This window comes from Lathyrus oleraceus, chromosome 1 (assembly GCF_024323335.1).
Source record: "Lathyrus oleraceus cultivar Zhongwan6 chromosome 1, CAAS_Psat_ZW6_1.0, whole genome shotgun sequence".
In the NCBI taxonomy this organism is placed as follows: Eukaryota; Viridiplantae; Streptophyta; class Magnoliopsida; order Fabales; family Fabaceae; genus Lathyrus; species Lathyrus oleraceus.
The window spans coordinates 397,545,503-397,617,591 of NC_066579.1; the positions used below are offsets into that span (position 1 = coordinate 397,545,503).

The 72,089-nt window shown below is 39.6% G+C and overlaps 1 protein-coding gene and 1 non-coding gene across 2 annotated transcripts; one reads left to right on the forward strand and one right to left on the reverse strand.

Annotated features, from left to right (window-relative positions):
• Positions 1 to 24,869: 24,869 nt before the first annotated feature.
• Positions 24,870 to 25,535, forward strand: LOC127110562 (uncharacterized). The gene has a single exon (XM_051046133.1). It carries the CDS (start codon positions 24,870 to 24,872, stop codon positions 25,533 to 25,535), a length of 666 nt encoding a protein of 221 aa, XP_050902090.1.
• Positions 25,536 to 48,639: 23,104 nt separating this feature from the next.
• On the reverse strand, positions 48,640 to 48,746 carry LOC127116028 (small nucleolar RNA R71). Its single transcript, XR_007801018.1, has one exon. It is a non-coding gene; the product is annotated as a small nucleolar RNA R71 (small nucleolar RNA).
• Positions 48,747 to 72,089: the final 23,343 nt, after the last annotated feature.

Genomic DNA, 72,089 nt, shown 5'->3' on the forward strand with positions numbered 1-72,089 from the left:
CAACCTTCATATTAGATATGCAACTTCGAGCATATTCCACTTTTGGGCTTCGTACATATTCTTCGGGCTAGAACATGTTGTGACGACTCCTCAATTAGACTTGCTGGGGAAATAAAGCTTGTAGGCGACTTCACTGGGGAATCTTCAAATTGAGCCTCAGGCTGACTCTTGGGAAAACGATTCTCAGGTTGAATCTTCAAAAATGACCCTCATGCTGGATCACGGGAAAACGATTCTCAGGCTGAATCTTCAAAAAGTGACCCTCATGTTGGATCACGGGAAAACGATTCTCAGGCTGAATCTTCAAAAAGTGACCCTCATGCTGGATCACGGGAAAACGATTCTCAGGCTGAATCTTCAAAATGACCCTTAGGCTGGATCACTCACGCTTGATCCTCTGGCTGGATCTCATGACCTTGGTTGTAAAGTAATTCTTCAGTCTGCTTGGAAGAACCTGTTTATCAGCTTATGTGTATGCTTGATATGATATGCATGCGAATGCAAATGCTATGCATGGTGTAAAAAGAAATCTGCTTAGGGAAGCAAACTTCGGTAGGGAACAGATCGCTGTATCAATCCTTGAATGCTCTGTGGGGAATGATCCGTCTGCCGGGACCAATGAGCCACCAAAAATAAATTGGCTGCTTGAAAAGTTGACCTTGCGGGGGGAGTATCAACTATGGAAACTTTTCTCGGCGAGGCTCTGTGAGGAGAGTCTGTGGGGAAAACACTTCTTGGGGAAATGTCGTAGGAAACGGCCTTTGCTGGGGATATGAACTTGCTAATCACCCTTAAGCTGGGCATTAACAAATCTGTTAAAAATAATCTGCTGGGGAATGAGATGAACACTGGGAACGCCACCCTCTCATCTGTTGGTTATGCAACCACTCCGCTGTTGCTAGGAAGATACAGTCTGACACTGTCAACTCTACTGGGGATAGACAGTCTGGATACTGTCAACTCTGTTGGGGAACATGCTCTGCTGAGGAACATGCTCTGCTGAGGATAGACTTTGTCAACTGCTTGGGGATGAGGATTCATGACTTGGCATCCGGTTCCTGTGACCTGCAACCAAAAATACACGTATGCCTCGGGGGAATTACTCGGTTTGAATTCACCGTTCGGGATTAAGCACATTCAAAGCAATTTTAAATGTTTTCCTGTGCAAATCATCTGCAAAAGCCACCATTATGTTCATATGCAATATGTTTTATCAAAAATTCGGACATTTTTGCAAACAACTGATAAATGAAAAATAAAGAGGCTCTTTAACTGAATTATTCGACTCTTAATGGGGAGAAAATTTGTGCCAGGAATAGGCGAGGGTATCAGGAAGCTGATCCCTGAAAAGAGGTGATCGCTATAAAAAGAGAACTATTCTAATGACAATGTGGAAACGGGGTCCCACTGAGTTTCGACTCTACTATGGCTCGTATGTCCTCAAGACGCTCTGCTCATCTTGCTTTCTGAAGTGGATGATTAGTTGATCTTTAACCTTTGAAGATTGCCGGATTGAATGAAACGGTGATATAACACTGATGAACTCAGATCACAGTCATTCGCTTATTCCCTAACTTTTGCCTGGATCGCCCCCTTTTTCGGGTTTTCAATCCAACGGGATACCCATTTTTGCCTGAGCCGCCCTTTTGGGTTTTCGACTCACCGGGTGTACTCTTTTTTTATATCCCTAATTTTTGCCCGAACCTCTTTATTCTTTTTTTTTTTGGTTCGTCGGGATGCCCTTTTTTTCCTGGACTATTCTTTTTATCGTCCAGCGGGTCTATTTTATGCGAGGTATTTTTTTTTAACTGTGTCTGAGTTAATAGGGGACGGGAATCCTTCGCCATCCATGGTTGTTAGCATCAAAGCTCCGCCATAGAAAATCCTTTTAACCACGTACGGACCCTCATAGTTCGGTGTCCATTTTCCCGTGTGATCTGTGTTGGGAGGAAGAAATCTTTTGAGTACCAATTCACCGACTTGATACCCCAGAGGGCGCACTTTTCTGACCAAATGCTTTCTTCATTCGTCTCTGACTGAGATACGTCAATTCTGGGTACGTAGTTCCAGCATAGCACCATTTCCCGTTGGTTTGATTGATGACCAAAGCTGAGTCCCCGTATACATCCAGGGATTTAATCTGTATTTTGACGGCTTCCTCAAGTCTTAGGATACAAGCTTCGTATTCGGCTTCATTGTTGGTGCAGGGAAAAGTTATTCTGGCACCAAATGGCATATGAACCCTCTTCCGGTGTGATCAACACTATACCAACTCCGCGACCATTGACGTGGACCGCCCCATCAAACATCATAACCCATTTGGATTCAGGGTCAGGCCCCTCCTCCGGGAGTGGTTCCTCTCAATCTTTCGATTTGAGAAACATGATGTCCTCATCAGGAAAGTCAAACCTCATAGGTTGGTAATCATCAATCGGTTGCTCTGCAAGATAGTCTGACAAGACACTTCCCTTGATGGCTTTTTGTGAAGTGTATTGGATGTCATACTCTGTCAGTATCATTTGTCACCTAGTAACTTTTCCGGTAAGTGATGGCTTTTCAAAAATATACTTGTCTGGATCCATTTTTGATATCAATAGAGTCGTGTGAGTCAACATATACTGTCTTAGTCGGCGAGCAGCCCATGCCAAAGCGCGGCAAGTTTTCTCGAGCAATGAGTATCTTTGTTCACAGTCGGTAAACTTTTGCTAAGGTAGTATATTGCATGCTCTTTTCGACCTGACTCGTCATGCTGACCGAGCACACAACCCATTGACCTTTCTAACACAGTCAAGTACATGATCAACGGTCTTTCCTCTCGGCCTGTAGACTGGCCCCGATCTTGATCTCTTTCTTGTCGTTTTCAGTACCGATGTTGACGGTCTCAATCACCTCCTGATAAGGTGTAATAGCTCGGTCCTCCTGTTTCAACAATCTGGCTAACCCTTCAGGCAATTCACAATCTTCCTCAACCCCTTCTTCGGCTTGATAGATAGGATTGTCGAAGTCATACTTGGCCATAGCAGTGTCGTTAGCAGTGAGATCCGGGTGGTCGGCTCTGCATGATGGAGGATCATGCTTTACCTTAGAATGAGAGATTTTTTTTTGAAAGAAAGGAAAAACGAAAAAAGAAACATTGCCATTTTTTTGGTAAAAAGTAAAAAAAACTGAAAGAAAGAAAACACAAAATTGTTTGCAAAAGCCGTCCTTTATTGATGATAAAAATAATTGCGAAACGTAACTAAATGGATGGCCCTACAGATGAGTCATTACACCTTGGGAAAAGTGTAAGACTTTATTATGCATGTAATAAAGGAAAACAATAAAAATCACTCTTTCAGTAGAGTAACCCAGACGGTTTTTTCAGACGACCAATTGTCGAGCTTTTCTCCCGGGACACACGGGCGAATCCAGCTATCTAAGTCATAGTCGCTGTCAGCTTTGTCTTCATCTGCAACATTGACGACGTGGGGAGAAACCAAACCCCCGCTGGAGAAAGTACCGGCTTCATTCTTCTGAGATCCCGGAGTATACCCCAATCCAAACTTGTCTTCTTTGATGACTGGCTCCACAAATTTGCCCCAGCCTTGGGTATTACCAGTTTCAACCACTTCGACAGCATTAATCCCCTGCCCGCCGTGAGCCGGCATCGGGTTCTGGATAACATTAGGCACCTGAGCAAAATTGATAGCCTGGGCATCTCTCAAATCTTGTACCTTTAACTGGAGAGCCTTGCAATTATCTGTAGTATGGCCAGGTGCGTTGGAGTGAAAAGCACATCTGGCGTTGACATCATAACCTCTAGGCAAATTATTGGGATCGACTGGTGGGGCCAGAGTTCTCAGCGTAACCAGATTCATGTCAATCAGCTTGGGAAGTAATACTGAATAAGGCATTGGGATTGGCTCGATGACCCGGTCCGTCTGCCTTGGACGTTGTTGATAGTGTCTCTGCTGACCCGGATTACCTCCTTGATTGTTGTACCTGGGTTGTTGTTGCGGATGATATTGCGGTTGAGGAACAAGTGTTGGAATAGTGACTGCGGCCACTTGATCTTGGTAATAATTAGGGCGTCCTCTACCCCTGCCTCTGCCGGCATACACAACGCTTGTCTCGCCTTCTTTTCTTCGCTGACCGTTACCAGCAAGCGGTCTCTTGGGACCTGATGAGTTGGAAGCACTATTGTCTTGAATTCGGCCCATCTTCAACAAACTCTCGATTCTTTCTCCAGCAATTTCTTTCTCTGCAAAGCTGATTGACGGGCAAGCAGCCAATCTCTCAATATAATTGCCTTGAAGAGTGTTCATGAACATGTCCGCCATCTCCCTTTCAGACATAGGGGGTTGGACGGACGCAGCAATCTGTCTCCAACGCTGAGCATACTCTCTAAAGGTTTCCTTGGCAGTCTGAGACATACCTTGCAACAAGGTCTGATTTGGAGCCATGTCCAAGTTGTATTGATATTGCTTGATAAAAGCCTCTGCCAAGTCTTTCCAGCTCTTGATGGTAGTACGAGACAAATGAGAATACCATTCACGAGAAGCTCCAGTTAGACTGTCTTCAAAATAGTACATCCCCAGCTTTTCATCTTCCGTGTGAGCTCCCAACCTTCCCAGATAAGATTGGAGATGAGTGCGTGGGCAAGAAGCCCCGTTGTATTTCTCAAAAGTAGGGGGTTTGAACTTGTGAGGAATCCTTACTCCCTGAACCAGACCAAGATTTGTGACATCAAAGCCTAAGGAATTTTGAGACTCCAAAGATTTGAGCTTCTCAGCAAGCTCATCCATACGGCGAGTGGTCTCGAGGGCCTCGTCGTGCAAAGAAAATTGATCATACTGATAATCTTCAGTAACGGGGTGCCCGTTAATCCGAATTCCTTGATTCACATTGTACCTTCCGCCAATACCATTCCCAACATTCCCTGTGTTGCCAACATTACCCGGGTTTCCATCAGCATTTGCGTTACCCGCGTTACCAGTGTTCACAGGGTTATCAGCGTTCCCAGGGTTACCAGGGTTCCCCTCAGCACTTGGTATTTCCACCTCTGGATCGGGCCTCGGTTGCTCAACCAATTCCTTCAGCTTCGCCTGGCCTTCTGCCATACCAGTCATCAATGTCATGAACTGATCCATCCTTTCACGCATATCAGCCAGCTCTTTCTGTACTTGGTCCATCGCTAGCTGTGGACGATTTTCCTTTGTCGGGTACCTGTGGACTCGCTTGGGACCAATAACTGCCTGATACAGGGAACAAACATTAGACACTGCAGTGACACCTGCAAAACAGACAAGGGTTAATATGCATGGTATGCGATGCACTGCTTGTTCAGTTTTAAGGCACCCCTGTTTTGAAAGGGAATACCCTGCAAATGAATAAGCATGAGATGTTGGATGCAAATATGCAGATGATGTTATGCAATGCAAAGGCATGTCAATCAGAATTGATGGACCCGCTTGAACATCTGTCAGGTTGCACTGTCTGGAGAGAAATTAAGAGCACACCAAACAAAGGTCATGGGATGGATCATGTTATCCTTAATATCAACCACCCATTTTGGTGGATTATGGTTTACACCTTATCAACACCCGAGTTTCATTGATATTAAGGATACCTGATCGGATTAACCATGAATCAAGGGTTTGTTGCAAGTCACGAGCATGGAGTTTAGGTTAAGAACCACCCAAAAGGAGTGTACTAAGGCTTAAACCTGCCAAACATGTTCTACAAAAGGTTCCCATAGTCATAATCCCATCTTTCGGATATTATCAGAGGAACGACTACTCGTATTCCAACAATATTCTCAAGAGAGACTCTTATGAGTGTAGTATCGCGTAACAATCGTCTCAAATCTTACATTTGAACGACTTTCGCACTACGTCCTACGAATAGGCCAAGATGGGTTTGGTAAACTAAGGTCCTTGGCTTCTTAGGTCTATATTGGAACAAGTAATGTCTAACCACAACTTACTTATGTGACATTATTGATCTCAACATGACCTCCACCAAGTGAATGGGCTTGCAAGTCAACTCGCTAAGGAATACTCCACACAAGTTGACAGGACTATGCCATTCTCCTATCTTAAGTGCACTCGAGTTCGGGTATAGAACTCATCTCACAAAGATCACCAAGCAGCCATAGCCAGCCAACAGATACATCAATGATATGTACACAATGCAATAAGGTAAAGCAGGTAAATAAATAACTGCACAAAAGCATGAACACCCAATAAACAAGAAATCACACAAGCTAGGAGGGACTCGCTTAGGGAAGATGGACCAGCAAGAGGTCAACTTCTATATGTCCCCAGCAGAGTCGCCAGCTGTCACAACCTAAAAAATACAGTGCGAAAAAAACAACCGGCGAAAGGAAAAGACAGAAGAGTCGCCACCGTGCGTTATTCATCCCAAAGGAGGGAAAGGAAACGCTCGAAGTAAACCTGAAAAAGGAAAGGACAAGACGGGGTCTCGCAACCAAATCTTGGGTTCGGGAGTCGGTTATGCGAAGGGAAGGTATTAGCACCCCTACGCATCCGTAGTACTCTACGGGATCCACTTTTGTAGTTCTTGTCTAAAGGGTGTGGGTTTATCTTGTGCTGTTTACCAAAAAAAAAGGGTTAAATGAAAATGACTCGCGCGGATGTCGCATCCACTACATACGTATCTCATCTGAATATGAGAATCAGAGTCTTCGTAGCTCGGCTGACCTATGGGTTGGGGGATGTGTGCTCGCTAAGACATCGCGTCTTATGCCTACGTATCTCATCTGGCCTGAGAATCAGAGCAAAACGTAGTTCGGCTAACTACGGGGTTATGGATTCGGTTTTGGAAGAACGACGTCACTACGCAATCTACCGGATGCTCGACCTTTGGAGACTTACTCGCCTGTAGTAGAAGGAGTTAACGTGTTGCTTTGGGTTTTAGGGTTTGGGATGCTCGAGGGCAAAAAGGCAGTCCTTGACGAAGGAACCGCGCTACCTGCAGGGATATGAATACAAAACACAAAACATGTATCTCAAAGTAAAATGCTACCAAGGGGCTCAAACGTTGCCTCCTATCGAGGTCTTCCAGCTAGGAAAGTAGTAAAATGCGGGAAAAATGTAAAAGTACCACGCGGATAAAGATCCGAAGTAACAGCAATTAGAGGAATGGGAAACCCTGAGATCCTTTCAAGCTAATGCCATCAAAGAAAAGTGAGTCAGTACAGGTAATCGGAATGAACCTCCAGGGGTTATCCCACAAATAAAGTGGGAAACCACGCAAGTTATCCCTGCAAAAGTCATGTGCCTTCACAAAAACTCAACAAAAGGGTTAGTGAAACAAGATAGGGTAACCAAGAGTTGCCCCCAAATCAAAATGTAACCACATGAATCATGCCCTTTCAATTCACAAAAAAAAAACCAAGGGTAGGAGGCCTAAACCTCTTGTTAAACATATGCATCAAAAGGGTATCAAATTCACCCATAATACCTCATACATTCAGAAAATTCAAATTGAAAGCATAGAGATGATGGATATAGGGCAAACCTGATTGGAGAGCTTGATTGAAATTGGATTGCACCGGGGTTTGCAGAACAATCTTAGGGTTTATATGAGGTAGAACTGGTTCTTTGCCAATGAGTTCCCTTCAGTGTCCGGAGGTTGCTCTGAACTCTGTTGACTCTTCTCTCACTTTCTTTTTCCTCCAGGGTTTTGTTCCAAGGAAACCTCAGAGTATTTTGCTTCTCTTCCTTCTTCTCCTCTTCTGTGTGTGGCTTTTGTTTCAATGAAACTCTAGTATTTATAGGCTAATATTGGTAGCTTAGTGGGCTTTTGAGAAATGTCCAAGTCCAAAAAATTTTATTATATTTTATTTATTTATTTAATTAATTAATTAATTAATTAAATTTTTTTATTATTATTATTATTATTATTTTTTTTTTTTTTCGTTTTTTTTTTAATTTTTTTTTAATTTTTTAATTTTTTTTTTTTCGTTTTTTATTTTAATTTTTTTTTTTGGATCTAATTCTGATTGACATGATGAAATGCAATATGAAATGCTAAATGAATGCATGAATGAGGAGGACAAATTTTGGGGTGTTACAATATGCCAATTCAACGTTGCAATTCAATTGCAAACAGGTTTGCACTACCACTACCGCTTTATGCTCCCAATTTACATGTGACATAATGATTGAATTTATAAATATATCTTAGGTTTTGCATGTGGATCTAAGTATGCATGGATGTCTTGAATGTTTAACCATGTAATTTCTGTAATGGATGCCATAAGGTTCGAGGCTTGCTGAAATCGTACTGTTATTAAAATCAAAATCCGCAGCCGTTCGCTAGCACATCGCTAAGCGAACATGTAGCGAGTGTTCGCCAAGCCGTCGCTAGGCGAGGCAGTAGCGAACATGACAATCGCTGATTTTTTTTCTGTTCTGTTATGTGTTTATCTAACATGTCCTATCATAACTGTGTATTATTTGCCTGACATTATTACTGCTGCGATTCCTTTGTTCGGTGCAACTATTGATTGCACCCCATTTGGTATTCTGACCTGTTTGCTGAATTTTGTAAGGACTCACATATTCCCGAAGAAGGTAGCGTGCTAGGTATTCCACTTTATTTGTGGGATACTCTTATGGAGATTTATCCTAATTACCTAACTGATTACAAATGTTGCCTTTAAATATATGATCTTGGCCCTCTCTTTGTTGCCTTACGGTATTACGGTCATGTCCCGCGAATGTGGGGATACACTTAGCAAAGACCCTTCGGTTAAATCATCATAGTCCCTCGAATGTTGCCTTCGAATACATGATTTTGTCCCTCGATGACCCTTCGTGGTAGTCTACGGTTAAATGATGATCGTCCCTTCGAATGCTAAGGTATCCTTACAAATGTTGCCTTCAATGACCAATCGACGACCCTACGATGTCCCTTTACATCCAAAGGATAAGACTACTTACTTCCCAATAGTAAGGACAGTTTTACCCTCCTAAGGATAGGAAATACCCATAAAGACCTTGGTTAGGTATAACTCTTAAACGCTTATCACAACCTAAAATACTTTTCACACCTCCCACTTTTCAAAATATCTCTTAGAAAATCACCACTGGGTATACATTCGCACCAGAATCATTGCCGAGTTATATTTTTCTAAACACCTTTCAAAATCAAACGAGATAAACACTTTGTATACATTCGTACAAGAATCATTACAAAGTTAAACTCTCCTTTCAAAATATTTTCCAAACACATCACATTTCTCAAACACTTTCTGGAACAAAGAAAACATAAGCGAGCTAAGCAATTAAGAGCCCATGGATAACCATGGATACAAAGGGTGCTAACACATTCCCTTTGTATAATGTACCTCCCGAACCCAAACTCTAATCAAGGTCTTTCGTGTTCTTTTCCGCCTTTCCTTATTGGATAAAAGAAAAGTCGGTGGCGACTCTTGCTATCCGCGACATTTGCTTTCCAAAGCAAAAACACACAAAAGTCAGTTCACCGTATGACAGAACTGGCGACTCTGCTGGGGATACTTAAAAAAGAGAGGTTACCTTAAAAAAAATAAAAAAATAATAAGGCCATTTATGTTTTCAAATTGTTCCTTTGCCTGATTTACTTCTAAGGGACTGTTGGGTATTTTATGCTTGAGTGAAAGATCCTACACCCGGATCTAGTGTACCTTAGGTAAGTAGCAAGAGATCATCGCGACTATCCGGCGTATACTGGAATGGTTAAAATGATGGCTACGGTTAATGTGACACTTTGGATGTCCTGATGTTCCTCATGTTTACTTGAGGAAAAATTTGGCGTCCGCATGGTGTCATCAAAGCGTTAACCAGACCTTTAGAACCCTAATTGACTCATCCTAGCCATTAGAAAGTAGTGAGATAACTGACTTCGGTTCCGACTGGGGTTGGTTGAGACTCGATACTACATTCTTTGAGATTGGACTTTAGGGAAGCTTTGGTCAACCACTTGGTGTTGCACTGAAGTGGACTTAAGAGAAGGTCAATGATTGGAGATCCTTTTAGAACCCGGTTACTATTCTAGGACAGGTTGAACCAACCAAACTTCAGTGGGGAGGGTACTTACCTATGGAACTCATGCAAGCCTTAAAACTTAGGAATGATTGTTGTGTGACTTGCTTGTGCTTGTTATTTACATAACATCATAACATCATAACATCATAACATCATAACATCATAACATCATAACATCATGGCATTGTACTAACCATTTCAAGGACTTAGGGATTTAACTTTGCTCTGTTAAACAGGCTATGGCTTCCAGGAAGACCATCCGGATCAATCTTGTGGCGATCTCTCCTCAACTCAAGAATTTAGTGTCAGAACTTCCTGATCAGGCTCAGTTCATCAAGAAACATGGTTCTCTCCTCAATTTGGTTACCAATAGTTTCAAAGAAGATATGATGAGAGTTCTATTCCAGTTCTTCGATCCTAAACATCATTGCTTCACTTTCCCAGATTATCAGTTGGTACCCACATTAGAAGAATTTTCCAGGCTGATTGGGATACCCATCCTTGATCGAACACCTTTCAGTGGTTTAGAAAAGATTCCGAAGTCTGAAAAAGTTGCCGCAACTTTACACATGACAAAGTCCGACATTGAAACCAATTGGGTAACAAGAAGTGGAGTTAAGGGTTTACTTGCCAAATTTCTGATAAATAAGGCCCGAGAATTCCTAAAATTATGAATGTCCATGCTTTCGAAGATGTTCTAGCACTACTAATCTATGGTTTGGTGTTATTTCCTAACCCGGATCAATTCATAGATATGAATGCTATTAAGATATTTCTCACTCATAACCCTGTGCCTACCTTGCTTGGAGACATTTTGCATTCCCTTCACACTCGTACTATGAAGAGGCAAGGGACTCTCATGTGCTGCATACCTTTGTTATCTAGGTGGTTTATTTCGCACCTTCCTCGATCAGTCTTGAAGAATGAGCAAAATTTGAAATGGTCTCAAAGGATAATGTCGCTCTCCCATTCAGACATCCGTTGGTGTCCTCATCTCGAAGAAAATGTTATCCTCATCGAGCGTTGTGGAGAATTCTCTAACGTACCACTCCTGGGGATGAGGGGAGGTATTACTTATAATCCTGCTTTAGCCCTACGTCAGTTCGGTTGTGCTCGAAGAGATGGTCCACATGAGATAATTATCCAAGGCACTGTGTTTGACTATGACAACGATTCCCAAGGCCTCCGTCAAAGATTTGTACGAGCTTGGGGCATGGTGAAAAGAAGCACTTTAGGACAGAAAAACTCTATTCCTATGGAACCTTATCTCAGATGGGTACGCGCCAGAGCTCGTGAGCTTACCATGCCATATCTTGCAATCGGACCTCTGACTGTCGAGCCAAAAGTTGAAGGAGGTGCCCCTCAGATCATTCCTTATCCAGATATGCCTACCAATGTTGAAGAATTGAAGAGATCCTAGATCCAGTTGAGAGAGGAAAGGGATACTTTTGAAGCCCAGTTCTGTGCTGAAAGGAAGAAAGTGTTAGAACTTACCAGGCAGCTTAATGAGGAACGAAGACTCAATGCATATCTTCGCCCAAAAAGAAGCCGTCCCTGGGAGACTTGAGCTTTCGTTGTATTTTTATTGTTATTTTTTGTAATGAACATTGATTAAAGAAATTATTAATAAAAGTTTCCCTCTTTTGGTGGTTTACGCAAAGTTAAATTCCAAAGTCCTTGAAAACATTTCATACATTGCATAGCATAACATAACATTGCATAACAGGTATTCTAAAGGATCAATGTTCTCACGGTCTTCCTTCTAAACAGAACAGATGGCTCTCGAGCAAACTGTCAAAGATCTCCAGGCTCAGAATGCTCAATTCCAGGAGATGATCTTGAACTTATCCAAGGGGTAGGAGGAACTGAAGGCTCTCTTGCTCGAGAAGAAAAAAGACAAGAAACCTGTGAGTTACATTAACCCGGGAAGAAGGCTTAAAGGACAGGCCGCAGGAGTCAAGATTAGAATTCCGAAGGATCAAGAAGAGGAGACAGAAAATGATTCAGAAGAGGAGGATGTTGATCCCTTCAGCCCTGAGGACGACGATGAAGATTATGAAAATGAACAGTACTCTCCAAAAGATGATAAGTATAAGTTGCTGGAAGAACGCATGCTAGCTATGGAGGGTCAGAAGGCGCCCGGTCTGGATTTCGAAGGCTTAGGTATGGTCTCTGATATGGTCATTCCCCGCAAATTCAAGGTCCCCGCTTTCACTAAGTATGATGGTGCATCTTGTCCTCAGATGCATCTGAGAGCTTATGTGAGAAAGATTCAGCCGTATACCACTGATAGGAAGCTATGGATCCATTTCTTCCAAGAGAGTCTGTCTGGCACACAGTTAGAGTGGTATTATCAGCTCGAGAGCTCTAACGTCCGCACCTGGACTAATTTAGCGACAACTTTCTACAAGCACTACCAGTATAATTCTGAATTGGCGCCTACTCGGCTACAGTTGCAGAATATGACTATGGGATCTAAAGAAAGCTTCAAAGAATATGCTCAAAAATGGAGAGATTTGGCTGGTAGAGTCAAACCCCCTATGACTGATCGAGAATTAGTGGACATGTTCATCGGTACACTGACTGGCCCATTCTACAGCCATCTATTGGGAAGTTCCTCATCGGGTTTCAGTGAACTTATATTAACGGGTGAACATGTTGAAAGCGACATTCGAAGTGGAAAGCTACAGGTGGCTACCTCTGCAAGCACCAAAAAGTCCTATCAGGAGAGGAATGAATCAAATGCTGTGTACGGTCAAAGGGGTCATAACAAGAAAAATCGTGACCATACTGTTGGAGCAGTTACAATTACAGCCCCGCCATCTCAAAACTTCCAGCACAGACAAGACAGGCCGAGAAGGCAGTTTACCAAGATCAATATGACTTTAGCACAAGCACTGCAGGGTATGCTAAAAGCAAATTTAATTACCCTCAGAGATCCTCCTGCAAATCCCAACACTACTTCTCCTCGTTATAATCCCAATGCCAAGTGTGCATATCACTCCGATAGCCCCGGGCATGATACAAACGATTGTTGGTTGTTGAAGAATAAGATTCAGGATATGATCGACGCTGGGGAGGTTGATTTTGATCCTCCAGAGACTCCAAATGTCATCACTGCTCCTCTGCCTAATCATGACAAGACTGTTAATGCTGTAGAAGATGCCGATAGCGATTGCGACTGGGATAGCTGGGTTTTCCCAACAATTGGTGACAGACTCAATAATTGAAAGGCTGAAGACACTATCCCGATTTCCTTTAGTCAGGAGTAATTGTTATTGTCTATTTTAGTGTTGCAAATTTTTAATTTTTACAATTGCACTTCTTAAAGCATTGTGTCTATGCCCGGGGCACAAATAGCTAATTTTTCAAGGGTTTTGTCATTTTCATAAGCATATTCACATTCAATAAATCAATGGACTTTTTGCATTCAAATATCGCGCTCTTTATCTTTCCTGTCATCTTTCAAACAAGCTGTGCTTTCTTACACACACTCACGTAACAAATTGCCGATCCATATCCACTATGGATCCTGTTGATAATAATTCTGCTACTGTTCATTATGACTTTGAAAATCCGATCTACCAAGCCGAGGATGGAAGTGAGGAAGATTGTGAAGTACCTGGAGAGCTTGCCAGACTGTTACTGCAAGAAGAAAAGACTATTCAGTCGCATGAGGAATCAATCAAAATTGTAAATCCGGGTACTGAAGTGGACAAGAAGGAAGTCAGAGGTTTCTTGGGACGCTTGAATTACATTGCCCGATTTATCTCCCATTTGACTGCTACTTGCAAACCCATCTTCAAACTACTGAGAAAAATCAAGAGATAATATGGAATGATGAATGTCAAGAAGCGTTTGACAAAATCAAGAAGTATCTCCAAGAACCTCCGATTTTGATGCCCCCAGTTGAAGGAAGACCTCTAATCATGTATTTAACCGTGTTAGAAAGTTCAATGGGGTGTGTGTTGGGGCAACATGACGAGTCTGGTCGAAAAGAGAACACCATATACTACCTTAGCAAAAAGTTTACCGACTGTGAAACAAGATACTCACTGCTTGAGAAAACTTGCCGTGCTTTGGCTTGGGCTGCTCGCCGACTAAGACAGTATATGTTGAATCATACCACTTTATTGAGTTCTAAGATGGATCCTATCAAATATATATTTGAGAAACCTGCTCTCTCCTGAAAGAATTATCACTGATAATGGTACTGATTTGAACAACGAGATGATTACTGAACTCTGCACGCAGTTCAAAATAAAACACCATAATTCTGAATTGGCGACTTGGTAATAAAGCGTATCATTCTACCACAAGGTGATTCCAGAGGCAAATGGACTCCCACATACGAAGGGCCATTTGTAGTTAAGAAGGTATTCTCTGGTGGAGCCATGATGCTTGCTACAATGGATGGCAAAGACTTCCCGCATCCCGTGAACACGAACATAGTTAAAAAATACTACGCATGTACACCCGGCAAGTCGAAAACCTGAAAAGGCGGCTTGGGCAAAAAAGGGTATCCTGGTGGACTGAAAACCTGAAAAGGCGGTCCAGGCAAAAATTAGGGATTAAAGCGTATGACTATGTCCCGTTCTCGGTCAGCTTCACCCAAGTCAAAGGGACTGAACAAGCCAATCACTTCTATCCGACAGCAGGAGATGAGAGGCTTGAAGACATAATGACAGTGGTGGAGTTAAAATCGATGGGACTTTTTCTGCATAGCTTTGTCTTTGGTTTCTTGACAACTTCCTCTTACTAGGATTTCTGTCTCCCTGTACACAAATTGCCTGTTTATAGGCCCTCTATCAAAATCGATACAATTTTATTTCCAAAAAGATGTTTTTGTTTTACTTTCTCTGTTTTGTTTGCATAAACGTCCATTGATTTGATTCGAATGAGTATATGCGTTTGAACATGATTGATGTTTACCGAAAATACATGCATAAAATAGCAATAGCAGTTACTAAAAGACTTTAGGGTCGAGGATAAGGTCTAACCATGCTTTCCAACAAGTCCGGTTACAAATCCTTTCCCCAGCAAAAACCAGTTATTCCCCAGAAGAAATTGGCATCACTAGACAGACTGGTCATCTCTTCCATCCCCAGCTAGGCTCTGTTGAATGTCTCTACCATCAGACAAGAAATCAAATATCCCCAGCTAAGAAGGGGTCATCAATACAAATATCTCCAACCAGAATATGGGGATTTATTTTCCCCTGGCAAAAATTTTCGGACGCATAATTCATTCATGCATCATTTCACATCATATACATGCATGCAATGTTCACATTTATTTTCACGAGCATAAAACATCTCATGCATCATGACATGGCATGAAGCTAACTTTATTTTTTAGGTTAATTATCCTCCTGATACAGTCAAAATAAAGATCCATTCAGACAGACATCTTTATCGATTACATTCAAGATTCAGATGCATCTTTCAGATATAATCCATATGAATGTTCATTCTGACAAGCATTCTGACTTCCTCCAAATGATGGCATCTTTAAGCCCATCCCAGACATTTATTGCAAATACAGCATATACCAATATTATCAGATATAGCCTAACGTACGGTTCATTCTGATTCAGCCCAACATATGATTCCTTCAACTATTCCAATACGGTCTAGCGTACGACCCATTTGGATGTTCATTTCCTCAGATACTACCTAGCGTACGGTACATTCCGAGGTGTAGTCTAGCGTACGACTACTTTTTGTCAGATACAGACTAACGTACGGCTCATTCTGCAACTCAGATACGATCTAACGTACGATCCATTCTGATCTTCATTCCTCAGATACTACCTAGCGTACGGTACATTCCGAGGTGTAGTCTAGCGTACGACTACTTTTTGTCAGATACAGCCTAACGTACGGCTCATTCTGCAACTCAGATACGATCTAGCGTATGATCCATTCTGATTCTTACTTCGCCAGATACAGCCTAACGGACGGCTCATTCTGCAACTCAGATATGATCTAGCGTACGATCCATTCTGATTCTTACTTCGTCAGACACAGCCTAACATACGGCTCATTCTACAACTCAGATACGATCTAGCGTACGATCCATTCTGATTCTTACTCCGCCAGATACAGCCTAACGGACGGCTCATTCTGCAACTCAGATACGATCTAGCGTACGATCCATTCTGATTCTTACTTCGTCAGACACAGCCTAACATACGGCTCATTCTGCAACCCGGATACGATCTAGCGTACGATCCATTCTGATTCTTATTTCGTCAGATACAACCTAACGTACGGCTCATTCTGCAATTCAGATACGATCTAGCGTGTGATCCATTCTGATCCTTTATCACCAGTGAAGTCGACAGCCTAATGGATGACTCACTATACGGTCTAGCGTACGACCTGGTGTGGCACCCATGTCTGTAAATTGGTCTGATGTACGACGCACTCTGAAGCTCTCATCATCAAACTTCCTGGATGGCATCTTTAAGCCCATCTCTATCAAGACTAACTTTTAATTAACAAGTGCAAATTTTTGGGGCATTCTAAGTGTTCAATAATCTTCCACCTCCAGACCACGAATGGCATACATACCATTCTAACTCTCTCGGTTCAAGAATATTGAACAGGGGCAGCTGTCATACCCCAAAATTTGCCCGTTAATCTTGCAAGACATTTTTCAAGGCACTCCAACTCATTTTTCAAGACATTGATCTTAAAGGAACAAAGACCCAGTACACAGGTGGCCAAATCCAGAAAATGACTTAAACTGGCTTGCTCGCTAGGCGAGCAAAATCCTTCGCCTAGCGAACTTTTCGCTGCACCACTCGCCTAGCGAAGCTTGCGAATACCAGAAATTTTGGGCTTCATTCTGAGCCCATTAGGTCACAAAAACTATTATAAATACCAAGACCTCATTCAGAAAAAGAGAGAGAGACGGAGAAAGAAAAAGGGAGAAACACAAACCCACACAGACAGCAAACCCTGGAAGCTAACCAAGAGAATTCAGAGCAACCCTAAAGGAAACCCCGAAGGAAACTCATCTGCACAAAGGTTACCTCCGCCCAACTCAATCCGGCAGCAACCCTAAGAGTGATCTGCCAATTCAACGTTGCAATTCAATTGCAAACAGGTTTGCACTACCACTACCGCTTTATGCTCCCAATTTACATGTGACATAATGATTGAATTTATAAATATATCTTAGGTTTTGCATGTGGATCTAAGTATGCATGGATGTCTTGAATGTTTAACCATGTAATTTCTGTAACGGATGCCATAGGGTTCAAGGCTTGCTGAAATCGTACTGTTATTAAAATCAAAACCCGCAGCCGTTCGCTAGCACATCGCTAAGTGAACATGTAGCGAGTGTTCGCCAAGCCGTCGCTAGGCGAGGCAGTAGCGAACATGACAGTCGCTGATTTTTTTTCTGTTCTGTTCTGTGTTTATCTGACATGTCCTATCATAGCTGTGTATTATTTGCCTGACATTATTACTGCTGCGATTCCTTTGTTCGGTGCAACTATTGATTGCACCCCATTTGGTATTCTGACCTGTTTGCTGAATTTTGTAAGGGCTCACATATTCCCGAAGAAGGTAGCGTGCTAGGTATTCCACTTTATTTGTGGGATACTCTTATGGAGATTTATCCTAATTACCTAACTGATTACAAATATTGCCTTTAAATATATGATCTTGGCCCTCTCTTTGTTGCCTTACGGTATTACGGTCATGTCCCGCGAATGTGGGGATACACTTAGCAAAGACCCTTCGGTTAAATCATCATAGTCCCTCGAATGTTGCCTTCGAATACATGATTTTGTCCCTCGATGACCCTTCGTGGTAGTCTACGGTTAAATGATGATCGTCCCTTTGAATGCTAAGGTATCCTTACAAATGTTGCCTTCAATGACCAATCGACGACCCTACGATGTCCCTTTACATCCAAAGGATAAGACTACTTACTTCCCAATAGTAAGGACAGTTTTACCCTCCTAAGGATAGGAAATACCCATAAAGACCTTGGTTAGGTATAACTCTTAAACGCTTATCACAACCTAACATACTTTTCACACCTTCTACTTTTCAAAATATCTCTTAGAAAATCACCACTGGGTATACATTCGCACCAGAATCATTGCCGAGTTATATTTTTCTAAACACCTTTCAAAATCAAACGAGATAAACACTTTGTATACATTCGTACAAGAATCATTACAAAGTTAAACTCTCCTTTCAAAATATTTTCCAAACACATCACATTTCTCAAACACTTTCTGGAACAAAGAAAACATAAGCGAGCTAAGCAATTAAGAGCCCATGGATAACCATGGATACAAAGGGTGCTAACACCTTCCCTTTGTATAATGTACCTCCCGAACCCAAAATCTAATCAAGGTCTTTCCTGTTCTTTTCCGCCTTTCCTTATTGGATAAAAGAAAAGTCGGTGGCGACTCTTGCTATCCGCGACATTTGCTTTCCAAAGCAAAAACACACAAAAGTCAGTTCACCGTATGACAAAGATCAATCAAGAATTGGTATAATATGGATATAGACATCATATATGAATCCCCATGAGCTTCACTTGTTATTTTGATCAAGAATTCATCAAGAGTTTGGAATTGGTTTGCCTTGGAAACCCTAGTTCATCTGGGTATCTTGTGTAACTTCTTCACCAAGCTTCTTCAACAATTGATCAAACAATTCAAGGGATACTTTAAATTTCATTATCTTATGCATATGTGATCTCCCATGAGTCCCAAAAGTCAAGATAATTGCAAGCTAGCAAGTTGGTTGATGGTGGTTGACTAGAGGAATTCATCTGATCAAAACTGGGGTTCCATAGATCATATCTCCTACAATTGTTATCATATGAAAACGATTCCAAGAGAACTGTTACTCTAAATGAAATTAAAAACAACTTTCATGTTGAGGTCTAGATCTAGTTTTGCTTGGAAAGTCATTTTTTATGGTGAAAGATTATAGGTCATTTTGTCTAATCCCTAATTTGGAGGTCAACTTCCCAAAACCATAACTTGCTCAATTTTTATGAGATGAAAGATTTCCAAGTTGCAAAATAAAATTCAAGGTGTATAATTCAACTTTGATGTTTGGAGGAAGAGAAAATTCAACTTTTATGGGCATGTGATATAAGGGTACATTATAGTTCATTTTGGACCAATGCCATTGAACAAGTGATTTTCCTCAACTTCAAAAATGCATAACTCCTTTATATCAAATGCAAATGAGGTCAAATTTGTGACCATTTTGAAGGAATTTGATAGAGCTGCAACTTTGATGAAAGAACATTTCTCATTTGAAGCTCACATAAAAATTTAGCCAAAGTGGAATAAGTGAACATATGGCTTGACACAGTTTTTTTTTGACATGTTTGATTTTCCCAACTTCCACCTCAAAATTCATCATGATCCAAGCTTCAAATGAAAAAGTGTCTGACATGAAAGTTGTTCCTTTTGATCTAACCTTTCCAAAAAGTCCAATTTCATTCATTTTGGACAATATTTGGATGGGCTGCACATGGCTTGAACATTGCATCATCATTTGGCAAGATTGAACTTGAAACTTTCATGCATCATTGCCTTGCATTCCAACATGATCTCAACATTGCTTGTACTCAATTATGGATCAGAAGAAGTGATTTCATGGGCCTATACACGCCTATGCACCCATGCACCACACATTTCTATTTTTGGATTCCATTTCAAGTGTGCAAATATCAATCCATTTGGATATAAATAGAGGCTCTATGCATCAGAAATGAGGACCCTGCGCGCCAACTTTGATTCCAAGCTTTCAAACCCTCCCATTCCAAAGGATAATCTTGATATTTTCCATTGGAAATTGAGTTTGAATCTCAATGTTTTGAGATTCAAAACTCCAAGGATCCTAAGCCTTCTGATCATTCAATTCTACTTCTCCAAGTGCACTGAGCTAGATCAAGCACAAGCACAAGCAAGAGCAAGATCAATCGAATTCAGACCTACATTGAAGGTATTTTCCAGAAAATTTCATCTCTTCGGTTCTCACTTAATTATCCATAATTCTCTTGGATCTTTGATTGTCTGAAGTCCTACCAATGTAGGCAACAAGATTGAGTTGCTTTGAGGTCAAATCGAAGCAACTCAGATCGTGCACCTCAAATTTCAACTCCTTGTATCTCTCAATATACTTGAAGTTAGGATAAATTGAGGCTAGATTCAAGCTCAGTGACATTTTTACTTTAAATTCATGTCCTTATTTTTAATTTTGGTGATGGTTGTGACTGAACCAGTCCGTTGAGGCTCACCGGAGAAGAAGACCGAAGCTTTGGCTCTGGTGGTGAGTTGGCAGTCCTCAGAGCCACATGATCCATTTGATTTAATCTAATCTCACGCGTTGGTTTGCATTACCACTTGTGTGGCGCGCTGACTCAAGACCATGATGGAAAGCACGCTGAGAGCCACTTGATCTGCCACCTCAATTAATGAGGGAGATCAAGTGGTCCACGTTTTTTCTTATTTTCTGATTTTTATTTTATTTGGTTTATTTTCATTAATTCATATTGATTTTAATATTGATCCAAAAATTATGAGAGTTTCACCATTTTTTAAAAAATAAATTCCTCTTTCATTTTATGAATTAAAATTATTTTTTGGATCATTATTAATATATTTCATGATTTAATTGATTTTGTGAGTATCTTTAATTGTTTAAAAATAGTTTTAAGTTTCCAAAAATTATGAAATTTTTTCTCCAAGGTCCTTTGACCTTGTTTGACCTATGATAAATCTCATGGCCATTTCTTTGGTGTTTTGATGAGGTTTTAGGAATTTGACAAGCCATATTTAATTTAATAAACTATTTAATAGATTTTAATTGTTTAAATGCAAAATAAATTGTGTTGAGCATTTGATATTGACTTGTTGAGTTTGACTTGTGTTGTTGGGCCTTGGTCAAGGTTGATTTGACTTTGTTGAGTTAAAATTATTGGATTTAGGGGATTGATGAAATGTATATTTCATCTCCCAAAATGAATGAATGATTTTAATCTGATAAAAGTCCTCCTTTGACCAATTTGTGTTGATTCCATTCCCCCCCCTTCATCTTGATCCCATTCTCTTTTCATTCATGTCATGGACCTATGATATCTCTATATCCTAAGGCTAATTGATTGAAAAATCAACATGAGCGTGGATGAGATTAGGTCCACCCTTTTGCATATTCTTTTTAAGTGTGGTATGTTTTAGGAGCATGGTTCATAATACCATGTCTCTAACATGCATTAACACAAAAATTTCTATTGCCCGAGCTCAAATAATTGTGAATTCTACATAAGTCCAATTACGATTGCTTAACATAGTGCTAAATTGTTGACACAAAAAAGGCATAACATTCTAGTAAGTGAGGATTGTAAGTCTCCCCTCTTTCATGGTATTGTGTGGAAACTTGGCCTTTTTTCCTTCCTTTGGAAGATGTCTTGGTTCAATGATCCATGCTTGTGATAAGTGGGTTGAGTGTTCTCAAAAGAATGACTTAAATAAAACAAAAGCAAAAGCAATACTAAATTCTAATCAACTAACAACTAACATTTAATTTTAAGCCATTTACTTTTATGCATTTTAATTTGAAGTCTTATTTCATTTGCCATTATTCATACCATTTAATTTGTTTAATTTAATGCCATTTTTACTTTGCTCATTTGAGCCTTATTATGTGAAATATATTATGTTTATATATAATTGTTTGTGTTTGTGGTCTTTTGACCATAATGTACATAATAATAACAAAAACCCTAAAAAGCATTTGTGTGGACTGTTGGATTTGATCTGAGACATTGGACTTAGAATTAGGCAGCACTCCCTATGCAAAAGGACTTGGCCAATGCCAACTTTCATGAAACCAAGTGCTTGGGAAGTGAACTTTCATCTGATACAATATTGAAGATTCATTTGAGTTCATCTGCAACATGATCATATTGGAGCTGTTATTTTGAACCTGTGCCTAGTGCATACCTTTAAGTTCATCTAAACATGGGGAATTATGAAGAAGATCATGGAGTTGCTAAGCTTGGACGTGGCTATCTTTATTTGATGCCTTGCTCTTCATCTTGCTATTTGTGTATTGATATTGCTTGATTCTAAAGTCCAAGGGAAAATTGAGTTTCTATATGACATTCTTGTCTATTGGATTGCAACCCATTGGTCAAATCTTTTCAACTCTTAACTTTTAATTTTTGCTTAGGATTAGTCAATTCATCTCTTCCCAACTTCTTTAATTTCAAATCTATCCCTCCTTTTAAAATCTTCTTTGCTTGTGTTTTCAAAACTCATACCATATTGCAAATTAGAAACTTTGGCCTTATGCCATTGCAATTTCAAACTTATTTTCTGAATCAAACTTGTAAATGAACTTAACCATACTTGACTTAAAATTTCAAAAAGATAAAAAGAACTAAATCTCATTCAAACCTTTTTAGGCCTTTGGTGCCTTTATTAAACTTAAAATTTTGTTAAAAGCAATTCATTCACTTTGAAATTGTTACCATGAACTACGAGGTTTTGATCCCTCATTTTTATGTTTTTACGTAGGCACAAGTCCGAAGATATTGTCAAACACAAAAATATAATTAATGAATTCTCTTTTCATCCCTCCACTCTGTTTATTGCAAACATCATTTTGTACAAAAACACATATGCACACAAGACAGGGCTCCCTAGGAGTACCTAAGACACTTTGGGTGCTAACACCTTCCCTCTGTGTAACCAACCTCATTACTTGTAATCTCTGGAATTTTATTAGTTTTGATTTGAAAACTTCTTATGTTTGGGTTTTGTTCGTAATTTCCCCTTTTCCATTGGAAACAATAAAAGCATGGCGGCGACTCTGGTTTTGTTGACGTCTAGCTTATCCATAGCTTAATGGTCATGAATTTACCGCTACAATATGTCTATGTATAGGTATGTCGTAAGATGGGTTTGGTTTGTAGAAGAAATGAAATTATCTGTTAGAAAGAAACAAGTTATGCAGGTGGAAATATAAGTGTTAAAGAAAGGATTTTTGAGAATATGGCAAGGACCAATCGATTGGACTCACTCTCAAAATGGGAAAATGTGTAATTTTAATGAGAACCAATTGATTGACACACTCCTCCAAACGATTGGCCATCCTTCTGTTTTGCAAAAAAGGAAATTTTAGCAGGACCAATCGATTGACATGGGATTACAATCGATTTCATAAACTTTCTGTTTTGGAAAATTGGAAAATTTGCCTAAGCCAATCGATTGACACTGAGGATCAATCGATTGATCCTTTGTAATCTTTGAAAAACAGAAATGTGATAAGAACCAATCGATTGGGCTTCCCCAACCAATCGATTGGCTTATGCAAAAAACTTCAAAATCCATTTCTTATAGGTTTCTAAGTGCATTCCTTTAACCATTAATCATTTGTGATGTTATGCTTGTATTAAATCCATGTTAATTGTGAAAATTACATAATGAATCTAGTGAGTTAACCTAGGATTGGTATTAGGCCATAAGTTAGGTTTATAACTTAGATAACATTAGAAGATGGTATTCATTCGTACGACGCTTATGTGGAGGTTGTGGACGAATGGTTGCCATAGTTGAGAATGAGACGCTTTGTATGGAACATGCCATGTTGTTGCTTGTGTATTTTGGTGAATGAGGTCACCTTTGATTGATGAATCTTATCATGATTTATGGAACCGATCATGTATTCAGAATGTTTTTCCCTTGGTGGTGCACATCTCTATTTGATATGCTTAGATGAGTAAGCAATAGGATGTGAGATCGATGATTCGTGCCTCAATTGGGTTTGAGCCCCAACCACGACAGACGTGGGGGAAAGGTGGACACATAAGTGGGTTAGAGTCTCATACAGTGAAAGATACCCTAAGTGGGTTAGAGTCCCATATGGGTGACATTTGCTTGAAATGAGTTTGGAGCTCATAGAGGATCCAATATCCACCACGAAAGTCAAAGCATACGAGCATGCATGAACTGGGCTTGCCCTAGACATAGGTCCGCCCGGGGATTGACGTTTCGTGAATCTGAATAATGATCTTGTTTGAGTTGTGAGAACTCAGGTGCATGTTTCCATACATTGGGAGTTAGTTCCCCATCACTTAATTCTTCTTTCCCCTGTTGACTTGAGTTGGATATTGATTAGAAAACCCTATAGAGCTGAGTGGACCCATAAGATAGGGAACCCGCTGAGATTATTATCTCACCCCATGTTGTTGAATTATTTATCAGGTGGTTCTGAGAAGGTGAAGGGTAAGGACAAGTTAGAGTGATGACTTGCTTACCTAATATTTGAATGGCTACTCTGCTGTGTAGATATTTTTGAGATCATTGTTTAATGATCTAGCTCCTAGTTTTTATTTTGGGCATTCTTGTGTACATTTTGTTCCATGTTATGTTTCTTTTGGGCATGTAAATAGGTACATTGTTGCCGCTAGGCACTTATGTATGTTAGTACTAGTATTACACTATGTATAATATGTATTCTAGACATATATTATATGTGGGAGTTAAAATTGGTATAAGACCAGGTCGTATCCTCGACCTAGTCATGAGATATTATAAGTATTTCTTTTTGCATCATATATGGGTTGTCATCATTGTCCTTGGTGTTATATTCACAGTATTGAGCCTGGTCAACTTAATCCTATTTGTATGACATTCAGGATCATGGCTGACGGACGCAGAGGTTGTGGTAACCCAGAACTCAGAATTCGGACACCGAACTGCCAAGTGGTAGTGAAGGTTTTCAATGGCCTCAGTTTGTGCAACAGATGCAATAGCAACAGAATCAATTCATACAACAGATGATGCAGCAGTGGAATGGTGGTTTTCATCCTCAAGGGGTTCCACAAGAAGCTACAGGTGGTAGTTTCCGAGATTTCTTCCGCATGAATTCTCCTGAGTTCCATGGTGGGTTGAATCCTGTGAAGGCTCATGAGTGGATAACCAACATGAAAAGGATCTTTCAGATAGTGCATTGTAGTGAAGAGAATAAGGTTGTGTTTTCTTCTCACATGATGAAGGGTCCAGCTGTGAGACGGTGGGAGAATGGTTCGACTCTTATGACCAATCAAGGAGTACCTAAGGATTGGGAGAATTTTAAGACTACTTTCATGGGTAAGTATTTTCCTAGCTCTTTGAGGACTCAGAAAGAATTTGAGTTTCAACAGCTTAGACAGGGTACTATGACGGTAGCTGCGTATGCTGAGAAGTTTGAAGATATGACTGCTTATTCTAGACAAGCCACATATGCACCGGATGAGAAATGGAAGATCGATCAATTTCTTTTTGGTCTAAGAGGTGAAAATTCTCATAGTGTTTCTCAAAGGGAATTCACTACTTATGCTGAATTGTTAAGGCAATGCTATGTGGCTGAGAACAGTTTGAAGAAAGTTCAAGAAGAAAGGGATCAATATAGGAGTGGACAGAAGGACCAAGGGACGCCAGGTAACCAGTTTAGGCCTAGACCTTAAGCTTTCAAGGAAAACAAGTTCAGCATGCAAGACCTAACCATCCTCCGCAATGTTAAATATGTAAGAGATCTCATTTTAGAAGATGTGCTGGAAGTGGAATGAAGTGTTTTACTTGTCAGAGGGAGGGTCACATGGCTAAGGATTGTCCTCAGAATAAGAATCAAATTCAAGGGAGGAATACTGGCCGAGTTTATACATTGGATGCAAGGAAGGCTAAGAGCAACAATGCCTTAATTGTTGGTACGTGTCTCGTCAATGATCATCCTTATTTTGTATTGTTTGATTGTGGGGTGACACACTCTTTTGTATCAATTCAGTGTGTAGCGGGGTATTCGTTACCTTTAGATTTATTGACTAAATCAAAAGTAAGCATACAATTCGAGTCTCCACCGCACTTCTATTTATCCAAAGGAAAGGTTAGAAAGCGAATAAAAACCAAGTAAGAAGTTTTATCAAATCAAAAACTAATAAAAATGTCAGAGATCTGGGTAAGGGGGTTGGTTATGCAATGGGAAGGTTTTAAGCACCCAAAACATTCTTAGTACTCAATGGGAGCCCTTTCTGCAAGTGGTGTATTGTAGGTTGGTATTTGTGAAAATATTTGTGCAAACAAGATTGGGGAGATGAGAAGAGAATATACATATTATTTACAATTTGTTTGAATGGATAAACCCATTGCCTACATACTATCACAAAGGTAGGATCAAAACCTCGTAGTTCAGGGTAAAAATCTCAAAAGATTGGTGAATTGATTTGGTCAAAAGTCTTAAGGTCTTTTGTTACCAAAGGGAGAAAACTCAACCTAAACCAACAATCCACCATGTGAGGAGAGCTTCAACATACTAGTGAGGGATCCACCCTATAATAAGTATGGAAGACTTATAGTCCAATCACTAAGGATTATGTGAGGTTTACATCAACCACTATGATAACTCAAACCTAATGACTAGTGTTTATAAAAAAGGTTTTAACAAAGGTGGCCATTGGAACCACAAAAACAACTTGAAGTGAGTTGTATTTACAAATTAGAAGTATTCACAAAATGAAGTCAAAGTTGACTTAAAGTTCAATTCATAATGAGTATTAGTGAAAAGAGTTTGAAAAGTCAAAGGCATATGGCCTAGGTTTCTAGTTTTGAAAAACAATGTCAATGTTTGCATAAAATGAGTTTGGCTTGGGTTAGAGTGAGGAGAAGAAGAGACGGGCTAGTCCTAAACATGCAAAGATGAGAGAAGAGATAAAGCCCTTGGAGTTCCTTTCTTGAGATCATAAAGATGATTCAAGATGCTCCTTTCCTTTGGACTTAGCAAGCAACAAGCAATCAAACAAATATTCAATCAAGCTCCTAGGATCTCCATTTTGGCTTGTCTCTCTTATCTTGGCTATTCATGACAATGTTCCTTCTTACTATCTCAAGTTTGGAATCCCTATCACACAAGAACAAACAATCAAAAGGTTCACAACACAAATAAGAGAACTGGACAAAGAAATAGTTTTGGATTAGGGGTCCCTTGAAGCCAACTTTTAAGATTTAGATTTCTAAAGGCATGAGGCCTAGTTTCTCTTGAACTCCATTAAACATAGGTAAGGTCCTAATTCTAAGTCCTTTTTCCTTTTTGCATTAGGTTCACACAAACAATCACAAAACAAGGACAAAGCAACAATATATTTATTCACAATAATGAGCTTAAGTGAGCAAAAGGAAAATAGCATAAACATAAAATATGAGCTCAAGTGAGCAAAGGGAAAAGGCAATATGAATAAATGAGCAAGAAATTAAATTGCATTAAAGTAAATTGCAAGAATTAAATGCTTGAATTAAAGTTAGTGTTAGTGGTTAGTGTTAGTGTGTCATAAGACAATTTAGCGTTATGTTAAGCAATCGTAAGTGGACTAATGTAGTAGTCACACCTATCTGAGGCCGGTCAATAAAACTATAGGCAAATAAACACAAGTTAGAGATCATGACTAGTAAACCAATCTCCTACAACTTGCCATGCCAAAAGAAAAGAAGGAAAGGCCTTGTATGGATTTTAGGTTTTTTGCTTGACCAAGAAGCAACCTATCTTGGACACAAAGCAATTCACTTGATCTTTGATCAAGTTGAATTTGATTTGGATCAAAGAAGGTTAAGCCTCTCATATGTCAAGGCTAACCACAAATTATTAACTCATTGGCCAAAATAAAAAGAAGAAGATGAAGATGAAATGAAATGGACAAAATGAGAATTCAAATGACATAATCAAAACACAATAATCAAATGTGAATGAAATCAACATCAATCAATGGTAAACAGAAGAGAAATGAATATTAGAAGTCAATAAAGTTCAAGCATATTTTTGGTATTATTGGAATTAAAATAAATGCAAAATAAAATGAACAAAGTATGGTCAAACTTCAAATTCAATTCAACTCAACTTGAATAAGTCCAATTGAATCATCATAAGTCTAACATGGTCAAACAAAGTTTGACAAATTTTCTCAACATTTTTTTGAAAACAGAAACTATTTTAAAACAATTAGAAATCAAGAAAAATAACATAAATGAACTAAAATCTCAAATAAATCTCAAATCAATTAAGAAATTGATGAGAATATTTTTTATAGACTTATCATGATCCATATGTGTTAAGAAAATATTTTTGGAATTTTTGGATATCAAAAAGTATTTAGAATGAATTAAAACTACCAAAAAACAAAATAATTCACAAAAAATATTAAATGGAATCACAAAAATAATTAAAAATCAGATTATGAAACTAGATTTTTCAAGAAAAATTTTAGTGTTCGTCTTATATTTTTGTGATTCCAAATAAAATAGTTATGAATTTTTGAAACTAAATGGAATAAAAGAAAAATAAAACAGAAATTAGAAAATTTGAAAAATCAGCAGCGCTTGGATCCACTTCATTAATTGACGTGGACAAATCCAATGGCGCTGAGGCGCGCGCGTACCATTGACATGAGTCAAGCGCGAAATAAAATGAATTAAAAAAAGTCAAATGAAAGCATGGCTGAGATTAGATCGTGGGAACCTCATCCAAGGGCCTAGGTTCAACCACGTAGGGATAGTGGTGGAAACCACCGTCTTCTCCGGTGAGCCAACTGACTCCGGCCACCAGTTGTAGGGTTTCAAACCTCAACCAAAATGCATGAGCCTTATACCAAAATGAAGTTGGGGTGATGTACATCACCCCTGTAACCTTGAATTTCTCTCAAGATCTCTATGGAATAAGAAATTTGAGCTTGAAAATCCAGGTGTGAAAACTGAAATGCTTCAATTCATAAAATCAAAGCCACCATTGGTTTGCCTCTCACATGAGGACTTCAGAAAACCATTTGAACACAAGCAATTCACATCATATAAGTAGATTTAGATCAAAACAGTTTGAGCATCTACCTTTGAAGAGTAACTTTATGCATCACGATCCACTCAATCTCTTGCTTCCAACTTGATCTTGAGATGATGATGATGCAAGGTTTAGGAATTGGAACCTGAAGATCAACCAAGGAAGTTGAAATTCAAGTTTGAATTTGAGAAAATAAAATCAGAATTCCTCTAGTGTGGTTGGGTTTGAATTTCAGCATAGCTTTAGGTTGAATTCAGGGTGAATTTAGAATGAGCATGGCATGGTATTTATAGCTGAGATCCAAGCAATGAAGTGAAGAACTCGTGTGCATAATCATTGGGTCCTCCATGCATGGGCCTGTACAGGCGCATGTGAGGCCCAAAATCAATTGGAAATGCAAGCTGATATCACTCTGAAGTGAAATGGACGTGTAACTTGCCTTATGTTTGCTTGTGCATGAAGATTCCAATTGAATTGCATATTTGGTCACAAATGTTCCCCTCTTCGAAAGTCACTCATGGAAAATCCAAAATAGGCATATGAGTAATGGTTAGAAATGTCTTGACATAAGGAACAAAAGATATGTTGGGCAAAAATCCATTTGGAGTTTGGAAATTTATGAAAACTGGTCATGAAGTTTGATGTACAAAACATGTCTTTGAAAAATTTGCCAAAAGTGACCAACTTCAAGACCTTCTGTTTCAATTATGCAAGCCTCAAATGGAAAAACCTTAAAAATAAAAGTTGTATATATTTTCAAGATGATCAATTTGGACTTAAATTGTGCATCATTTGAATTTTTGATGAGAAAGTTATGGGCATTTGAAGTTGGACTTTTTCAAGATTCAATGGTTTTGGCCCAAAGTGACCTATAATGTTTTGTATTATCACATGTGTTTCTTTTATGATTATAAAATTTTGTCCAACATAACATTTGAATTAGACATCTTTAGAGTTCCAATTAAATTTTTATCACCTTAAAATCATAAAAAATAAAGGAGTTAGGTCCTTGGGAAGTTGACCCAAAATTAGGGTTTCAGTCAAAATGACCTATAATGTTTTGAAATGAATGATGACCTTCCAAGTTTCAAATGGATTTTTGATGAACATGAAAGTGGTTCATATGGTTCTTAAGAGAATTATTTTGCTTGGGATCATTTTCATTTGACAAACACATAAAAATTTAGGTCTCAATGGATCTCAGTTTGGTCAGATGACTTGACTGGTCAACTTCTTAAGGCAAAACTTCAAATATTTATGAATGAAGGATTGAAGATACTCACATAGGCTTATATATGCATAAAATGATGAATGAAAGAACTTCCCTTGATTTAATTTGATCATAGGTTGAGGTTGCTTCATGAGCAAGGCACAATCAATGCACAGTTGAATTAGGGTTTCCTTGGGAAACAATCCTCAAGCCCCTTTGGTTTATCTTGATAAAATTGGAAAATTGAGATACTTGGGAGACATATATGATGATTGAGATCTTTGTGAACCATTGTGATGCTTGCTTTCATCTCCATCTAGCCACTTCAATGAGCATATGAGCCTCCTAGGAGCAAGGGCACATGTGATCACTTGAGCTTCAAAACAAAACAAGTTAGTGACATATTTTTGTGCTTTTGGTTAGTAAACAAAATAAGAAAAGCAATAATATACAATACAAGCATGCTTGGTGGTCCCAAACCAACTCACACAAGTCCCAACCTTAGGGTTAAGGAGCCACACATGCTATGATCCTTGAGGCAATACAATGAACAATGATATGATGCCATGAGGGATCTTAGGGTCAAAATTAGGGTCTTACAGATGCCCCTATTTAAGGTCATTCTAGCTGGAGATATGAAGGTTAACATCTTCGTCTCGACGAGGTAGAATGGGCTTAAATAATAACAAAGAGACGAATTTTGGTCCCTAAGAGACCTCATGATGCAAATGTATGCATGCCAAAGTTAATACTCCGTGGGGATATATGGCTGTAAAGGAAAAAGAAACCAGAGAAAGACCAAAAGTCCATATGAGTAGCACACTCACTAGGGAGACAAAGACTCTGGGGAGAGATAAGGGTAAAATGCGTGAGCAGGCCACGACTTGAGAACTTGCTTGGAGACACGAAGGGATTCCATGAAAATAAATTAATGGAAAGACTCGAGCTGACGCAAAGATGCACGTATTGGGGAATATGCCAATACAACAAACTATCCACAAAGGATACTTCGGATAAAAATCCGGACTCAGATGGGGAAATCCATAAAGGATTAAACTGAGGAAGCAACAAATGAGATATTACCGGTTACTGGGTAATAAACTCAAAAAGAGACATGTGGTCAAAACACCGGTATAAGGGTGAAAGAACAACACGCTTAGGAAGAAAGAATATCTAAGACAGGTATAAGGGTGAGAGATATCAATCATCCGAAACATCTGAGGAGGACCAAAAAGGCATATCTCGACTCAGGAAAATTTGACTCCAAAAGGGACAAAAAGTCATACTAGGGAGCAGAAGGAAGGAACACCAGGGATACCAGTTACTGGGCATATAACAGGTGACCAACTTGGCGTGAATTGGGAACATATCCAAGACACTCATCATCCGAAAAGGAGGGTTGAAAAGCAAACTCAATTTAAAGGATGGGTATTCGATTCCACAAGGAAAAATGAATCTTACTCAACTGGGGAAGAAAAAAGACTTCGACAGAAGAGCGCATGAGATATATTATCTATTACCGTCAGAACGTAGATAATATACTCACATGGAAGATTATCCACAACCGATTACTGGGTTAATAAAGGATAGATCGACCGAAAAGAAAGGACATTGGGATACCGGTTACTGGGTATATAATGATGACCAATCCAAAGGAGAAACAATCATTACCAAACAAGGGTAAATGAAAGATGACTCGCTAGGGATACATCGACGAGAGCAATGATCCCAAAGATATATCACCGGTTACTGGGTGGTATACTAGAAAATGAAGGAATATCAATACCGAATATTGGATAAAGATAACCAACAGAGAGGGGATTACATCTACCGGTTACTGGGTAGAAAACCACAGAAATAGGACTTACAACTACCGGTTACTGGGTAGGAGGCCAAGAAGATCCACTGGGGAAAAGATGGACAATTACTGGTTACTGAGCAATTGAACAACTAAACCACAGGGAATTGTAGGGGAATAACAGGAAAGGAGTCAATCTAGGAACAAACTAGAGAGACACAATAAAACAATACTCAACCCAATGAGGATATAACTTAGGGGAGTAATTCCACCCCAATAAATATTTAGGGAGGAAACTAAAACAAAAAAACATCCACGAGGACATAACTCGGTGGGGAATGATGAAGGAAAGATAGAAGCTTTCTGCCTATAGGGCTGACTCTATATGGAGAGATCAGACACAAACATCTGCTTTGGGGAATATTATTTCGCCACTAGCAGGAGATAACAAGCAAAGATATATGGCAAAGAATGCAACATGAATATCTGAATGCTATGATTATGCATGTATATGTGAGGTTTATGTATGATTAATGCTGACAGACAGACATATCTAACACAAACAGGTCAGAGAAACAATGGACAGACATCCGGTATAACATCTCAAAAGAGAAAGGCCAGGCCCACAAGAAAAAATCAAATCTGGTGAGGGGCATCAAATACCCGGAAACACCAATCACTGCTGGGGATAGGCAAAGTCTCAGCTACCGACTGATGGGGATCTTCCAACAATCCTCAGGAACATGCAGAGATATCAATAAGATCTATCATAGAAGAACTCTCCTGGGGATCTTAAGATGTGAAATTCGGTGGGGAGCAACCACCAAACAGATACACATCAAGCAAGCATTCTCTTCTAACGGGAGAAGAAACGAATTGCTCCGCTGGGGATCTTCTGTTGCACGGACATAAAATCCATTGTAGAGGAAACTCTACCGGGGATCTCAACACGGATAAGATCCGTCGCAGAAGAAACTCTACTGGGGAACTTATCACGGATAATATCCGTCGCAGAAGAAACTCTACTGGGGAACTTATCAGGGGATGATATGAAACTCTGGGGGACAAACACCAAACGGAAGTTTCAACAATCAAAAACACATTTTCTCATCTGCTGGAGAGACATCTCTGCTAAGGGGAGAGAGAACCAATGCTCCGCTGGGGAAGGACACAACATCTTCACCACCAACTCAAACTTAGAGGAGACATTCCAATAAGGAGTGGAATATAATTCATCAGGCTCTGATCAGGCAACCCCGCTAGGGATAGACTGTGGGCGATCCAACTGGGGATAATCTGCGTGAGCAACCCTACTGGGGATGAGTTGTAGGCAAACCCGCTGGGGAGAAACTGAAAGCCAACCTACTGAGGATTTCCACTCATGTTGGGAATTCCTGCTCACTTTACGGGAGATTTCCATTTATGCTGAGGGAAAGACCAACTTCCTCGAAAAAGATAGCATCTCAATTCTTATCAACTTATAAGGAATTTTAGGTTAGTCCACACAAGGGATGACAACCATATAATTGATAAAACACAGATGCGAGACTCAGACTTTCTTGGGAGTTGAGGACATTTGAGATAGAGGTATACACATCTCCCAAAAGATCAAGGCCAAAACTCCAGACCCACTGGGGTTTTGAGGACGTATCACCTTTCTCTGCGCTTGCTGAGGAGACAACCTGAAGGATGATGAAGAGGATACAAATATGCCAAAAGTATGAACAAATGTCTTACCTTTTTGGAAATCATACTACCCTTGGGAGAGCACTGAAGATATTCCATTTATCCTTTCAATCATTGTGAATGTTCACTTTGTTAAAAATAATTTTAAAACTTTATTTGTTTAAAACAATGATATTTATCAATTAAAACATGCAAATATTTGTTAAACAGAAATAAATAAGAGTGCAAAGAATTGGATAAAGGCTCAAATTTATTTGATAGAATGGTAGTCCGCAAATGGCGAGACTCAATGGATCTTTACAAAATTTGAAATTGGTGATATATATTGGAAAAAGGGCTACATTGAACATAATGACCATTTCTCCACCAACTCTGAATCCAATGTATTCGAAGTTTCAGTTGACGATGACTGAGCGATAATCATTAACAGAAGACAGCTGTAGAACGAAGTCTTGTCAGGATGCAGTTACTTGCCAAATCCCTAATTTTTGCCTAGATTGCCCCAGGGTGGGGTATTTAATCTATCGGGATATATATATATATATATATATATATATATATATATATATATATATATATATATAATTCATTTTTTATGTCTCTAACTTTTGCCTGGATCGCCCTTTCGGGTTTTCAATCCACCGAGACGCTCATTTTTGCCTAAGTCGCCCTTTTAGGTTTTCAACTTAGCGAGCTATTCTGTTTTTATTTTAGGCAGAGTATTTCTTGACTGTATCTGAATTCACAGGACGAGTGAAATCCTCCCCATCCATAGTTGTAAGTATCAAAGCACCGCCTGAAAAGGCTCTCTTAACAACATATGGACCTTCATAGTTTGGAGTCCACTTGCCCCTTGAATCAGGCGCGAAAGAAAAAACTTTCTTAATCACGAGGTCACCTTCTCGGAACACACGAGGCTTGACCTTCTTATCAAAGGCTTTCTTCATCCTTTGTTGATATAGCTGACCATGGCACATGGCAGTCAATCTCTTCTCTTGAATCAAATTCAGTTGGTCATAACGACTCTGAACCCATTCAGCCTCAGTTAACTTGGCTTTCATCAAGATTCTCATTGATGGGATCTCAACCTCCACGGGGAGCACAACCTCCATGCCATAAACAAGGGAGAAAGGGGTTGCCCCTGTTGAAGTGCGGACAGATGTACGATAACCATGCAAAGCAAATGGCAGCATCTCATGCCAATCCTTGTACGTAACAACCATCTTCTGAATAATCTTCTTGATGTTCTTGTTAGTAGTTTCAACAGCCCCATTCATCTTGGGTCTATAGGGAGAAGAATTATGATGTGCAATCTTGAACTCGCTACACAACTCTTTCATCATCTTATTGTTCAAGTTAGATCCATTATCAATAATGATCTTGTCTGGCACACCATATCAGCATATGAGTTGATTCTTGATAAACTTTACAACCACCTGCCTGGTCACATTTGCATATGATGCCGCTTCAACCCACTTGGGGAAGTAATCAATTGCTACGAGAATGAAACGGTGACCGTTCGACGCCTTAGGCTCTATCATGCCAATCATGTCAATTCCTCACATGGAGAAAGGCCACGGTGATGAAATACCATTCAGAAGTGTCGGGGGAATATGAATCTTATCCGCATAAATCTGACACTTGTGGCATTTCTTCACATATTTGCAGCAGTCAGACTCAATTGTCAGCCAATATTAGCCTGCTCTCAACATCTTCTTTGCCATGGCATGTCCATTGGAATGAGTACCAAATGAACCCTCATGGACTTCAGTCATCAACAGATCTGCTTCGTGTCTATCCACACATCTGAGCAGAACCATGTCAAAATTCCTCTTATAAAGCACATCACCATTGAGGTAGAAACTGCCAGATAATCTCCTCAAAGTCTTCTTATCTTTAACAGATGCCCCAGGCGGGTAAGTCTGACTTTGGAGAAAGCACTTTATATCATAATACCATGGCTTATCATCTTTCACTTCTTCAACTCCAAATACATGAGCTGGTCTATCCAAGCGCATCACAATGATATTGGGGACTTCATTCCAATATTTCACCACAATCATCGAAGCAAGTGTAGCAAGAGCATCTGCCATCCGATTCTCATCTCGAGGAATATGATGGAAGTCAACCTTAGTAAAGAAAGTTGAAATCCTCCTCGCATAATCTCTGTATGGGATGAGGCCAGGCTGATTCGTCTCCCATTCACCCTTAATCTGATTAACAACAAGGGCCGAAGCACCATAAACATCAAGATGGTTGATCCTAAGATCAATACACTCTTCCAATCCCATAATACATGCCTCATACTCCAACATATTATTCGTGCATTTGAAAGTTAGCCTTACTGTAAAAGGAAAATGTGTTCCTTGTGGAGTAATAATCACTGCCCCAATACCATTTCCATATTGATTAACAGCGCCATCAAACACCATACCCCATCAGGAACCAGGTTTTGGCCCTTCATTGAGCGTAGGCTCATCGCAATCTTTCATCTTCAAATACAGAATCTCCTCATCAGGGAAGTCGTACTGAACATATTGATAATCCTCAATTGGTTGATGTGCCAAGTGGTCAGCCAAGATACTACCTTTAATAGCTTTCTGAGCTCGATACTCAATGTCCTACTCAGACAATAGCATCTGCCAACGGGAAATTCTCCCAGTTAAAGCAGGCTTCTCAAAGATATACTTGATTGGATCCATTTTGGATATCAACCAAGTCGTATGATTCAGCATATACTGGCGTAAGCGCTTAGCAGCCCAAGCCAAAGCACAACATGTCTTCTCGAGCGTTGAGTACCGAGACTCACAATCAATGAACTTCTTACTCAAGTAGTATATAGCATACTCTTTCTTCCCTGATTCATCTTGCTGACCCAGTACACAACCCATGGAGTCATCAAGCACTGTCAAGTACATAATCAATGGTCTCCCTTCAACAGGCGGAGACAAAATCAGAGGCTCGGACAGATATTCTTTAATATTGTCAAAAGCTTTCTGTCAATCCTCGGTCCAATCATGATGCTGATCTTTCCGGACGAGCTTGAATATATGCGCATATGTGGCAGTCATGTGGGATATAAATCTCGAAATATAGTTCAAGCGGCCAAGAAAACCTCAGACTTGCTTCTCAGTTTTGGGCGCAGACATCTCTTATATTGCTTTGACCTTAGCAGGATCAACTTCAATACCTCTTTCAATGACAATAAAGCCCAATAACTTGCCGGAACGGACTCCAAATGTACACTTGTTCGGATTCAAGCGGAGTTTGTACTTCCTCAAACGCTGAAAAAGCTTCAACAAGTGCTCTACATGTTCAACTTCCGTTCTCGACTTTGCAATCATATCATCAACATATACCTTGATCTCCTTGTGCATCATATCGTGAAACAAGGTAGTCATAGCTCGTTGATACGTGGTTCCAGCGTTCTTCAAACCGAAGGGCATCACTCGACAACAGAATGTTCCCCTAGGTGTGATGAATGTTGTCTTCTCCATATTCTTGGGTGCCATTTTAATCTGGTTATAACCGGAAAATCCGTCCATAAATTAGAAGACATTAAATTTAGCTGTATTATCTACCAACATATCAATATGTGGCAGCGGAAAATCATCTTTCGGACTAGCTTTATTCAAGTCTCGATAGTCCACACACATTCGGACTTTTCCATCTTTCTTAGGCACGAGTACAATATTGGCCACCCATTGAGGATATGTAGAAGTCACCAGAAACCCCACATCAATTTGCTTCTGAACTTCTTCTTTAATCTTCACTGCCATATCCGGATGAGTTCTTCTGAGCTTCTGCTTCACAGGCACACACTCCGGCTTCAAAGGCAGGAAATGTTGCACGATATCAGTATCCAGACTAGGCATGTCTTCATACGACCAGGCAAAGACGTCGACATATTCTCGTAGCAACTCAATCAACCCCTTCTTCACAGACTCTTCCAGGAGTGCCCCAATCTTCACTTCACAAACACAGTCTTCAGACCCCAAGTTGTCTGTTTCCAGATTCTCAAGATACGGCTGAATGATCTTCTCCTCGTGCTCAAGCAGATGAGTGATCTCATCAGGTATCTCTTCAACATCATCTTCTTCGGCCTCAAATACAGGGAACTCAAAGTTGGGAGATGGTGTTGGATCATTATGTTCAATGAGTTTGATCAACCTGCATAATAATTTTGGATATAAAAGAGATTTCAGAATTCAAGCAAGGCAAATCATTATGCAGATGAAAAGATTGATTTTATTTTCTTTTTAGGGTTTTATGCTGATCACCAATTTCATGCAAAAATAAAAAAGGAAAGATAATTTGGAAAAACAAAGATTTAACATGTAATTTTTGAATGAATATCGTTGTATTAATGTGCTAACAATGTCATCACTTATCCTTTTGACATGGGAGAAGGGTTTTTAAACAAAAGTGAACACATTATGTGGACTTGTGGCCAACTGTTGGAACATCCACAGCGACCCAATTATTGCAGATTCCTCTAGGGATGACAAAGTTGCTTAGATCTCCCTCTTCATCATCTTCCACTATGGCATCAGCCTCTTGGTCTTCAATAGTGTGGATGAAACCTCTACTCTAGAACAACCCACACTCGTTGGAAATGCCTGAAGAGTACCCTATGCCAGCCCGGGATTTATTATCTTCCAGCTTAATCATTTGTCCTAAACCAGTAGTTGCGCCATGCTCAATGGCCAACTTCGCATCATTGTAGGAAGCTGAAATTCTGGTATAGTCAGAGTTCAGATGTTCTACACGAAGTCATGACATCTGATCCAACATTGTTACTAATACAGCAAGACAGTTAGAAAAAATAAAACCAAGTACTCATATGCACACAGTCCCAGATGTCACGACATCTGCTACTCTACCACCATGGACAGAAGAACATCCAGTTTTGTCCATCTAGTACAAAGACACAGTAGAGATCAAACATGGCACTTATGTTTATTGATCCTACCCAATTATCAGCATGATGTCTCAACATTGATTTGAACATCACCTATTCCAACATTACGGAAGGATGAACTGTAACAGACCAACCAGTCTATCAGTAACAGCAGTCAATAATGAATGTCATAACATTCTGTTTTGCAATCAGACTGCAGGCTATGTGTCAAGTCTATTATTCTCTTCATAAACAAACTAGAAATAGACTAAGTTATAACAGACAAAATATAGTGTGCAGAAGGTAAAAACACCAGTAATTGTTAACCCAGTTCAGTACAACATTACCTATTCTGGGCGCATACCAAGCCAGGAAGAAGATCCACTATTAGCAGTATTAATTCAGAGTTAAACTCCCCCGTTTACAACTCTTCACTTAATCCCTACCCAATGCAATCTATACCTAGGCACTCCTAGATAGAAACCTCCAGTTTCCATTCCTATCACTACAATTACCATGTAATGCTTAGACAACTTGAACATGCTTCACAGCTTCGTTCAAGAACATAACAACTCTTGCCTACAGGCTTTGAGTTACAAAATAATCTCATGCTTTCAAGCACTGAGAAACACTTGGTAACCTTCCCACAGGTTGGGAGGTTTACCTCACACATACCCCTAATTTTTACATTGTTTGAGGCTTACAAAACCTAGGTTACAATCTGCTATTTATAACCTAACCACCCAACTGGATTTGGGCCTTCAGAAATCGCAGCAAGCTTCTCGTTTGCTGTTACAGAGCTGGCAGAATTCTTCTGCTACAATCAAGGTCTTCAATCTTTTATTTCCTAAAAGATCTCCATATTTGGGAACTGTATATTCGCCAAATATATTTACCAAATCTTCTGATTGAATCTTCAAGATCTCCACACAGGAGTTAGGATATTCACCAGATCTCCTAATTAATCACAAACCAAACCAGAATTAACTGATTCAGTTTTATACACATGTGAGATGTCACAATCCCGATGTCGTGACATCTTACATGACATGTTGGTCCAGATGTTGAACTTCTTCAACCCAACATATTAAAACAACAGAGGTGATTACATTATTTGTTTTACAAAATTAATGCCAATCTTAAGGTACTAACAGAAGCGAATGAAGAAGGTCCTTTCCTTGAAGGCTCATCAATAGACAAGGCTTGGAATGGAGTCCCAACCTCATCCTCAACATCTATGTAGGAAAAGGAAGATAAATGGCTAACCAAGAGAGCCTTCTCTCCCCCTATCACCACCAACTTCTTATTCTTGACGAATTTTAACTTCTGGTGTAGGGTGGATGTCACGGCGCTTGCCTCGTGAATCCATGGTCTTCCAGGCAAATAACTATATGATGGGTGAATATCCATGACCTGAAAAGTGATCTAGAAATCACCAGGTCCAATCTTGATTGGGAGCTCAACTTCGCCAATCACAGTTTTCCTCGATCCATCAAAAGCTTTGACTACCACTCCACTCTGCCTCATGGGAGGCCCCTGGTAAGAAAGTTTGGCCAGAGTGGATTTTGGCAACACATTTAGCGATGACCCTGTGTCCACCAACACATTAGACAAGGCATCATCCTTGCAGTTCATTGAAATGTGTAGAGCCAAATTGTGGTCTTTTCCTTCCTCGGGAAGATCAGCATCGCAAAAGCTCAAATTGTTACAAACAGTTATGTTTGCAATAATGCTATCAAACTGTTCAATTGTGACATCGTGATCCACGTATGCCACATCCAACACCCTCTGCAAAGCTTCGCGGCATGGCTCAGAATTCATCAACAAAGATAATACATATATCTTTGATGGAGTTTGAAGCAGCTGATCAACAACATTATATTCGCTCCTCTTGATGAGCCTCAACATCTCATCACAGTCCTCTTTCAGAATGCCACGCTGGCCAACAGAGACAGGAGTTTTCACAGATTTATGAACAACAGCAGGGTCAACACCCTTCTTAACAAGTGCCAGATTCGAAGAAGAAGAAGTCCCCACAGGACTAGCAGAATTATCAACAACAGTTCCTCTCAACACGTTTAGCGAGAAAACACTGCGGGTCACACCACTAACTTCTGAAATACTCACAACGGAGGTGGAGGGTAACTGTACCTCCTTCCCATCTTCTACCATTACTGCATTGTACCTATATGGAACAACTTTACCTGAAGAGTACGGGACAGGGCCCGCTGCCTTGAATACGAGAGATGGAGAAACCTTTTTCTTGCTGCCATCATATTTGACGACAACAGGCTCTAGTATTCTGAATATAGGAGATATAACATCAACTTCATCCTCATTGCAATTCTGAAGTATCTCAATCATACCCTGATCCAAAATCTCTTGGATGTCCTTTCTGACTTGTCGGCATCCTCTTTCGTTGACATTGCACACCCAACATCTGTCATGGTCATGCTCATAGTGACTGTATCCCCATAACAGTCTATGCATCTCGACCAAAGATTTCCTGATGTGATTGACATACAGGATTTTATACTTGCCAGGGCAACCCTGGACCATGTTCACAACAGCTTTCCCATGCTCGGGCAATGGGTTCTTCTTAACATTGGGACCTACGTCCTCGAAAAACAAAATCCAACTTCTAACAAGGTCTTGCACCTTGGTCTTCAGGGGATAGCAATTCTCCACATCATATCCGGGAGCACCAGAATAATATACATAATGTAGCTCAGGCTTGTACCACCACTGAGGGTTGGTCGGTATAGCGGGTGGGTCACGTGGAGTAATTAATTTTCTATCAATCAAAGACGGATAGAGTTTATCATAGGTCATTGGAATTGGATCAAAAGTGACCCTCTTCCTATCATAGCTGGTGCTGGTGTTATTGTTGTTTCGAGGATAGTAAGCCTGCTGTTGTGGACGATGTTGTTGTTGATATTGTTGATGTTGTTGTTGTTGATGTTGATAATGTTGAGCTTCCCTGAAGGCAGGTGCTATATGAGCCACCTGGTGCTGGTTACTGGCAGGGCGAACAGTCTTCCTCTTCACAGAGGGTCTTCTCTTGATATGGGAAGACATAACATGTGCCTCTCCCTCTTTCTTCTTTGCAAAGCCCCTATATCGCTTTGCAGAAGAGCCTTCATCCCTGGTCAGACGTCCTTCCCGGACTCCTTCCTCTAGCCTCATTCCCATGTTCACCATTTCGGTGAAGCCCGAGGGAGCACTAGCTATCATCTTCTCATAATAAAATGAACTCAAGGTCTTAAAAAAGATCTTGGTCATTTCCTTCTCCTCGAGGGGTGGCACAATCTGAGCAGCCAACTCACGCCATCTCTGGGCGTACTCCTTAAAAATCTCCTTCTCTTTCTGGGGCATCGCCCTCAGCGGGTCCCTATCGGGGGCCATATCAACATTTTATTTGTATTGCTTGACGAAAGCTTCGCCAAGATCATTGAAGGAGCGGATGTTCGCACTATCCAGACCCATGTACCATCTGAGTGCGGCACCGGATAGGCTGTCCTGGAAGTAGTGGATAAGGAGTTGATCATTCTCTGTCTATGTTGACATCTTGCGAGCATACATCACAAGATGGATGAGAGGGAAAGTGTTTTCCTTATATTTTTCAAAGTCAGATACTTTGAAATTTATAGGGATTTTAACATTGGGCACAAGGCACAACTCAGCAGCAGATTTACCAAAGAGGTCATTCCCTCTTAGAGTCTTCAGTTCCTTGCGCAACTCAAGGAATTGGTCATTCATAGCGTCCATCTTCTCATAAACATCTGGGCCCTCAGATGGCTCAGAATGATAGATGATGTCTTCAACTCGGGGTAAGGTGTGCACAACGGGAGGTGGCACAGAAAGGACCGGGCTAGATGCCAGCAGAGAAGCGAGAGTAGGAGCAAAACCCTCGGGCACAAAATTAGCAGGCATTCCCCAAGGGAGCCCGGCTGGCATAGAAGGAGCGAAATGGGCTGTTGCAGCAGGCATAGTTGACGTCGCTATCTCAGATATGACAGTCCTCTGGGGAGGAGTTACAGGAGTTGGCGAAGCTTGGCTCTGAGTGGCCAGCACCGACTCTATCATGACAGTCAGCCTAGCGATCTCTTCCTTCAATTCCCGATTCTCTTGCTCTAAGTGCTCCATTATCCTTGGATGATTAACTCTTGTGTTATACCGGTGCGTCAGCTTGTCTTCAAAATAAATGAAGAGCAAAGAGCTAGACCATTGATCAAGAGCTCAGAACAAAACCTGCTTATGCATATGATGCATGCAATGTTGGTGCATATGCTTTTTTTTTATTTGAGGGACTTTATAGAGATCTATTTGCAAATATTTGAAAATATTAATATATGGAATACTCATAGCAATAATATTTGGAAACTTTTTACACCAATGAAGTAGTACATTTTTGGTAACCAAAATACAATACAAGAGAAAAGGAGAATAAACATCCTATGAAGCCCTAGAAACAATCGTCCAAAGCTTTCGAGATCGGAAGATAAGTTGCACGAAGCCTCTCATCTTTCTCTCGTAAGCTGCTTCCATATCGGCCTTCTCCTTGGCGAGCCGATCATACTTCCTCTTCCAAAACCTAGATGACTGAGGAAGAAGAGAAGTAACTATATCATCAGGCTCATCGATAACCTGATGCTCTAGAAACTCTATCACTGCATCTTTATCTCTGAGCTGCTGAAGAAGTTCCTCTCGCTCACAAACCCAAGCACGCGACCGGTCTTCATCTCTCAACTCCTCTACTCCTTGATTAGGGAGGGTTGAAGGCCTAACCATAACCATAGGGGTAGGTCTTGGATAATCGTAGGGCATGCGGTACTCAAGAGCTCTCTTCCTCACCCAAGCGGTGTAGGGTTCTAAAGCAATGTAATTCTTCGGACCAAGCTCTTTCCTTCCCTTCCTATGAATCTTGCGCCAAGCGCGGACCATCCTGCTCTTCAAGTTCTGGGGATCTTTACCCTCTTGAAAGAACACACCTTCCAACAAAATGTTATAAGGTTTATCCTTTAAGGAGAACCCAAGCTGACGGCGAGCCAAAATAGGGTTGTAGTTAATTCCACCACATGTACCGAGAAGAGGCACATTGGAGAATTCACCACAAGAATCAATAATCAATAATCTGGACACCATCATATACACGGTTATACCAAAAGATATCATCATTAGTGAGAGACATAAGTCTCGTGGACCACCGTAGACATCCTTTGTTCTCCTTGAAAGCGAGCGTCTGAGGCAAGTGCGAAATAAACCACTTGTACAACAGAGGCAAACATCACACAATGGTACCACCACCCTTTGCATTCCTCATATGCAAAGAGAAATAAGTGTCACCCAACAGAGTCGGAACATGATTAAGAGTAGAGAAAATCCTAATAGCGTTCACATCCACAAAATTGTCGATGTTGGGGAATAACACTAGACCATAGATGAGAAGTAAAATATGGCTTCAAAGGCATCCTCACTCATGGCCTTCCCAAACAAAGTAGCTTGGGCAATGAGAAAATCAGATGGGAGACCTTGAATTCCACCTTTGGTAGTCATATGAGCACCAATATCAGATACATCTATATGAAGCAAATCAGCAATCTCTTGGGAAGAAGGAACCCTCTCCAAGCCACTGAACGACAACTGATCTAAGATAGGTATACCCACAAGATAGGCATACTCCTCAAGTGTAGGCAAAAGATGGAAATTTGGAAAAGTGAAGCAACGGTACAGAGGATCATAGAATTGCACCAACACACTCATCAGACCTTCATCCACCTGAGTAGCAAGAATAGACAGAAGCTTCCCTTGGCGAGCTTTGAACTCAAAGGGATCTAATACATAGGATGTCAAACTCCTTAACTCTTTCAAGTCGGGTTGTTTGAAACTGTACTTCTTCGTATTCCTTCTTTGCTTATCCATGTCTGAAAATTTGCAAATAGACCCCTTAAGTTCCTCGAAAATTTTCTTGTTGATGATATGGATGCAAATGAATGCATGGATGCAACAATCACACTCAAGGATCAAGCAAGTCACGCCATACAAAGGTCATAGGATGGATCAAGTCATCTTCAATATCAATCATCCATTTTGGTGGATTATGGTTTACACCTTATCAACACCCAAGTTCCATTGATATTAAGGATACACGGGAACGGATCAACCGCAAATCAAGGGTTTGTTGCAAGTCACGAGCATGGAGTCATAGTTAAGAACCACCCAAAGGGAGTGTACTATGGTTAAACCTGACAATCATGTTCTAAAAAGGTCCCCATAGTCATCATCTCATCTTTAAGATATTATCGGATAAAATGACTACTCGTATTCCAAAAATATTCTCAAGAGAGACTCTTATGAGTGTAGTATCGCATAACAATCGTATCAAATCTTACACTTGAACGATCTTCGCACTATGTCCTAAAATAGGCCAAGATGGGCTAGGTATCTAAGGTCCTTGGCTTCTAAGGTCTATATTGGAAAGAGTAATTCCTAACCACGACTACTCGTGTGACATTATTGATCCCAACATGACCTCCACCAAGTGAATGGGCTTGCAAGTCAACTTGCTAAGGAATAACTCCACACAAGTCAACAAGACTATGCCATTCTCCTATCATAAGTGCACTCGAGTTCGGGTATAGAACTCATCTCACAAGAGACCACCAAGCACACAAGCAATTGATATATATCAAGCAAATCATACATTACAAACAATACAGTCATCCCAAATTTGCACAAAAATATGTCACAAATAAATATAAACATACAATACAACAAAGGAAAAAAGTAGGCTAAACCCACTAGGAAGAAGCTGATCCCCAACAGAGTCGCCACTTTTCTGTAGCGGGGTATTCGTTACCTTTAGATTTATTGACTAAATCAAAAGTAAGCATACAATTCGAGTCGCCGCCGCACTTCTATTTATCCAAAGGAAAGGTTATAAAGCGAATAAAAACCAAGTAAGAAGTTTTATCAAATCAAAAACTAATAAAAATGTCAGAGATCTGGGTAAGGGGGTTGGTTATGCAATGGGAAGGTTTTAAGCACCCAAAACATCCTTAGTACTCTAAGGAAGCCCTTTTTGCAAGTGGTGTATTGTAGGTTGGTATTTATGAAAATATTTGTGCAAACAAGATTGTGGAGATGGGAAGAGAATATAAATATTATTTATAATTTGTTTGAATGGATAAACCCATTACCTACGTACCATCACAAAGGTAGGATCAAAACCTCGTAGTTCGGGGTAAAAATCTCAAAAGATTGGTGAATTAATTTGGTCAAAAGTCTTAAGGTCTTTTGTTATCAAAGGGAGAAAACTCAACCTAAACCAACAATCCACCATGTGAGGAGAGCTTCAACATACTAGTGAGGGATCCACCCTATACTAAGTATGGAAGACTTATAGTCCAATCACTAAGGATAATGTGAGGTTTACATCAACCACTATGATAACTCAAACCTAATGACTAGTGTTTATGAAAAAGGTTTTAACAAAGGTGGCCATTGGAACCACAAAAACAACTTGAAGTGAGTTTTATTTACAAATTAGAAGTATTCACAAAATGAAGTCAAAGTTGACTTAAAGTTCAATTCATAATGATTATTAGTGAAAAGAGTTTGAAAAGTCAAAGGCATATGGCCTAGGTTTCTAGTTTTGAAAAACAATTTCAATGTTTGCACAAAATGAGTTTGGCTTGGGTTAGAGTGAGGAGAGGAAGAGAAGGGCTAGTCCTAAACATGCAAAAATGAGAGAAGTGATAACATGAAATAAGATCACATTCTAGGACTCAGTTTAATTAAATTATATTATTATTTACTTCAATTTATTTCATTTTATCAGATATTACGCGGTATTTTCTTTCTATTTATCTCAGGTGGTTTATTTGAAGCACAAGTAAAAAAGGAAGAAAAGGAGGTGCAAAAAGGAATGAAAAGAAGCAAATATCAAAGGCCAAAGCCCAGCCCAAAAAGCACAGGCGCTGTGCCTGTGACGAGCGTCACAAAGGCTTTGACGAGCGTCACGCTTTGCACACTCCTGTGACGAGCGTCACACATGGTGTGACGGACGTCACACCATTCCCCTATATTTTTGGCACCAGGAACGCAACAGACCACGTTGAAACAAACCACGTTAAAGCTACTTCCACGCTTGACCCTTGGAACGTAAAGACCGTGTACACGGAAAACCCTTGGAAGCAGTTACACAAGTAGCAGTATAAATAGTAGCTTTTTGGAAAGCTCTCGGTACCACGCTTTTTCCAGATTTCTTCGCCGTTTTCGCCTTTTCGCAATTTTTCTTTTCCAGCAATACAAGCACATTTTTACAGCATTACTTTTACGAGTTTTATATTGTTTCCCTTGCAATTTCTATTTTCCTTTTCAGCACTTAGTTAATTCTTTTTCGCACAATAGTTTCTACACCGGAAACTATTGTGTACCTTTTACTGGATCTAACCTTACGTTAGAATCTAGTTTTTTTATTCCTTCGCTTTTATTTTTCTGTTTGATTGAAGAATTCAAGAACAAATCCAACCGGCCTGTGCTGGAGTGTTCAAGACTGCTATTTAATTTCTCAGGTTCTTTAATTATTGTTTGAATTTATATATGCCCTGCTTTACTGTTTATTTATATTATTTGCCTGAGATGAATCTGTTTATGCATGATAATTATTTAAGTCTGTTTAGCATGTCTGGCTGATTTACTTAGGTATCGGTATGTAGAATAAGCGGAATGAAGGAATCAAAACCAAATTGGTTTAATTAAGTTTAAAATTAAAATCACTCTTTTTACGGTCTCAATTTACAGGTTTAATAACAAGGTTTTTGTACGAAAGTAAAAGACATAAAGAAGTTAAAAGCAATAGAGCGAGAGTTTGAGTTTTTGACTGGACAGTGTAAATTGGACATTAATTCTAGATCAGGGCGAGAGCAATTTTTAGAGTTAATTAAATTCTAACCTTTTTCAAAAAGTATTTTTAAAGATTGAATGTGAGGATGAGAGTTAAGCATTTGAATTTAATTATATAACATAAGTCAACAGAGCGAGAGTTTGAGATAAGGGTGTTTAAACGATTAGTGTTTTCTTAAAAAGAGTTTCTACGGATTCTATTGTTTTCAAAAAGTGGTTTTTGACTTAACTATAAGTGACAGCTACGTTAATATAAAATCATAGTTTATTCAACAGAGCGAGAGTTTGAGATAAGACTTTTAATCAATAGTGTCAACTGAAAAGATTTATTTTAAAACCAAGAAACCAACAAAGAATTGATTCCCTAATTACGACGAACTACATACCGATATCCGCTTATTAGATATTTATTTTAGATCTTATTTTAGTTTTAACTTTTCCCCCAAACAATCAAAGTATTACCTGCCTTAGCTTTACGAAGTAACCTTAGATAACGGTATATCGATTCATAAGTCCCTGTGGGATCGATATCTTTTAAAACTACACGATAGAACTGTGCACTTGCAGTTTGTACCCCAAATTCGACTCATAAAGTCGCGATCAAGTTTTTGGCGCCGTTGCCGGGGACTTTTATTTAGTCGATATCGTAACTCTTCTGTTACGCTGTAGAGACTAAGGCTTTTCTTTTTCTTTTCTTTCTTTCGCTGATTTGTATGCCACACACTCGCTCAAAAGGCGAGCCGTTCTACTTACGAATCAACGATATCGAACTATATCTCCGAGTCTTACGACGAATTCGGGAATATCGTGCTGCAAACAATCTCCCTCCTGTTGAACTTCCCGATTTCAAAAATATTTTCCCTTCGATACCCGAGATGGCAGAACCAGCTCGTGCTCTTAGAGATTACGCCGCTCCATCGCAAGATGAGCTGCATTCAAGTATTACTCCACCCGCAATCGAAGCAAACAACTTTGAACTCAAACCTTCACTGTTGCAGGCAGTGCAACAGAACCAATTCTCTGGAAATCCTACCGAGGATCCAAACCTTCATTTATCCGTATTTGTCCAATACGCTGATACTGTTAAAGCTAATGGTGTCACTTCAGAGGCAATTCGACTTCGTCTTTTTCCTTTCTCGTTAAGAGATAGCGCTAGAAGATGGCTTCAATCTCTTCCTTCCAACTCAGTCACCACATGGAACGAGTTGCAGAAAGTTTTTCTTGCTCGATATTTTCCGCCAAGCAAAACAACTATGTTAAGAGCCCAGATAAATGGATTTAAACAGAAAGATAACGAGTCTCTTTTCGAAGCATGGGAAAGATACAAAGACATGATGAGTCTTTGTCCACACCATGGTTTAGAGGACTGGTTAGTAATTCATACCTTCTATGATGGTCTCCTGTACAACACGAGGTTAACAATAGACGCCGCCGCAGGTGGTGCAGGTGGTGCACTAATGAACAAACCTTATGCTGATGCTTACCAACTTATCGAAAGCATGGCTCAAAACCACTATCAGTGGGGAAGCAAACGAACAATGGTAGAAAAACCTCAAACGAAAACTGGCATGTACGAGATAAGTAACCTTGATCATGTTAATGCAAAAGTGGATGCTCTGGTCCAGAAAATTGAAAGTTTAAATGTATCACCTCCAGCCACCGTAGTTGCCATAACTCAGAATTGCGAAGTCTGTGGAATCCAAGGTCACACTCCTGCAGATCGTCAACTCCTAACAGGAATCCAAGCGGAACAAGTAAACTATGCTCAAGGAAGCCCCTACTCGCACACCTATAACTCAAATTGGAAGAATCATCCCAATTTTTCATATAAGAGTAATAATGCTTTATACGCACCTGGACAATCTCCAAATCAAGCCCCAGCTATACCTCCGGGATATCAGAAGCCGATTCCATCTACACCTAACAATAACGCCCCTAGGAAATCCAACTTGGAAATCATGATGGAAAACTTTATAGCTTCTCAACAGCAAACCAATAAAGATTTCCTAAACCAGAATGTACACACTGGCGAACAAATTAAACAACTAGCAAGTAAAGTAGATGCCCTGGCTACTCATAACAAAATGCTGGAAACGCAAATTTCACAAGTAGCTCAACAACAAGTGCCTACTGCTGCCCCAACTGGTACATTTCCTGGCCAACCCCAACCTAACCCAAGAAGCCACGCTCATGCAATTATACTGAGAAGTGGAACGGAAGTGGAAGGACCGTCTGACCCAAGGATAGAAAACCAAAACTCTAAAAAGTCAACTGAGGAGGAAAGTGAACCTAAGGAAAAGGAAGAGAGTAATAAGGAAACCGTAGAAAAGAAGGAACCTTATGTACCTCTAACACCTTACAAACCACCTATCCCTTACCCTCAAAGGCTTATTAAAACCAAAGATGCGGGCCAATTCAAAAAATTTGTTGACCTACTAAAACAATTAAACGTCACAATTCCGTTTACAGAAGCTATTACGCAGATGCCCTCATATGCCAAGTTTTTAAAAGAAATTCTTTCTAATAAAAGGAAACTTGAAGATAGCGAAACCGTTACACTCACTGCTGAATGTAGCGCTATAATCCAGAATATGCCTCCTAAACTTAAAGACCCAGGTAGTTTCTCTATACCCTGTCACATAGGAAAATTTGTCATTGACAAAGCCTTATGCGATTTAGGAGCCGGTATTAGTGTTATGCCTTTATCCATATGCAAGAGACTTGAAATGGGAGAATTAAGACCAACTAAAATGTCTGTGCAACTAGCAGATCATTCCGTCAAATATCCTGTAGGAATTCTTGAAAACGTTCCAGTGCGCATAGGTCAATTCTACATTCCAACTGATTTTATAATTATGGATATTAGAGAAGATGAAGTTACACCCATTATACTGGGAAGACCGTTCTTAGCAACTGCCGGTGCAATCATAGACATAAAACGAGGAAGACTCACTTTTGAAGTAAGAGAAGAGAAAATTGAGTTCATTCTTTCCCAATTTTTGAAAGCACCTGTAATAGAAGATACATGTTACTTCATGGATATCATCGATGAATGCATAAAAGAAACGGAGTTAGAAAAAGACAAATCATCTGACTATCTTGTAGAAGACAAACTTAACCAATGTTTAGCAATAACACCGGACCCTACGCAATGCCCACTACGCCAAACAAGACCTTAGACAGCGCTTTTTTTAGCCTTAGACAGCGCTTTAAAGCGCTGTCTAAACCTCCGCTGCTAAAGGTTTAGACAGCGCTTTTTGAAATCTTAAAAGCGCTGTCTAAGCCCCCCCCTTAGACAGCGCTTTGGCCTAAAGCGCTTTCTAAGACCCTCCTATTTTAATTTTTTTAGGTATACCTTAGACAGCGCTTTTGGCAAAAGCGCTGTCTAAGGTATACCTAAAAAAATTAAAATAGGGGGGCTTAGACAGCGCTTTTTGAAAAGCGCTGTCTAAGCCCCCTATTTTAATTTTTTTAGGTATACCTTAGACAGCGCTTTTGCCAAAAGCGCTGTCTAAGGGGGGGGGGGCTTAGACAGCGCTTTTCATAAAGCGCTGTCTAAGCCCCCCCCTTAGACAGCGCTTTTGCCTAAAGCGCTTTCTAAGCCCCCCCTTAGACAGCGCTTTTTCCAAAAGCGCTGTCTAATGTATACGAAAATTTTTGTAGCTTTTGTTTTAAACCACATTTTTTCCAGGTTTATAAACCAGAATTTCTACCTGTTTTCAACCAGATTTTGACAGACAGAATCACATTTTATACATGCCATTTTGGCCTTTTTTCTACCAATTTTTGGCTAACAAATATATATATACCAATTCAAACCAATTTTGCCTTAAATGTATCAAAATATATACAAATTTATGTACACATTTACAAGTCATTACCTATACTACAAATTTATGTACACATTTACAAGTCATTACATATATTACAAGTATACTACAAAATTACACAAATTTATGAAAAAACTCCGAGCTCTATCATGAATTGACACCACTCCTCTTTGATTTCGTCCACTTGATCCTTTGTATAAAATGCACACTTGAATTCCTCAAAGTACTACATATGAAGCAAAAAATATTTTGAATTAATTCCAACTATTTAATTATATGAGATATGTGTAAATATAAAATTAACTCATAAGTTAGTAATACATACATCGGTGGGAATCACTAATCGGCCCAAAGCAAGAGTATCCCGCATAAACCTCAACACGAAATACCCGCAATCTATTTGATTACGTTGTTGAGGACACTACATGAAAAAAAAATATGGATTATAAATCCTAAGTTTTATCAAGTGTCATCACTAATATAATAAAAAATGTGGTAATTAAAAATATACCGCCACTTTAATCCATGTAATGCGGTTGGCGCCCCTCCTTGAGGTTTGGATATCTCGTTGGGCCCGAAAAGCTTGTAGGATGCTAATAAAATAAAAATGAAGCAATTAGAACAATTAACATAAACTAAGAAAAATTTTGAACATTCTCACTTACGTGTCAATTAGGCGCTTCATATCCGGGTATGTTGTCCAATCATTTCCTAACGAGTCAAGATAATACACAATTTCTCGGATAGGATTGATTGCGAGCAACAACCAATGTCCACTGTAATGATTAGGCAAATGTTAGATGGTAACTTGGAAAATAATTATAATATATGAATTTAGAATGAAATGCTAACCCGGTATTAAACGGTATAAAAAACAACTTCTCCGCATTTTTATTGTCATTGAGGATCCGAAGAACGTACTCCGTCACGGAATCCGGGTTATTTAAGATTGCACCTAAGTTGATGCTCGCTGGTGCTAAGAATCCGAATGACTCGTCCAAATCATTGGGGCGCATCATTTTGTCATACAAAAACCTAATATAAAAACATCATTAACACCTCTTTTGAAACATAAAGTAAACCGGATTAACATAAAGTAAACCGAATTAATAAAACAAAGTAGACCGGATTTACCTAATATATGTATTGACAACGTTGACGCCGATTTCTTCATGACCAAAAACTTGCATGAAGTCTTCATTACCAATCATTTGGTCGTGAGCAAAGCCGAAAATCCCTTCCTCCATATGTATAGTCCGAACACCTCCGGTCGGTATATCGGTCATCTCTATAAATGTCCTGAGGCACGACCTATACTTGGTGGTAGGTTTTTTCCTAGCTACGGTCTTCTTAGCACCAGAACTTTTTACCCGTGCGGAGGCGTTCTTAACCTCCTTTATTTGTTGTGCGGAGGCATTGCTAACCTCATTTTCTTGAACCTACATGTCATATAAATAGTTAGATCAAATTAAGAATGTAACAACTTCCATGAATATATGTCATATAATTGTATATTACCTCTTTTCTTGATTTGGATTTTGTGGGAGTCTATTTAACATAATCAAGGAAAATATGTAAGTAAAATTTTAAGCATAAATTTTAAACTTTGAATATACACATTAAAGTTAACATAAGTTTTAAGCATACCTCATATCCTACGCATATGAGGTTTGTCGGCCATGCAACAAACGAACCTACTGCTTCGTGCACCGTTGTTGCATCCGAATCATCGCTAGGATATGGTAATAATGCATTCGGGTCAACTGCAATATCAACTGATACCTTCAAACATCCAGCAGGGAGCTCTCTAGTGTGGAGTAATACTCCGCTAACGTTATGCACTTTTCCCTTGCCAACCATCCGATAGTGTGGTGACGACAAATACAGCTGACAATGGGAAATGCCCTAAAACCAATAATAACAAGAAATCGTTAATGTGTATATATGTCAAATACATAATTTAAGCAAACAGTTCAATTTAAGACAATTATATGTAATTACCTCTGGAATGTTCGGCTGAAAGGTACAGTTGATACTGTTTTTGTCCGAAGCATCTCTGTATACCGTTGAGGCGCTAGTCTCTCTTTCTCTCCTCAATGCATCAAGCTCAGCTTGCATGGCTTCCAATCTTGCATGAAGCTCCCGATTACTAGGAGCCTTTCCTTTTCTAACACTGAGGGAGGTCGGAGTGACTCCAAATCCCTTACCCCTCACCCGACCAGAATACTCAGGGACATCTAATGCCCGACTAAGTATGCTCTTAGTATCATCGGGAGATAGAGACTGAGATAGCTCCTCCTGAAAAATCAGATGAATACCGTATACTTGTCAAATATGTGTATAAAAATGTTATTCAATTAATGAAAAAATATTATACTTACACATTTCTGGTATACGTTTAAAACTTCTTCTTGTGGAACTCCAGATTTGCCCACACGGGCTTCCTTCCACAAAACATGTGCAGGAAGAGATGTTTCTGAACTTTCCTCCTTCTGCAGCTACACATTAAGTCATACAATTTGATCAGATAAAACTAATATATGATGAACAAATTTGTTTTCGCAATTTATAAATACTTACCATGGATTGTTCTAAGCGTCCATATCCGACACGTCCTTTTCGGTACGGATATGCGGGACTTGATGCTCTTTCCCGATTTGTAGCACTTATTCTTTGAAAAGTCGGGTCTTGTCTTTTGGATTTGAAAGCTTCCCATTCTTCAGCCGATATCAAACTTTCATATTTTCTAGGAAGCTCCGCATCCACAAAATTACCATCCGCATCCTTAAGGAACTTGGATGATAAAAATGTCCGAAACCCTCTAAGAAGCTTTCCGGCCAATTTCATGCAAAACCCTCTTCTTTCTTCTTCGATGTTAAAACATCGCTAAGAAAAACATACAGATTGATAGTTAGTATCGGTAATTGAAAAAAACATAATTGATACGGTATAATTAAGGCCCAAATGATTGTACCTTTATCTCACTCCAAATTTTTTCTTTGGACTCTTTCAACTCTTTATTTCTCCAATCATCACACGTAATGGGAATTTCATTCCTTACTAGTGCACCGATGAAACTAGTTAAGGTATGCCCATTAGGTTCTATAAGTTGTCCCTGGTTGTTCCAAGAGACATCTAGTATGATGCCTCGAGATCTTCCTTGGACCACCCTTCGCATTACTGTGATGCCTCTTCGGATTTCTTCTTCCGCGGATACTTTACTAACTTCCTCATGTTGGTCATCAGCCATGTCTAACCTGTAATAAACCAAGGAAACCATCAAATATCAAATATAACTTATAATCAAAACAATTGAAAACAAAAAAATAAAGAAATCATGCATTATCAGATATAACTTATAATCAAAGCAATTGAGTACAAAAATATAATGAAATCATGCATTACCACATATAACTTATAATCAAAACAAATGAAAACAAAAAATAAAGAAACCATGGATAATTTACCTAAGTCACTAACATCTCTTTCTTTTCTTTGTTGGAATATTAATCACTTGTTTCTTAGCAATGCGTACGGATGAATTGATCCAAATTCCCTCATTATGATCGTTTCTTATATATGACTCATCCGGTATAAGATCCTCAACTTCATCATTTCTATTCAACTCATTCCGTCTAATGCATGACTCATTCTCAACATCAATATCACATTGATCGACACCGCTATCATCAGTCACTTTGTTAGAGAAAAGCACTATAGACCATTTTGTACTCTTCGGGTCATTCACATAGAACACTTGTTTAGCTTGAGATGCTAGAATAAAAGGTTCATCTTTGTACCCCACCCTAGTAAGATCAACTTGCAAAAATCCAGACTTATCCATTCGTATGCCACTACTATTCACCCACTTGCAACCAAAGATGGGAATCTGAAACTTCTCGTAATCAAACACCCAAATGTGCTCAATAACTCCAAAATATGACAAATTTGCATATTTGGGGTTTAAGTCCTTCATACTTGATATATGCATTGCTTCAGCTAGCACGGTGACACCACTATTTTGCATAGTACTCTTATCATCTTGTTCTTTGGTATAAAATGTGTATCCATTAATTGAATATGCGCTATGAGAAAACACATGCAAACTTGGACCATATGCCAAACATCTCAACCTTAAGAAACCAACCTTAGACCTGAAAACACTTCCCAAAAATATGAGATATGAATTCCTAGACTTAGAACTTGAACGACCAGTGATAGTTAATGCTGACCTAGGAAGACTCGAAACAGAAAAACTCCTGCATATCTTAAGGAAATATCCAACCGCATTAGGTTACAACATCACCGATCTTAAAGGAATAAGTCCCTCTATTTGTATGCACCGCATCATGCTAGAAGAAGACTGTAAAACTTCTAGAGAACACCAGAGGAGACTAAACCCGATCCTGAGTGAGGTAGTGAAGAAGGAAATAAGCAAGTTATTAGAGGCAGGTATCATATATCCTATATCTGATAGCAAATGGGTTAGTCCTGTACACGTAGTACCAAAAAAAGGAGGTATAACAGTCATTGAAAATGAAAAAGGAGAAACTATAACCAAACGAATCGAATCGGGATGGAGAATGTGCATTGACTATAGGAAACTAAACAAAGCAACCCGAAAAGATCATTTCCCTTTACCATTCATTGACCAGATGTTAGAACGATTAGCAAAACATTCTCATTTCTGCTATCTAGACGGTTACTCAGGTTTCTTTCAAATACCAATTCACCCTGATGACCAAGAAAAGACAACGTTCACGTGCCCTTTTGGTACCTTCGCTTATAGACGAATGCCGTTTGGCTTGTGTAATGCTCCTGCAACTTTCCAAAGGTGCATGATGGCAATATTCGCCGATTTTCTAGAAAACATCATGGAAGTATTTATGGATGACTTTTCCGTATGCGGACAAAGCTTTGAAGAATGCCTTGAAAACCTAGAAAGAGTTCTAGAGCGATGTGTAAAAGTAAACCTAGTACTTAATTGGGAAAAATGCCACTTTATGGTACAAGAAGGAATTGTTTTAGGACACATCATCTCGAACAGAGGAATTGAAGTAGACAAAGCTAAAATAGAGGTAATCGAAAATCTTCAACCCCCGAAAACTGTGAGAGAAGTACGAAGCTTCTTAGAACATGCCGGTTTCTACCGACGATTCATTAAAGACTTCTCTAAAATAACTAAACCTTTGACCGGGTTATTAATGAAAGATGCTGAATTCATATTCGACAATAAATGTTTAGAAGCATTTCAAACGCTTAAACAAGCACTGATCTCCGCACCCATAATGCAGACACCAAATTGAACGAACCATTCGAAATAATGTGTGATGCTAGTGATTACACTGTAGGTGCTGTTTTAGGACAACGAAAGGATAAAAAGCTTCATGTTATATATTACGCAAGTAGAACTCTAGATGAAGCACAAATGAATTACGCCACAACCGAGAAAGAACTTCTAGCAGTAGTGTTTGCGCTAGATAAATTTCGTTCTTACTTGGTCGGAGCCAAAATAATCGTCTACACTGACCACGCTGCTATCAAATACCTCTTAACAAAAAAGGATGCTAAACCTAGACTCCTAAGGTGGATCCTGTTGCTACAAGAGTTCGATTTGGAAATCAAAGACAAGAAAGGAACTGAAAACGTAGTAGCAGATCACCTCTCTAGACTTGAGAACCTTGAACCGGAAAGAACATCGATCAACGATGATTTCTCGTACGATAAACTTATAGCTACTTTGGAAGAAAATAACATTGATAAACAGGTAGAAACCACCTCAGCTATATCTGTTACACCGTGGTACGCTGACCTCGTCAATTATTTAGCTGCCGGAATAGTTCCACCTACCTTATCCTACCAGCAGAAGAAACAATTCTTTTATGACATAAAACACTATTACTGGGATGACCCCTTACATTTTAAAAGAGGCCCCGATGGTATTTTCCGTCGGTGTATACCCGAAGAAGAGGTAGAAAATATAATCCAACACTGTCACTCCGCACCTTATGGTGGACACGCAAGTACATCCAAGACCTGCTCTAAAATCCTACAAGTCGGTTTCTATTGGCCAAATATATGGAAGGATGTACATGCAGCTATTAAGAAATGTGACAGATGTCAACGCACATGAAACATATCTAGACGTGACGAGATGCCACAAAAGGGCGTTTTGGAAGTAGAGATTTTCGACGTGTGGGGAATAGACTTCATGGGACCGTTTCCATCCTCTTTCGATAACAAATACATACTCGTGGCAGTTGACTACGTATCGAAATGGATTGAAGCTATAGCTTCTCCAACAAACGACACACGAGTAGTAACTAGACTCTTTAAGAATATAATATTTCCAAGGTTTGGTGTCCCAAGAATAGTAGTCAGTGATGGTGGATCGCATTTCATATCCAAGGTACTCGAAAAACTACTGCTTAAGTATGACGTAAGACATATAGTAGCGACACCTTACCACCCTCAAACCAGTGGGCAAGTGGAAGTGTCTAACAGAGAAATCAAACGGATACTAGAGAAAACAGTCGCCACTTCAAGGAAAGACTGGTCATTGAAATTACCAGAAGCTTTATGGGCTTACCGAACTGCTTACAAAACTCCCATAGGGACAACCCCATTTAAGCTAATTTATGGAAAATCCTGTCACCTCCCGGTAGAATTAGAACATAAAGCCTATTGGGCTATTAAAAATCTAAATTTAAACTATAAAGCCGCCGACGAAAAGAGAATCCTTGATATAAGCGAATTAGAGGAACTCAGAAGAGACGCTTACGAAAATGCCAGAATCTACAAAGAAAGAACAAAACAATGGCATGACAAGCGCATATCAAGGAAAATCTTCAAACAAGGCGATACAGTCCTTTTATTTAACTCCAGGCTAAAGTTATTCCCGGGAAAACTACGATCTAGATGGTCAGGTCCTTTTCAAATCACCAATGTTTTTCCCAGTGGAGCAGTAGAAATTAAAGGCAAATCTATGGAACCATTTACCGTAAACGGGCAACGTCTAAAACATTATCACTATGCAGAAAACAATGAAGATTCGCAAGTCTTGCACTTAGACGAAATGCCTCAAGAACTTATAGATTATAATTGATAGTTTTTATGTCGAGCTTGCGACATTAAACAAAGCGCTTAGTGGGAGACAACCCATAAATATTTTATTATTTTTTTTTCTTCTATTATTATTTTCTATTTCTTCCTTAATTATTCTTTTAATTTTTGTTTAGTATTCATTCTTAATTTACTTTTATTTATTAAAAACGTTTCTCTCCTTCTTTCGGCATTTGGCCAAATCCTGACTAAAACTCTTGTTTTTCTTTTCTCTAGCTAACACTAACCTGATGGGACAAATTGATCGTATGGGTATCAAATTCAGAGGAACAGCTCAGAAACAAAAGTTTGAGGAACTAGCCACGAGAGAGATGCTACCTAGTCTGTATGCTGATGACTGGGCAATGACTGCCCTTGGACTAAGACAAAGTGTCTTGTATTTACTGAGTCAGATAGGGTGGGAAACCGCTCCTATCCGTAGACAATTTGTCACTTACCGGAGACTGACTCTAGAATTCCTTAGTTCTCTGATCTATCTACCCAGCCATGGAAAAGGAATAAGCAGAGGTTTCATCCAGTTCAGAATGTTTAACATGGAGTACCAATTTAATATTCAAGATTTTACCAACCTTTTAGGTTTCCCTACATCCTTTGACACATTCACAGTGAGCCAAGAAGAACTTTTTGAATATAGAGAACTTGAACACTTTTGGGGTAACTTGACTGGAAATGACGATCCCGAGGAACATGAGTTTCTCTCTAGAAACATACATAACCCGGCCTTCCGTTATTTCCATAAGATCCTGACCCACACCTTATTTGGGAAGAAGCCAAACAGTACCACAGTTTCACGTGATGAACTCTTCATCATATTTTGTGCTTCCCAGAACCGTCAAGTAAACGGTGCCACTTTTATGTTGGCAAATTTAGACCACCTTATCCAAGATGAACGAGCACCAATTCGAATAGGCGGTTTGATAACCATGATTGGTAATGCTATCGGATTACGTCAGCCTATGCTTGACTTAAGCCCTTTTTGTGGCATTACTACTATGAGTATACCCTTCCTCTTCAACACTATGTTTATAGCAAACCTAGGATCTGACGAGTTTGAGCTTATAATTAATAACCAAGTTCTTTGCCTATTCACCATGCCCGATCCTAGGACTAGTGTTCATAACCGCAATAACTGGCTCTACAATCTGAACGAAACCCCCTCTCCTGCTAGATCCACTGAATCCATCCAGGACTATGAGATTTGTGATGACCAGATTCCTTATGCTGAATCAGACCCTCAGACACCATCTGGTTATTATGACATTGATCCTCCTCCTCAACCTGTTCAGACCGAAGAATCGGCGATACCCGACCTGAGACATCATATGCCCGAAACTGATTATAACAACGCCATTGAAGCTTTGATGTCAGAACAAGACGCCCTCAGAGAAGAGTTTGCTAACATGAGACACGAATTTCTGGGATACATGAACAGTATGACAAATCAGTTTCACGAGTTGCTATACCGTGTTAACTCCTTTGCTCCTCCGGCCAGAGATCGTGCAGATGGATAGAAGTCGTTTTTCTTAGTTATCTAGCTTTAGTTAGTTTTATTATTTAATGTTATTTCAAATTATGTTCGTATTTGTTTCTCTTTCGCATTTTTGTTTTTCTCCATTGTTACATTATGATTATTTTATGAAGCTATTGAATTATCCTATTTTATTATGAATTATGCAATATCTATAAAAAAAATGCTCTCTACTGTTGCTGCCTACATAAATTATTAACAATATAATACATTTATGCACTATTATACAAAGTAGAATAACATGCAGGAAAATTAAATAGCAAAATAAAATAATCTGAAGCAAAACAAAATAAATAATAAAAAAATAAATTACCAAAGTTATTCTGAAGAACGCTAGCAGAACCATGCCAAAAAGACTGTGTGACGAGCGTCACACAACCTATCACGGACGTCACGCTAAGTGCTTGTGACGCCCGTCATGCCCCTGTAACGACCGTAACACCTTGCTGACCATGTGAACGTTACAAAGCCGTTGGAGACGAACGTTACAACCCAACAACTTTTTACCTTCCCCATTTATTCACATTTACCCACATTTATTCACTTTTCAACCACTCCCTTTCCAACTTCAAAATTTTTCCCTATAAATACCCACCATACCTTTCTTCCTACATCACAACTATTCTATACAATCAAATATATTTTCTTTTTCTTTCCTAATTACTTCTTCCAACTCATTCATCAGTATGGCGGGAAATCAAAATTTTGGAAATATCATCTTCCGATCCGAAGATGATAATTATCAAAGGGGGCAATTCGAGCGTTTCCAACAACGAGGTGTCACCTCTACCAGGTATCCTGATTCAACTTGTTTACAACAATTAGGATTACTTCAAGGTATCGAGTGGATGCTCCGCCTTGCCGATCTAACCTTTCTTTGCACGCATAATCAACCCACCTACCCATCCCTAACCTTAGAATTCTTAAGTTCATATGCGTACAACACTCCCACCGGTGAGGACGAATTCTTAACCGGTACCGCAACCTTCCGTATGTTCAATACCGAGTACTCCCTATCCCAAAACCAATTGAGTACCATGCTACAATTCCCCATCGAAGGTCAAGTCTACCCCAGAATCCCTCCAAACCTAAACTGGAACACAATTGCTGCTTTCGACCTCTTTAGGAACATATCCGGTGTAGATGCCAACAATTGGGAAGAGCTCCTTGTTTCCCATATACATAACCCAACTATCCGGTACTTTATCCGCATCCTACAAAACACCGTTTTTGGAAGACCGAACAACAACAAGGTCAACGCAAAGGAACTATTCTTCCTCGAATGCTTCTTCGAACCGAATGCTAAGGTAAACGCCGCCTCCTTCCTATTTCATCATATCCGCACCTTATGTGCTAGAGGCCGCCAACCTTTTGTAATTGGTCGATTAATTACAACCATAGCCCTTGGCTTAAACCTAGGGGACCGACTCCAAACTTTAGAATCTTTACCTCCCCTATTTATGGACATAGGCTACTGTCGGTCCAGCCGCCTAATAAAGAACAGAGTAGGCGGAAAGTATTACCTTATGGTGAATAACCAGGCAGTCCCAAGCGTTGTTCTACCCAACATCGCCTTAACCGACGTCACCAATCCCAACCGCCACCTCTATGATCTGAATGCTCCCGAAGCTACCAAGCCTTCACATGCAAACCCGTCTACCGACGAGTTCGACGAAATGGAGCAAGGTGATCAGATTCCTGCACAACAGTCAGTCCCGCTCAACCCTTCCGATAATGCAGCTGGCCCATCCTCACGACGTCGTCGACAAAGAAGGTGATAACATGAAATTATATCATATTTTAGGACTTAATTCAATTAAATTATATTATTATTTATTTCAGTTCACTTCATTTTATTAGATATTACGCGGTATTTTCTTCCTATTTATCTCAGGTGGTTTATTTGAAGCACAAGTAAAAATGGAAGAAAAGGAGGTGCAAAAAGGAGAGAAAATGAACCAAATATCAAAGCCCAACCCAAAGCACAAAACATAGGTGTTGTGCCTGTGACGGACATCACAGAGGCCGTGACGAGCGTCACGCCTTGCACACTCCTGTGACGGACGTCACACATGGTGTGACGAACGTCACACCATTCCCCTACATTTTTGGCGCAAGGAACGCTTCAGAGACGTTGAGGGAGAGTTGAGCCCTATATCCACGCCCAACTTTTATGCACGTTGAAGACCTTTGAAGCGGAGGCAGTTACTCAAGGCACCAATATAAATAGCCACTTTCCAAACCTAAAAGGGTTCCACGCTTTTCCCAATTTTTCTTTGCCGTTTTCGCTTTTGCATATTTTCCAGCAGCTTAGGCATTGTTTCTTTATTATTTTTACGAGTTCTACACTATTTCCCTTGCAATTTCTATTTTCTTTTTTAGCATTTAGTTAATTCTTTTCGCACAATAGTTTCTACACCGGAAACTATTGTGTACCTTTTTACCGGATCTAACCTTACGTTAGAATCTAGTTTTTATTTCCTTCGTTTTAATTTGTTGTTTAATTGAAGAATCCAAGAACAAATCTTACCGGCTTGTGGTGGAGTGTTCAAGACTATTGTTTAACTCATTCAGGTTCTTTAATTATTATTTAATGCTTTGTTTTATTATTTATTTATATTATTTTCCTGGGATGAGTCTGTTTATGCATGATAAGTATTTAAGTTTGTTTAGCATGTCTGGCTAATTCGCTTAGATATCGGTATGTAAAGTAAGCGGAATAAGGAATCAAAACTAAGTCGGTTTAATTAAATTTAAAATTAAAATCACTCTTTTTACGGTCTCAATTTACAGGGTTAATAACAAAGGTTTTTACGAAAGTAAAAGACATAAAGAAGTTAAAATCAATAGAGCGAGAGTTTGAGGTTTTAACTGGACAGTGTAAATTAGACATTAATTCTAGATCAGGGCGAGAGCAAGTTTTAGAGTTAATTAAATTTTGATCTTTTCCAAAAAGTATTTCTAAAGATTGAATGTGAGGACGAGAGTTAAGCATTCGAATTTAATTATATAACCTAAGTCAACAGAGCGAGAGTTTGAGATAAGGGTGTTTAAACGGTCAGTGTTTTCTTAAAAAGAGTTTCTACGGATTCTATTGTTTTCAAAAAATGGTTTTTGACTTAATTATAAGTGACAGCTTCATTAACATAAAATCATGGTTTATTCAACAGAGCGAGAGTTTGAGATAAAACTTTTAATCAATAAAGTCAACTGAAAAGATTTATTTTAAAACCAGGAAACCGACAAAGAATTGATTCCCTAATTACGACGAACTACATACCGATATCCGCTTTATTAATATTTAATCTAGATCTTAGTTTAGTTTTTAGCTTTTCCCCCAAACAATCAAACATTATCCACCTTAGCTTTACGAAGTAACCTTAGATAATGGTATATCGATTCATAAGTCCCTGTGGGATCGATATCTTTTAAAACTACGCGATAGAACTGTGCACTTGCAGTTTGTAGCCCAAATTCGACTCACGAAGTCGAGCGATCAAGTTTTTGGCGCCGTTGCCGGGGACTTTTATTTAATCGATATCGTAACTCTTCTGTTACGCTGTAGAGACTAAGGTTTCTTTTTCTTTTCTTTCTATCGTCGATTTGTATGCCACATACTCGTTCACAAGGCGAGCCACTCTATTTACGAATCAACGATATCGAACTATATCTCCGAGTCTTACGACGAATTCGGGAATATCGTGCTGCAAACAATCTCCCTCCTGTAGAACTTCCTGATTTCAAAAACATTTTCCCTTCGATACCCGAGATGGCAGAACCAGCTCGTGCTCTTAGAGATTACGCCGCTCCATCACAAGATGAGCCGCATTCAAGTATTGCTCCACCCGCAATCGAAGCAAACAATTTCGAACTTAAACCTTCGTTGTTGCAGGCAGTGCAACAGAACCAATTCTCTGGAAATCCTACCGAGGATCCAAACCTTCATTTATCCGTATTTGTCCAATACGCTGATACTGTTAAAGCTAATGGTGTCACTTCAGAGGCAATTCGACTTCGTCTTTTTCCTTTCTCGTTAAGAGATAGCGCTAGAAGATGGCTTCAATCTCTTCCTTCCAACTCTGTCACCACATGGAACGAGTTGAAGAAAGTTTTTCTTGCCCGATACTTTCCGCCAAGCAAAAAAGCTATGTTAAGATCCCAGATAAACGGATTTAAACAGAAAGACAACAAGTCTCTTTTCGAAGCATGGGAAAGATACAAAGACATGATGAGAATTTGTCCACACCATGGTTTGATAGACTGGTTAGTAATTCACACATTTTATAATGGTCTCTTGTACAACACAAGGTTAACAATAGACGCCGCTGCAGGTGGTGCACTAATGAACAAACCTTATGCTGATGCTTACCAGCTTATCGAGAGCATGGCCCAAAACCACTATCAGTGGGGAACCGAACGAACAATGGTGGAAAAACCTCAAACGAAAATTGGCATGTACGATGCTCTGGTCTAGAAAATTGAAAGTTTAAATGTATCACCTCCAACCGCCGTGGTTGCTATAACTCAGAATTGCGAGGTCTGTGGAATCCAAGGTCACACTCCTACGGATTGTCAACTCTTAACAGGAATCCAAGCAGAGCAAGTAAACTACGCTCAAGGAAGCCCCTACTCGCATACCTATAACTCAAATTGGAAGAACCATCCAAACTTTTCATATAAGAGTAATAACGCTTTATACGCACCCGGACAATCTTCAAATCAAGCCCCATCTATACCTCCGGGATATCAGAAACCGAACCCATCCATGCCTAACAATAACGCCCCTAGGAAATCCAACTTGGAAATCATGATGGAAAACTTTATAGCTTCTCAACAACAAACCAATAAAGATTTCTTAAACCAGAATGTACACACTGGCGAACAAATTAAACAATTAGCAAGTAAAGTAGATGCCCTGGCTACCCATAACAAAATGCTGGAAACACAAATATCACAAGTAGCTCAACAACAAGCGCCTACTGCTGCCCCAACTGGTACATTTCCTGGACAGCCCCAACCTAACCCGAGAAGCCACGCTCATGCAATCATATTAAGAAGTGGAACGGAAGTGGAAGGACCGTCTGATCCAAGGATAGGAAACCAAAACCCTAAAAAGTCAACTGAGGAAAGTGAACCTAAGGAAAAGGAAGAGAGTATTAAGGAAACCATAGAAAAGAAGGAACCTTATGTACCTCCACCACCTTACAAACCGCCGATCCCCTACCCTCAAAGGCTTATTAAGACCAAAGATGCGGGCCAATTTAAAAAATTTGTTGATCTCCTTAAACAATTAAACGTTACAATTCCGTTTACAGAAGCGATTACGCAGATGCCCTCATATGCCAAATTCTTAAAAGAAATTATTTCTAATAAAAGGAAACTTGAAGATAGCGAAACCGTTACACTCCCTGCCGAATGTAGCGCTATAATCCAAAACATGCCTCCTAAACTCAAGGATCCGGGTAGTTTCTCTATACCCTGTCACATAGGAAAATTTGTCATCGACAAAGCCTTATGCGATTTAGGAGCCGGAATTAGTGTTATGCCTTTATCCATATGTAAGAAACTGGAAATGGGAGAATTAAGACCAACCAAAATGTCTGTGCAACTAGCAGATCGTTCCATCAAATATCCTGTAGGAATTCTTGAAAACGTTCCCGTACGCATAGGTCAATTCTACATTCCAACTGATTTTACAATTATGGACATTAGAGAAGATGATATTACACCCATTATACTGGGAAGACCGTTCTTAGCAACTGCCGGTGCAATCATAGACGTAAAACGAGGACGACTCACCTTCGAAGTAGGTGAAGAGAAAATTGAGTTCATTCTTTCCCAATTCTTGAAAGCACCTGCAATAGAAGATACATGTTACTTCATGGATATCATCGATGAATGCATAAAAGAAGCAGACTTAGTAGAAGACAAATCATCCGACTATCTTGTAGAAGACAAATTTAACCAATGTTTAGCAATAACACCGGACCCTACGCAGTGTCTTAACAAACCAACCCTTGACCTGAAAACACTTCCCAAAAATCTGAGATATGAATTCCTAGACTTAGAACTTGAACGACCTGTGATAGTTAATGCAGACCTAGGAAGACTCGAAACGGAAAAACTCCTACATATTTTAAGAAAGTATCCAACCGCACTAGGTTACAACATCACCGATCTTAAAGGAATAAGTCCTTCTATTTGTATGCACCGCATCATGCTAGAAGAAGACTGTAAAACCTCTAGGGAACACCAGAGGAGACTAAATCCGATCCTGAGTGAGGTAGTGAAGAAGGAAATAACCAAGTTATTAGAAGCAGGTATTATATATCCTATATCTGATAGCCAATGGGTTAGTCCTGTACACGTAGTACCAAAGAAAGGAGGCATAACCGTTATTGAAAACGAAAAAGGGGAAACTATAACCAAACGAATCGAATCGGGATGGAGAATGTGCATTGACTATAGGAAACTAAACAAAGCAACCCGAAAAGATCATTTCCCTTTACCGTTCATTGACCAGATGTTAGAACGATTAGCAAAACATTCACATTTCTGTTATCTAGACGGTTATTCAGGCTTCTTTCAAATACCCATTCACCCTGATGACCAAGAAAAGACAACATTCACGTGCCCTTTTGGTACCTTCGCTTATAGACGAATGTCGTTTGGCCTGTGTAATGCTCCTGCAACTTTTCAAAGATGCATGATGGCAATTTTCGCCGACTTTCTCGAAAACATCATGGAAGTATTTATGGATGACTTTTCCGTATGCGGACAAAGTTTTGAAGAATGCCTTGAAAACCTCGAAAGAGTTCTTGAGCGATGTGTAAAAGTAAACTTAGTACTTAACTGGGAGAAGTGCCACTTTATGGTACAAGAAGGAATTGTTTTAGGACACATCATATCAAATAGAGGAATTGAAGTAGACAAAGCCAAAATAGAGGTAATCGAAAACCTTCAACCCCCAAGAACCGTGAGAGAAGTACGAAGCTTCTTAGGACACGCCGGTTTTTACCGACGATTCATCAAAGACTTCTCTAAAATAACTAAACCTTTAACCGGACTATTGATGAAAGATGCTGAATTCATATTCGACGATAACTGTTTAGAAGCATTTCAAACGCTTAAGCAAGCATTGATCTCCGCACCCATAATGCAGACACCCGACTGGAATGAACCATTCGAAATAATGTGTGATGCCAGCGATTATGCTGTAGGTGCTGTTTTAGGACAACGAAAGGATAAAAAGCTTCACGTTATATATTACGCAAGTAGAACCCTAGATGAAGCGCAGATGAATTACGCCACTACCGAGAAAGAACTCCTAGCAGTTGTATTTGCGCTAGATAAATTTCGTTCTTACTTGGTCGGAGCCAAAATAATAGTTTACACTGATCACGCTGCTATCAAGTACCTCTTAACAAAAAAGGATGCTAAACCTAGACTCCTAAGATGGATCTTGTTGCTACAAGAGTTCGATTTAGAAATCAAAGACAAGAAAGGAACTGAAAACGTAGTAGCAGACCACCTCTCTAGACTTGAGAACCTTGAACCGGAAAGAACATCAATTAATGATGATTTCTCGTACGATAAACTTATAGCTACTTTGGAAGAGAATAACTCTGACAAACAAGTAGAAACCACCTTAGCTATATCTGTCACACCATGGTACGCTGATCTCGTCAATTATTTAGCTGCCGGAATAGTTCCACCTACTTTATCTTACCAGCAGAAGAAACGATTCTTCTACGACATAAAACACTATTACTGGGATGATCCCTTACTTTTCAAAAGGGGCCCCGATGGTATTTTCCGTCGATGTATACCCGAAGAAGAGGTAGAAAATATAATCCAACATTGCCACTCAGCTCCTTATGGTGGACACACAAGTACATCCAAGACCTGCTCTAAAATCCTACATGCCGGCTTTTATTGGCCAACTATATGGAAGGACGTACATGCGGCTATTAAGGAATGTGACAGATGTCAACGCACAGGAAACATATCTAGACGTGACGAGATGCCACAAAAAGGTATTTTGGAAGTAGAGATTTTCGACGTGTGGGGAATAGACTTCATGGGACCTTTTCCATCCTCTTTCGGTAACAAATACATACTCGTGGCAGTTGACTACGTATCAAAATGGATCGAAGCTATGGCTTCTCCAACAAATGACACCCGAGTAGTAACTAGACTCTTTAAGAATGTAATATTTCCGAGATTTGGCATCCCAAGAATAGTAGTCAGTGATGGTGGATCGCACTTTATATCCAAGGTACTCGAAAAACTATTGTTTAAATATGGCGTGAGACATAGGGTAGCGACACCTTACCACCCTCAGACCAGTGGACAAGTGGAAGTATCTAACAGAGAAATCAAGCAAATACTAGAAAAAATAGTCGCCACTTCAAGGAAAGACTGGTCATTGAAATTACCAGAAGCTTTGTGGGCATACCGAACTGCTTATAAAACTCCCATAGGGACGACCCCATTTAAGCTCATTTATGGAAAATCCCGTCACCTCCCGGTAGAATTAGAACATAAAGCCTATTGGGCTATTAGAAATCTGAATTTAAACTATAAGGCCGCCGGCAAAAAGAGAATCCTTGACATAAACGAATTAGAGGAACTCAGAAGAGACGCCTATGAAAATGCCAGAATCTACAAAGAAAGAACAAAACAATGGCATGACAAGCATATATCAAGGAAAATCTTCAAGCAAGGCGACGCAGTCCTTTTATTTAACTCTAGACTAAAGTTATTCCCGGGAAAACTACGATCCAGATGGTCAGGTCCTTTTCATATCACTAACATCTTTCCCAGTGGAGCGATAGAAATTAAAGGCAAATCCACAGAACCGTTCACCGTAAACGGGCAACGTCTAAAACACTATCACTATGCAGAAACCAACGAAGATTCGCAAATCCTACACTTAGACGAAATGCCTCCAGGATTAATAGATTATATTTAACAGTTTCTTTGTCGAGCTTGCGACATTTAAACAAAGCGCTTAGTGGGAGACAACCCACAATTATTTTATTATTTCCTTACATTATTATTATTATTTTTCTACTTTTTCCTTAATTATTCTTTTAATTTCTGTTTAGTATTCATTCTTAATTTATTTTAATTTATTAAAAACTTTTCTTTTCTTTCGGCATTTGGCCAAATCCTAACTAAAACTCATGTTTTTCTTTTCTTTAGCTAATACTAACCAGATGGGACATATTGATCGTATGGGTATCAAATTCAGAGGGATAGCTCAGAAACAAAAGTTCGACGAACTAGCCACTAGAGAGATGCTACCTAGTTTATATGCTGATGATTGGGCTATGACTGCCCTTGGACTAAGAGAAAGTGTCCTGTATTTGCTGAATCAGATAGGATGGGAGACATCCCCTATCCTAAGACATTTCGCCACCTACCGGAGACTAACACAAGAATTCCTCAGCTCATTAATCTATCTACCCAGCCATGGAAAAGGAATTAACAGAGGTTTTATCCAGTTCAGAATGTTCAACATGGAGTACCAATTTAATATTAGAGACTTTACCAACCTATTGGGTTTTCCTACCTCCTTTGACACATTCACAGTAAGCCAGGAAGAACTTTTTGAGTATAGAGAACTTGAACACTTTTGGGGTAGTTTGTCTGGGAATGGTGAGCCCGAGGACCATGAGTTTCTCTCTGGAAACATTCATAACCCAGCTTTCCGTTACTTCCATGGGATCCTGACCCACACCTTATTTGGAGAGAAGCCAAATAGCACTTCAGTTTCACGTGATGAACTCTTCATCATATTCTGTGCTTCCCAGAACTGTCCAGTAAACGGTGCCACCTTTATGCTAGCAAATTTAGACCACCTTATCCAAGATGAGCGAGCACCTATTAGAATAGGCGGTCTGATAACCATGATTGGTAACGCTATCGGGTTACGTCAGTCGATTCTCAACCTAAGCCCTTTTTGTGGCATTACTACTATGAGTATACCCTTCCTCTTCAACACCTTGTTTATAGCAAACCTAGGATCTGATGAGTTTCAGCTTATTATTAATAACCAGGTTCTTTGCCTATTTACCTTACCCGATCCTAGGACTAGTGTTCATAACCGCAACAACTGGCTCTACAATCTGAACGAAACCCCCACTCCTGCTAGATCCACTGAATCCATCCAGGACTATGAGATTTGTGATGACCAGATCCCTTATGCCGAATCCGACCCTCGGACACCATCCGGCTATTATGATATTGACCCTCCTCCTCAGCCTGTTCAGACCGAAGAATCAGCAATACCCGACCTCCGACATCATATGCCCGGAACTGATTATAACACCGCCATTGAAGCTTTGATGTCAGAACAAGATGCCCTCAGAGAAGAGTTTACTGAAATGAGACACGAAGTTCTAGGATACATGAGCAGTATGACAAATCAGTTTCACGAGTTGTTATACCGTGTTACCTCTTTTGCTCCTCCGGCCAGAGATCGTGCAGATGGATAGAAATTATTTTCTTAGTTATTTAGTTTTAAGTTAGATTATTCATTAATGTTATTTGAATTCATGTTCGCATTTGTTTCCCTTTCGCATTTTTTTGTTTTTCTTTCCAATATTACATTATGATCATTTTATTGAAGCTATTTATTTAATTTTATTATGCAATAGCTATTATATTCTCTACTGTTGCTACCTATAACTTATTGAATTATTCATGCACTATTATGCAAAGTAAAATAGCATGCAAGATAAATTAATTAGCAAAATAAAATAATCTAAAAGCAAAACAAAATAATAAAAATAACTACATTACCAAAGTAATTCTGTAGAACGCTACTGAAGCCTTGCCAAACAGAAAGTGTGACGAGCGTCACACAATCTATGACGGACGGCACGCCAAGTGCCTGTTACGATCGTCACACCCCTGTGACGAGCGTAACACCTTTCTGACTAGGTGAACGTTACATAGCCGTTGGAGACGAACGTTACACCCTTCAATTTTTTATCTTCCCCATTTATTCACATTTACCCACATCTATTTACTTTTCAACCACTCTTTTTTTCCAACTTCCAAATTCTTTTCCTATAAATACCCATCAAAACCTCCCTTCATTCACCACAAACCATTCTCTCCTATCAAATACATTTCTTTTCTTTCCAAATTACTCCTTCAAATTCATTCATCACTATGGCGGGAAATCAGAATTTTGGAAATATCATCTTCCGATCCAATGATGAAAATTATCAAAGGGAGCAATTCGAGCGTTTCCAACAGCGAGGCGTCGTCTCCACCAGGTACCCTGATTTTACTTGTTTACACCAATTAGGATTACTCCAAGGTATCGAATGGATGCTCCGTCAAGCCGACTTAACCTTTCTATGCACCCATAACCAACCCACATACCCCTCCCTAACCTTAGAATTCTTAAGTTCATACGCATACACCACTTCCGCCGGTGTAGACGGATTTTTAACCGGCACCGCAACCTTCCGAATGTTCAACACCGAGTACTCCTTAACCCAAAACCAATTGAGTACCATGCTACAATTTCCCACAGAAGGTCAGGTCTACCCCAGAATCCCTCCCGAAATAAACTGGAGCACAGTTGCCGTTTCAACCCTTTTTAAGAAAATATCCGGTCTAGATGCCTACAACTGGGAAGAACTCCTTCTTTCCCACATACATAACCCAACCATCCGATATTTTCTCCGGATCCTACAAAACACAGTTTTTGGAAGACCAAACAACAGTAAGGTCAACGCAAAAGAACTATTCTTCCTCGAATGCGTCTTCGAACCGACTGCTAAGGTAAACGCTGCCTCTTTTCTATTTCATCATATCCGCACCTTATGTGCTAGAGGCCGCCAACCCTTTGTAATTGGTGGATTAATCACCACCATTACACTTGGCTTAAACTTAGGGGACCGACTCCAAACCTTAGAATCTCTACCTCCCCTATTTATGGACATCAACTACTGTCGATCCAGCCGCATGATTAAGAATAGAGTAGGAGGAGGATATTATCTTATGGTGAACAACCAGGCCATCCCAAGCGTTGTCCTACCCAACATGGCCCTGACCGATGTCACAAACCGCAACCGCCTCCTCTATGATCTAAATGCTCCCGAAGCCACCGAGCCTTCACAAGCAAACCCGCCCACAGACGAGTTTGAAGAAATGGAGCAAGGTGACCAACCTCCTGCACAACAATCAATCCTGCTCAACC

Bases quoted from the DNA above. Each gene is read 5' to 3' on its own strand.
- LOC127110562 (XM_051046133.1), top strand. From the start codon at position 24,870: ATGCAGCAGTGGAATGGTGGTTTTCATCCTCAAGGGGTTCCACAAGAA.